At 51.4% G+C, this 70,063-nt stretch overlaps 3 protein-coding genes across 4 annotated transcripts; all 3 read left to right on the forward strand.

The window, feature by feature from the left end:
- The first annotated feature begins 27,530 nt into the window (after nucleotides 1–27,530).
- LOC135888232 (C-type lectin domain family 2 member D-like) lies at nucleotides 27,531–39,094 on the forward strand. Of its 2 annotated transcripts, none has more exons than XM_065416041.1 (6): nucleotides 27,531–28,041; nucleotides 29,599–29,673; nucleotides 34,395–34,487; nucleotides 34,759–34,934; nucleotides 37,195–37,298; nucleotides 37,876–39,094. In XM_065416041.1, exons 1-6 carry the CDS (start codon nucleotides 28,035–28,037, stop codon nucleotides 38,024–38,026), a joined length of 606 nt encoding a protein of 201 aa, XP_065272113.1. In that variant the 5' UTR covers nucleotides 27,531–28,034; the 3' UTR covers nucleotides 38,027–39,094. The 2 variants fall into 2 exon arrangements, with proteins under 2 accessions (XP_065272113.1, XP_065272114.1); XM_065416042.1 differs by lacking the exon at nucleotides 27,531–28,041 and adding an exon at nucleotides 30,631–30,695 and having other exon boundaries at nucleotides 29,598–29,673.
- Nucleotides 39,095–43,634: 4,540 nt separating this feature from the next.
- Nucleotides 43,635–50,898, forward strand: LOC135888419 (killer cell lectin-like receptor subfamily B member 1B allele C). Its single transcript, XM_065416226.1, has 6 exons — nucleotides 43,635–43,719; nucleotides 46,991–47,089; nucleotides 48,205–48,363; nucleotides 49,401–49,555; nucleotides 49,924–50,036; nucleotides 50,775–50,898. The coding sequence occupies exons 1-6, from the start codon at nucleotides 43,635–43,637 to the stop codon at nucleotides 50,896–50,898; spliced, it is 735 nt and encodes a 244-aa protein (XP_065272298.1).
- A 3,171-nt stretch (nucleotides 50,899–54,069) lies between these two features.
- On the forward strand, nucleotides 54,070–59,817 carry LOC135887293 (killer cell lectin-like receptor subfamily F member 1). The gene is made up of 6 exons (XM_065415043.1): nucleotides 54,070–54,154; nucleotides 56,092–56,190; nucleotides 57,166–57,324; nucleotides 58,362–58,516; nucleotides 58,885–58,997; nucleotides 59,694–59,817. Exons 1-6 carry the CDS (start codon nucleotides 54,070–54,072, stop codon nucleotides 59,815–59,817), a joined length of 735 nt encoding a protein of 244 aa, XP_065271115.1.
- Nucleotides 59,818–70,063: the final 10,246 nt, after the last annotated feature.

Below are 70,063 nucleotides of genomic sequence, written 5' to 3' on the forward strand. Positions count from 1 at the left end.
AGCATTCCCCGAGGCTCCAGAGGGGTTAATTCAGTGGTTCTCAAACTTTTGTACTGGTGAGCCCTTTCACATAGCAAACCTCTGAGTGCGACCCCCCCCCCCTTATAAATTAAAAACACCTTTTTATATATTTAACACTATTATAAATGCTGGAGGCAAAGCAGGGTTTGAGGTGGAGGCTGGCAGCTTGCGACCCCCAGTAATAACCTCGTTACCCCCTGAGGGGTCCCGACCCCCAGTTTGAGAACCTCTGGGTTAATTTAATTTTAGCACCCTGTGTCCATTCACATGCATGTGCTATTTTGAGCATTTCAGTTTTCACAACATAGACTCATCCCAGATTCTGGAACAAGCTCAAATGCTCAGTCTGTGGAGTATGTACATAAGCTATACTAAAGACAAACCCACAGTAACCGTCTCCAGTTTGTGAGAGACCCCATGGAGCCAGTCTTTAGGAAACAGATAAATTCATGGTGGTTAAGTCCATTAATGGCTATTAGCCAGGATGGGTAAGGAATGGTGTCCCTAGCCTCTGTTTGTCAGAGGGTGGAGATGGACGGCAGGAGAGAGATCACTTGATCATTGCCTGTTAGGTTCACTCCCTCTGGGGCACTTGGCATTGGCCACTGTCAGTAGACAGGATACAGAGCTGGATGGACCTTTGGTCTGACCCAGTACGGCCGTTCTTATGTTCTAACCTAAATGAACCCAAAGTTATGGAGACAGATATGAGTCAAGGAAGCCAGGAGAGTATCAGAAACCTGGACAAATCTCTGACTGGACGGGCTCAGGCGTTTGGTCATAAGCTGAGGTGGTTCAAAAGTTTTGGATTTTTTTTTTTTTTTTAAGCAGAATTTTTTTATTGTTTCTTTAAACAATCAAACACAGCAAGCAGCAAATATTTGGCCACATACTTCTGAAACCCCAAACCATGTTCGGGTTTTGGCAGACTAATTTCAACTTTTCAATTAAAAAAAAACACAACAAATTTTGAAGGAAAGCAGACATGGTCCGTGATTTTTTTCTGCTTTTTAAAAACCCCTAGTTTTCGATCCAAAAAAAGTTGACGGAAAATATTTGTCCAAGCCTTTCAATGAGCTTTAGTGCCTTTTAGCACTAGCTGATGCTGAGAACCAGTGATATCTTGTAAAGGTGACTTGAAAAGAAGTTTTCTCAAAACTGGGTTTGTGCCGAGATGCGGAAGGTTTTTAAATGTTTATTTTTCCCAGGGCCGCCCAGGGAGGTGTGTGGGGAGGGGGCAAGTGGGGCAATTTGCCCCGGGCCCCACAGGGGCCCCCACAAGAATATAGTATTCTATAGTATTGCAACTTTTTTTTTATGGAAGGGGCCCCTGAAATTGCTTTGCCCCAGGCCCCCTGAATCCTCTGGGCGGCCCTGATGTCAACAACTCTCTTCTGGTATTCTTTTGTCATCAGCCTTTGGAATCTAAGCATGGAAGCAATAGAGACCATAGAGAAGAGAAAAGGGAGTTTGCAGCTTGATAAAGCTAAGCAGAGATTTCATAATGACACGGAAAATCCATAGATTGTATGAACAGATCTCCACCATCACTTACTCCAAAAAAGTTTACAACAGAGAAATTCACCATTTTAAAGAGCCAGTTTATCTCCCTGCCATGTGAGTTTACGAGCATTTCAAGAAATTTTTGACATAGACCAGGTTTTTCAGGTGGTCTAAAGTGGATGATAGATTAGATGGATGGATTGACGACAGAATAGATGGCAGGGGTGTCAGCAGGTCAAAGAACGAACTCAAAGAATTGTGTCCCTCCTCTTACCCCCCATCACTGTCGCCAGCCACTACTGCCCAAAGAGGCAAAGAAAAGTGTTTTGCAAAAGTAAACACTCACAGAGTCTGATTTAACTGGGAGCCGTTCAGCCAGATCCAGGGCTTCTCCCGGGACGAGAGAGAAAGTCCAGTCCAAACAAAAGTTGAACCTTGTGTACTATTCTTTATGAACTCCTGTATCAGAGATATGACAGGCATCCACATAAGTATAATATGCTATAATACTCGCTTTTCTTTGCATACTCAGTTCCAGAACTACTGTCTGTCGATCCAGCCTCATAAAAACAGTCTGTTCTGATGGATCTATCTCACACCCCGATCTTTTCTTTCGAGTGAGCAGCATTCAGCACACAATCAATACGAGGATGGCAATGACGGCTTAAAGCCACTTTTGTGTCCCACTGATCCTGGGGCCAGCTGGAGGGTCAAAACCGCCTAAGGGATTTTGACACTCAATACAAAATGAGGAATATGGACATCAAATTCCCATTCAGGTGGCTTTGAAAATTATAAGCCCCTTGAATGATTTATTATAACCAATGTGACAAAGTTCCTCCTCTATCTTGGTGGGTCCTGCGCTTATTGGCGGATGTTCCTGCCTCAGAGATTCACCATGTGGGTTGGGGAACAGCCCAGAGACCTTCCCCTCTGGAAGAACCCACAGTCCAGGTCAATTGGGAGGTTTGGGGGGAACCCAGGCCCGCCCTCTACTCCGGGTTCCAGCCCAGGGCCCTGTGGACTGCAGCTGTCTATAGTGCCTCCTGTAACAGCTGCATGACAGCTACAACTCCCTGGGCTACTTCCCCATGGCCTCCTCCAAACACCTTCCTTATTCTCACCACAGGACCTTCCTCCTGGTGTCTGATAACGCTTGTGCTCCTCAGTCCTCCAGCAGCACACCCTCACCCTCTGACTCTCAGCTCCTCGCACCTCTTGCTCCCAGCTCCTCACACTCACACCACAAACTGAAGTGAGCTCCTTTTTAAAACCCAGGTGCCCTGATTAGCCTGCCTTAATTGATTCTAGCAGCTTCTTCTTAATTGGCCCCAGGTGTCCTAATTAGCCTGCCTGCCTTAACTGGTTCTAGCAGGTTCCTGATTACTCTAGTGCAGCCCCTTCTCTGGTCACTCAGGGAACAGAAAACTACTCATCCAGTGACCAGTATATTTGCCCTCTACCAGACTCCTGTACCCCACTGGTCTGGGTCTGTCACACCAAGGACCCATCTCTGCAAAGGCAGTTAAAGCAAAATAGTGTCATTCTGTTTACCATCTCCTCACAGGCCCGGATCACCAGCAGCTGAGAGTGCTTCATGGAACAGTCATCACGGCTTTCGTTCCACGGTTTCATTTTTCCGGAGACCCAATAGCACTTGTCCCGAATGCAGCAGCCAGGTCGCAGGGCAGAGTTTGCACCCAGAGCTGTCTAGAGAGAGAAGTGGAAAGGGAGAGGGGTCACTAATATGTCTGAGTACACTGGGGCTGCGTCTTGCTTCCTCCCTTCTTTTTGTGCTTGGGGTAGGGATGGGTGGCTGCAGGAGGCAAAGGTGCCTTTCAGCTAGATAATATTTTATACTTGTTAAAGTCCTGCTTCAAACCCCGTCCAAGGTTGGGGCTCCAGTAGAGACAAGGTGTGGGAGATACAATCTTTCATTGGACCCACTTCTGTTGGTGAGAGAGACACGCCTGAAGAAGAGCTCTGTGTAAGCTGGAAGGCTTGTCTCTCTCACCAACAGAAGTGGGTCCAATGAAAGCATCACGTCCCTCACCTGATCTCTCTAATATCAGCTGAAGCAGGTATATTTATTCACTGGCCCTGAGTGTGGCTGATGACTAAGTTGGTGTAGACAGCAAGGGGCCGCGTGTGATGTCTCTGCGTTGCATGATGCCCACAGGCTGGGACAGCAACTGGGTTTCCACCAGCAGTGACCGCGCCAGGCAAAGGGCAGCTCAGAGACACAATAAGCTGAGGTTACTTGCTGAGCCATGCTGGTTTGGATGACACAAGCTTCCTTTCAGCTGAGATCGGAAATCCTCTAGCCAGGTGCTGCATTCGGCTTCACAGGTGTTTCTGTTCCCAGAACAATCTTCATCAAGGGCTGCCCGGGGCTGGCCTTTCTCAGACACCAGCTGGAAAACTTCAAAGAAGCATCAGAGTAAGCAAGAGTGATTTAGGCCTTTTCCACCCTAAAAAGTTGCCACAGATTAATTTAAATTGGCTTTCAAATGGATACAGTTAAACCATTGTTGTGTGCAGTGATGTAGCCGTGTTGGTCCCAGGATATAAGAGAGCCAAGGTGGGGGAGGTGATATCTTTTATTGGGCCAACTTCTGTTGGTGAGAGAGAGAGATGCTTTTGAGTTTACATAGAGCTCAGGACATCCACATTTGATTTCCTGCTCTGCTACTGACTTCCTGTGTGACCTGGGGCAAGTCACTTAAGACAGGGTTACCATATTTGAACTTTCAAAAAAGAGGACACTCTGGGGGGGGGGGAATAGCCCCGCCCCCTAGCCACTCCCTCCCACTTCCCGCCCCCTACAGAACCCCCAACCCATCCAACGCCCCCTGCTCCTTGTCCCCTGATCGCCCCCTCCCGGGACCCCTGCCCCAACCACCCCGGGACCCCACCCCCTATCTAAGCCCCCCTTGTCCTTGTCCCCGACTGCCCCCTCCTGAGACCCCCCCCACCCTAACTGCCCCCCTAGGGCCCCACTCCCTACCTGTCCCCTGACTGTTCTGACTCCTATCCACACCCCCACCCCTGCCAGATCCCGGGACTCCCACGCCTATCCAACCGCTGCCTGTCCCCTGACTGCCCCCCCGAACCCCCAACCCATCTAACCCCCCCGTCCCCTGACTGCCCCAATCCCTCTCCACACCCCTGCCCCGACAGCCCCCCCACAGAACCCCCGACCCATCCAATCCCCCCTGCTCCCTGTCCCCTGACTGCTTTGATCCCTCTCCACACCCCCGCCCCCTGACAGCCCCCCCACAGAACTCCCGACCCATCCAACCCACCACTCCCTGTCCCCTGACTGCTCTGATCCCTCTCCACACCCCCGCCCCCTGACAGCCCCCCCATAACTCCCGACTCATCGAAACCTCTCCCTGCTCCCTGACTGCCCCCCGGGACTCCCCTTACCACCATGCCGCTGGACCCACTGGCTCCACGTGGATCAGGCTGCCGGGCTGCTGCGTGCATAGCCCTCCTCCACAGAGTGCTGAGGCAGGGGGAGGGGGGAGCGGAGGAGGGGCTCTGGCTGCCAATGTGAGCGGCTCAATCAGGCCCAGCCACCCTATCAGCCGCGCCGCACTCTGCATGGAGGGGAGGTGGGGGGGAATCCCGGACCTTTCTAGCTTATTACCAAATCCTCCTGGACGGCTATTTACAGACAAAAAAGCCGGACATGTCCGGGGAAATACGGACGGATGGTAACCCTACTTAAGACATGTCTACATTGCAATAAAAAAAAAAAAGTGTGTTCTTAACTCAGGTTAAAATCGCAGAGAAGACACAGCTGTTTCTTCACTGTTATTTTGACCCAGGTTACCTAACCCGAGCAGGAGAGAGGCCCCCCTCTCTGCCACTGCCTGCAGCTTCTGCCCTGGCCCCGCTCCTGGATTCTCTTCCCTGAACCCCTCCTCCCCCCTTTTTGCCAGGGTGGGAGTCGGACTGAGTGTGGCTGAAGGGACAGGCCTGGGAAAGGCCCCAGCAGCTAGCACTCCCGCTGAACCCCACTAGATGGCGCTCAGAGCAGGGAAGCTGGGCTGGCAGCAGAGTGAGGGGGGCAGGAAGCCTGCTGAGCCCCGTCCCTTCCTCTCCTGCATCCTCCAGTAAGTGTTTGGAGCCGGGGACAATGGAGGGAAGGCAGCAGGAGGGTGGGGGGGAGCCCAAGGAGGCAGCAGGGTCCTGGTGGGCAGGGCAGGGGCCAGGGGGCACCAGGTGGAGAGCCGGTGTTTAAAGTGCCCCTCCAAAAGTAGTTACATTTAAATCCCTGTGCACACTCCTGAACCTGAGATAGGAACACGCCTATTTCTGCCGTGTAACATGTGCAGAGTCTCTGTCTAGTGAAGTTCCCAGATCAGGCTCAGTCCTACAAATCCATGAGTCTCTGTGGGCTGCCCTGGGGACAGCACCAGGCAGCTCAGGGTGCACCCCCCCCTTCACATGTGGATGGAGAGCCTGAGGGCACAGTGCGCTGGGATGCTTTTGTCCAGGCTAGCGACAGGGCTGAAGTGCACTCAGGGCCGGTTTCGAATATGATGAACTATTGGAGGAAGGCGAGACTGCAGCGTTTTGCACAAAGTCAAACCACTTTATATTCAGGATTTGGCTCTGACAGTGCACATTGAATGCCTCTAACCACTGCATGGCTGCCTGGAGGAGGGTCCAGGTTTCTGACCCGTGTAGCAATACAGGCAGCGTTGTTGGACTACATCTCCCATGTTGCACCAGCCGTTCCTCCTTGGAAAGCGGAAGGAGTGCATCATGGGAACCCTGGCTGAGGTGGGGCATAGGAGATGTGGTAAGGCTGGGTAGCCCAGCCTGCTGAGGGGGATGGGGACCTTTAGGTGACTGAACTACAGCTCCAAGGAGGTTCTGTGACAACGTTACTAAATCAAAATATTTCATTTTTCAGCCTTTATATTGTTATCATTATTTACTAGTTCAAAGAAAAAGCCACAAAAAGCCAAGACCAAATTCTCCATCAAAAAACAGTTTTGATGGAAAAATTTTCAACAACCCTGCTATTTAGACTGCAATCTCTTTGGAGCAGGGACTGTCTCTCGCTGTGTGTCTGTGCAGCTCCCAGCAGAACGCGGCCCTGGTCTCAGTTGAGACCTCTAGCTGCTACCATAAGGCACACAATAACAAACCTTCCATTGACTTGGGGTTTTGAATCACCCCCTTACTGCCCACGCTTCATTTCCCTTTATATGAAACAAAACCTCCAGCCGTTTGTTTAACAGCAGCTTCACAGTAAACAAGGTTAAAAACAGATCAACCAAATGCATCATCTCCCCAAGCCCCAACCGGGTCCTGAGAGCCCGACACAAACACATTCACTGCATCATTGGCGGCCTGATTGTCAAGTGCACCCCGCACCCAGAAAGCACTTTTGCAAATCTGCCTGGGTTGCTGCACTAACTCACTGCGGATTGGTGATGGGGGAAGGCTTGTAATTCTTGTTTCTCCTTGTCACTGCCTTGGCTGCTACCACCCATCTGGCTCGATCTCATGGGATCAAAAACCATGAGTCAGGCCCCGAAAAATCATGAGACTGGAATAAAAATCAGGAGAGTTTTAAAAATTATAATTGGGATGGAGGGTTCTTTTTATCTGCCTTCCGGGGCTAGAGCCTTGTCACTGCAGGGGCTAGAGATCCTCTTATTTAGATTGTCACAATCACAGTGTCTTTAAACCATGATTTGAGGACGTCAGTAACTCAGCCAGAGGTGAAGGGGTCTGTTATAGGAGTGGGTGGGTGCGGTTCTGTGGCCTGCGATGTGCAGGAGGTCAGAATAGGTGATCATGATGGTCCCTTATGACCTTAAAGTCTATGCTCCCAGGAGCAGGGGCTGTAAGAACACCAAATATCGCAAGACTTGTGATACGAGTTGATATCACTGTTACTACCCAATAACACCCCCTTGACTACAGAGGTTTATACTGACGCCCATCACTGGAAGCCGTCCCTGCTGGACAGCTGTGCGTTTATGTTTGTCTCTGTGTATCTGAGTGTGCCTCACTCCGCTTCTCGGTTTGTGTCTCTCTCTACATGTGCGGGTGTGCGTCCGTATATTCCTCATGTGCGTCTCTCTACCTGGGCTTGGCAGAATTCAATCTTTTCTTATCATTTGATGGATTATATCAATGTTCATTTTGAAGCATTTTTATTTTATTTTATCCACTTACATTTTCACGCTTGCAGGAAATTACCGGGGGGACGTGTCAGACAATAAATATTTAATGACGGTCGATGCTGAGATTCAAGGAGTTAAAGCTTTGTAACCGTTAAAACAGAAATTGTCGGCATCGCATGTCTAAATAGACACATCAAAGGCTAATAAGTGCTCAAGCAGCATTTTTCTTATCTGTAAATGTCGACCATCTTCAAGGGAAATATTCTTTTGTTTGTTTGTGGTGAAATTGACGTTTATCGACATTTACCGATACAAATCGAATCCTTCCCAACCTCACTATCTGTATCTCTGTCTCAATCAGCCAGTGAACACTGAGTGGCAAGTTTATGGGTAAGTGGGAGCAGATCCACAACACAATTCTGGAGGGCCGGGGCCCAGGAGAATGGCTGCTATGCGCTTCGGCACCTGCACAAATAAATATGCTGTTTTCGGCTACTCACCCCAAATCCCCAGCGCAATCACAGCCGCCCCAAGGACGACATTCATGACCCATCTGACCCAGAGAGCGACCCGTTGCCACCGGGGCTGCAGGGGGAGACCTGTAGGAACCAGAATGTGGAGAAAGACAATCAGAATCTAGCGCATGGGGAAGTAACTAAAAGGAAAATATGGCCCCAGTCTCACAACGCACTAGTGTAGAGCCTTATTGACGTTAATGGGAGCTCAGCCTGGGTGCAGGGGTCTGCCCATGTGGGCTCATTGATAGGTCAGAGAGGAAGGCTGGTCACTTGCTTGGGGCTTTGAAGACCCAGATGCAATTTCCTGTTCTGGCACCAGCTCAGTGTGACCTTTGGCCAGTCACGTAGATGCCTAACTCCCATGGGCTTTAGTCTTTCCGTGCCTCAGTTTCCCTCTGTAAAAGGGGATAACAGCCCTGCCCTGCCTCACAGTGATGTTGTGAGGCCCTGATCCCACAAACAATTTGTGCAACTGTTTGAAGCTGATGGAGCAACTCACAATAGCAAAGTTAGACGCCTGCGCAGGATTGTAAGACACCCCGATATTTTATGTTTGTGGGGACCATACAAGCACCTAAAAATGACTGAAATATTTGCATACCAAAAATTTGATGCAACATGGACATTTTGTTTTCAAAACTTGAAGTTTACATGAAAACATTTTAATTGTCTCAACATTTTCCAATTTTCAAATAATTCTGAGAAACTTCTTTCATTGTTTGTTTGTTAACATATTTTGGTTTTTCCCTTCTGGGTTTGTTTTCCACCTCCACTGCCAATTTTGATTGGTCAGCTTAAGTCATCTGGGGTGGGGTTATTCCAATATTTTTCCTTTCTGGAAATTTTCCATTATATAATGCCTCTATATAAATCCATGGTAGGCCCACACCTTAAACACTGTGCTCAGGTCTGGTTGCCCCATCTCAAAAAAAGATACATTAGAATTGGAAAAAGTACAGAGAAGGGCAACAAACGTGATTAGGGGTGTACAACAGGTTCCATAGGAAGAGAGATTAAAACAACTGGGACTGTTCAGCTTAGAAAAGAAATGACTAAGGGGGGATATGATTGAGGTCTATAAAATCATGACTGGTGTGGAGAAAGTGAATAAGGAAGTGTTATTTGCCCCTTCACATAACACAGAAACCAGGGGTCACCTGGTGAAATTAATAGGCAGCCAGTTCAAAATAAACAAAAGGAAGTATTTCTTCACACAATGCCCAGTCAACCTGTGGAACTCCTTGCCAGAGGATGTTGTGAAGGCCAAGGCTATCACAGGGTTCAAAAAAGAATTAGATACGTTCATGGAGGATAGGTCCATCAATGGCTATTAGCCAGGATGGTCAGCAACCCCATGCTCTGGGTGACTCTAAATCTCCAAATGCCAGGAGCTGGGAATGGGTGACAGGGGATGGATCACTCGAAAATTGCCCTGTTCTGTTCATTCCCTCTGGGACACCTGGCATTGGCCACTGTCGGAAGACAGGATACTGGGCTAGATGGATTATTGGTCTGACCCTGTATGGCCACTTTTATGTTCCATCTTGAAAATTCCAGTTTGGGGGAAAAAATCCAGTGGGAAACTTAAAAACCCCAAATAAATCAGTCCGTTTGCAAACCAATGGACTGGATCTTCGGGTCTGTGTGCATTGTAATCACGGGGTGGGACGGCCGCTTGTGTAGACAACCTGAGCTAGCTTGACTCTAGTTAGTGCAAGTACTGGTAACGGTGGAGGTGTGACAGCATGGACTTCAGAGCGGGCTAGCCATGCCTGTAATTACCCCGGGGTCTGGGGGAGGGGGCTGTACAGCCCTCCCTGCTGTGGCTTTGCTGCTCTTGGTACGTGAGCTAGCTAGCTTAAAGCTCTGCAGCAGGAACAGACCTACCCGAGCTGCAGCTATACCTTGCGATTTTGCAGTGTAGATACGTTCACACCTTCCAGCCACAAGCCAGTGAGCACAATAGCACCATACGCCTCATGCAGTCACTTCCAACAGGGCAGGGAATGTTCTAGACATCCTTAGGCAGAACCAGACGGATTTGGGTGAATATTGGAAAAGCAGAAGGGAGAAAATGGGGGACACACGGAGCCCCTGGCATCTGGTTAGCAGGGCCGCAGTTTTAAGCAGGTCTACAATAGTCTGTAGATCAGAGGCAGCCATTAACACCTTCCAGCACAACAAAACCCCCATCTCGAATAGCATTTAAAATGGTCACACCCTGAATGACTTATCTCCCAGACAGAAAGAAAAGAAATACGTTACATTTTACAAGCTTCGCCAAGTACATATTTATTTGTGTCCCCGAAATAGAAGGGGGCAACTGGGGACCTTGTGGGGGGGTGGATGGATACCAGGAGACTCTGGGATGCGCAGTGGGGACGGCCGATGGAAGCAAAGAAGTGTGCGACCCACTAGGGATGATAATAATAGACATTTTGTGCGATTGTGACATTACAGGAGAACAAAGCCTGAGGGACTGATGGGGGATGGGCTCATTGGACAACATTTTCCAATCAAGATGACTAAAGTTGAGTTCCTAAATCTATATATAGGCTGGCACCTAAATGAAAGTTATCACTATTAGCGACTTAGTGGTCTCTGATCAATATCAGGATCCTGTAGTGCCGGGCGCTGCCCAGACACACAGCGAGAGACAGTCCCTGCCCCAGCTGAGATCAGGGCCCGGTTGTGCTGGGCGCTGCACAGACACACAGCGAGAGACAGTCCCTGCCCCAGCTGAGATCAGGGCCCCGTTGTGCTGGGCGCTGCACAGACACACAGGGAGAGACAGTCCCTGCCCCAGCTGAGATCAGGGCCCCGTTGTGCCAGGCGCTGCACAGACACACAGGGAAAGACAGTCCCTGCCCCAGCCGAGATCAGGGCCCCGTTGTGCCGGGCGCTGCACAGACACACAGCGAGAGACAGTCCCTGTCCCAGCTGAGAACAGGGCCCCGTTGTGCCGGGCGCTGCACAGACACACAGCGAGAGACAGTCCCTGCCCCAGCTGAGATCAGGGCCCCGTTGTGCCGGGTGCTGCACAGACACACCGGGAGAGACAGTCCCTGACCCAGCTGAGATCAGGGCCCCGTAGTGCCAGGCGCTGCACAGACACACAGCGAGAGACAGTCCCTGCCCCAGCTGAGATCAGGCCCCGTTGTGCTGGGCGCTGCACAGACACACAGCGAGAGACAGTCCCTGCCCCAGCTGAGATCAGGGCCCCGTTGTGCCGGGCACTGCACAGACACACAGCGAGAGACAGTCCCTGCCCCAGCTGAGATCAGGGCCTCCTTGTGCCAGGTGCTGCACAGACACAGGGTTGCCAACTCTGACTGAAGCTATTCCGGGAGACTTCCCCCCCGCCCCCCAGAATGATGTAATGTCATTTTCTAAAAATATCCTATTAATATCTCCAGGATTGCTTTCAATAGTTACCAGGAGATCCATACCGATTCCGGGAGACTCCAGGCCAATCCTGGAGGGTTGACAACCCTACAGACACAGAGAGAGACCGTGCCTGTGACTGGGTGGCTCGCCCCATGGGCTAAGCTCCAGATGAGAAGATTCAGACAGTTCCAGTAGAAAAGGAGCAGGAAGGTGCAGTGGGGAGCCCAAGAAACTGCCATTATGCCTGCAGACGCTGCAGTAAGAAGGCTTCGGCAGGGCCCGGAGTTAGAAGGGGAAGGCCCCAGCTGAGAAAGCCAGGCAGGAGGTTCTGGGAAGCAGAAAGTCCCTCAGGGAGGAAGGGTTGTGCCCGGCTGAGAAAGGGGTGAGGAAAACGTTTGTCATTGGGGATTACCAGCAGAGAGACACTGAACAAGGGTTGGGGCCTAGATGGCTAGTAGGTACCTGATGACTCAATACATTGTACCCCCAGGAGAGGAGTGTTTGTACTACCTTTGAACTGAGTTCTTAAGGGATCCTGAAAAGGGGAAACAGAGGCAGGCTACCCTAGGCCACACGGGGGTGCAGGGGAGGCAGCCAGGTCTATTACACTGCCCCAAAGAGTTTACAGTCAAAGGACACGTGATCCTCCTTTTACAAATGGTAAATTACGGCGAGATGAAATGACTTGCCCACGATTACAAAGCATGTTCATGGCACAGCCGGTGACTGACTTTAGATCTCCTGAAATCCCATCCAGTGACTTAATCACTAGCCCGTCCCCTGTTTCCCTCTTTAACATCGTCTTAAGGATGGCGTTTCAGTCTGGCAGTATTTGCCCAAGGCCAGTGTTGTGAATTACATTCGACTGCCCAGAAGGTAACTGCAAGGTGTTATTACAATGGATGTATATTACTGGCAGGTATACAAGAGGTCAGAACCGGGTACAACAGAAGAACCAACTAGTCACACATAGACTCATAGACTCATAGACTTTAAGGTCAGAAGGGACCAATATGGTCATCTAGTCTGACCTCCCGCATGATGCAGGCCACAAAAGCTGACTCACCCACAACAGAATCTACCAGCCTGCGACCCCTGCCCTATGCTGCGGAGGAAGGCGAAAAACCTCCAGGGCCTCTGCCAATCTACCCTGGAGGAAAATTCCTTCCCGACCCCAAATATGGCGATCAGCAGAACCCCGAGCATACAGGCAAGATTCTACAGCCGGACTCTCATTTTACCCGCGATGGCCCGTTAATGCCTATTTGACTAAAATCACATTATCCCATCAAACCAGTCCCTCCATAAACTTATCAAGCCTAATCTTGAAGCCAGAGAGGTCCTTTGCCCCCACCGTTTCCCTCGGAAGGCTGTTCCAAAATTTTACCCCTCTGACGGTCAGAAACCTTCGTCTAATTTCAAGCCTAAACTTCCCCACGGCCAGTTTATAGCCATTCGTTCTCGTATCCACATTACTACTAAGCTGAAATAATTCCTCTCCCTCCTTGGTATTAATCCCTTTGATATATTTAAAGAGAGCAATCATATCCCCCCTCAGCCTTCTCAGCCAATAGCTCAACCTCACACGAGCTATTGGCTGAAGTCTTTGACTATTGATTTTGCATCATGACCCGAGCTCTTATCAGGACAAAATTAGTCTCTTACCACAACTGGCCAGCAGAAAATGGGGATGTAGTTAACAAGTATTAACAGAACTTTAGGGCCAGGCTCCTGCCTGCTACAAATTAGCCATAGGGCCAGATCCCTAGCTGGAGTAAATTGGCCATAGCTCTACTAGAATATAGAGTTCTATAAAATCATGACTGGTGTGGAGAAAGTAAATAAGGAAGTGTTATTTACTCCTTCTCATAACACTGGAACTAGGGGTCACTCAATGAAATTAATAGGCAGCAGGTTTAAAACAAACAAAAGGAAGTATTTCTTCGCACACCACAGTCAACCTGTGGAACTCCTGGCCAGAGGATGTTGTGAAGGCCAAGATTATAAGAGGGTTCAAAAAAGAACTAGATAAGTTCATGGAGGATAGGTCCATCAATGGCTATTTGCCAGGATGGGCATGGATGCAAAACCGTGCTCTGAAGTGTCCCTAGCCTCTATTTGCCACAAACTGGGAATGGGTGACAGGAGATAGATCACTTGATGATTCCCTGTTCTGTTCTTTCCCTCTGGGGCACCTGGCACTGGGCACCATTGGAAGACAGGACACTGGGCTAGATGGACCTTTGGTTTGACCCAGTGTGGCCGTTCTTATGTTCTTATGAATCAATAGGGCCAGATCCTCAGGCGCTGTGAATTGGCCCAGGGTCCATGGGAGTCAACAGCTGAGGTGTACGTTAGCCGTAGAGCCACTGAATCCAACAGAGCTCTGATAATTTACTGTAGTTGAGGCTCTGACCTACAACATTTCACAGGAGCCTTTTTCGCTACCTGCTACTAACCACATCCTTAGTCCACTGCACAGCGGGTCTCACGTTTCAGTTAGCGACACTCTTTGCAATAGCTGCACACTGTCCGTCCCTGTCAGTTTTCTGTCTAAAGTGTGGGTGGGGGGAGGGGGACTTTTTGGCCCAAGGGCCACAGCTGGGAATAGCAATTGTATGGCGGGCCATGAATGCTCAGAAAATTGGGGTTAGGGTGCGGGAAGGGGTGCGAGCTCCGGGGTGGGGCCAGAAATGAGGAGTTCAAGGTGCGGGAGGGGGATCAGGGCTGGGGCAGGGGGTTGGGGTGCAGGAAGGGGTGCAGGCTCCGGCTGGGGGTGCGGGCTTTGGGATGGGGCTTGGGATGAGGGGTTTGGGGTGCAGGAGGGTGCTCCGGGCTGGGATCGAGGGGTTCGGAGGGCAGGAGGGGGATCAGGGCTGGGGCAGGGGGTTGGGGTGCAGGGAGAGGCTCAGGGGTGCAGGCTCTGGGCAGCGCTTACCTCAAGCGGCTCCCGGAAGCAGTGGCATGTCCCGACTCCGGCTCCTACACGGAGCACCGGAGCGGGCCATGCCGCGGGAGCCACATGGAGCAGCCCCCGACCCTGCTCCCGGCTGGGATGGCCGTGGCCTGAATGAAAGGACAGAATTGAAGGGAGAGGCTGCTGTGTGATGTACAGGCAAAAATAAAGCGCCTAGGAAGAGTGTGTTTGACCAACGTCAATGCGCTACTGACTCTAAGTAGCTACCTGTTGTGCAGGGCCGTCCCTAGGGGGGTGCGGGGCCCAGGGCGGAAGTGATGAATGTGTCACTTCTGGGACAGACCACACCGGCCAATCGCACTGGCCCACGGGGCCCCCCAAAGCACGGTCGCCCCGATTCGCCGTACCCAAGGGACAGCTCTGCTGTTGTGTATAGGAATAGGGTGGTATCCCCTTAAACAGCTTGTGAGCCCTCTATTGGCACTCACCGTGCTGTACATTTTAGAAGGCGCCGGAAGAAACCAACAGGAAGAGCAGTGTGCGTTGGTGTGTATAGTTAATAAACAGGGTTATTTGTGCCCAGTGTGGTTTTTATTATTGTTGTGTGAGGAGCCAAAGACCCAACGGCTCCCACATCCAGCCTCCTGCATTCGGCTAAATGGGAGCCGCGCCTTTTAAAATAATCCACAAAGCCACTCAGCTGTCCCTGTTCAAGTCTCACCTAAGCCAGGATGTCCATTGACAACAGCAAGGCAGGCTGGCGTGTGCTGTCTGCACCAGTCAGAACGGCCTCACAGCGCCAAAGGCCAGACGGTCCCACGAGCGTGTCCAGTCTGACCTCTTGTACAGCCAGAGGCGTAGCGAGCGCCCTCCGTACCCTCCGACCGGAGGAGGCCCCGCAAGGAAGGGGGCCCCTAAAAGTGGCAAAAAATTCCAGTTTCTGCATTGTAAGGGGCCCCGCCCGGACATATGTTCGGAGGGGGCCACCATTCAGAGGGGGCCACGTTCTTTGTTGCTACGTCCCTGTGTATATCACAGGCAACCGCCAGCCCCTGCACCATAAACCCAACAACCGCAATGAGGTTGAAGTGTTACAGCCCTCGTGAGACTAGACTGTGATGAGCCACAGTCAAAGAATAGGAGGGACCCAGGGGCACCAGTGCCCCAGGCCCCTGCAGTGATGGGGAAATGATTAAGTGAGACATGCCCAGATAATCCTGGCAAGTGACCCACACCCCATGTTGCAGAGGAAGGTGAAAACCCCCCAAAGTCCCTGCCAATCTGACCCAGGGGAAAATTCCTTCCCGACCCCACCTAGGGCAATCAGTTAGACCCGGAGCATGGGAGCAAGAACTGGCCAGGCAAGCACCGGAGAGAGAGAATTCTCAGGACCACCTCAGAGCCCTGGCCCTCCCCATCCAATGTCCCATCTCCAGCCGCGGCCACCCCTGATGCTTCAGAGAAAGGAGATTAAACAAAAAAACCCTCCCAGAATACACTGGGGGGTGAGAATCCCTTCCTGACCCTCCCGGGGGCCGACAGAGACCCTGAAGCATGAACTTTTAGGAACATAAGACATAAATCTGACCTCCTCACCCCCATCATGCTATCACCCTCATAAACTTGTCCAGCTCTCTCTTAAAGCCAATTACATTGTTTACCCCAGAACTCCCACTGGGAGCTGATTGTTGCAGCCAGTTGGCACCAGGCTGTCTTTTTCTCCTCTAGTCTGTATCAACCCACTGGCTCTGGTAGACTTTGAGGTGGGGGCGGGGAGCATCTTCTTGCTATGTCTGTTGGGGATGTCCATGTATACAGTCACCCCTCGCTCTTATCCTGTGCTCTTATCAGGCCTCAAAGCACTTCACAAAGAGTTCAGTATCATTATCCCTGTTCTACAGATGGGGAAACCGAGGCACGGGGGGAGGGAAGTAACTTGCCCAAGGTCACCCTGCAGGCCAATGGCATAGAAGGTAGATCTCCTGAGTCCAGGGCAATGCTGTATCCACTAGATTACACTGCCTAGGTGGGAATATGTCCTGGCCCAACGGGGCTCCAATTCTGCAGTACTGTAATAGAAATAATAATTCAGCCACCAAGTGTGTAGACTCTGTTCTCCTCTCTCATAGGAGGTGGCCAGATACCACAGTGATGTTGGCAATATGAAGCCTGTTCTACGCTGGACAGTTTTGTGACTGAGGTTTTCAAATGGCGTTAAGGCAGTAGGCACCCAGCTAGCTAGCAGGGAACTTCCCCTGGGGGCAGGTTATTCCATAACTGCAGGGTGAGGAGACCCGGTGTTCTGCCGGCATTCTGCTACCGACAAAGCAATTTTGTCAAAACGCATTCACACAGCATCAGGTTGCATTGGCAAAACGTGGGCTGCATTGTGGGTAGGTATCCCAATGTCCTCTGAACCACCTTCTGGAGCACTGATTTGTGGGAAATTGTCGCTGTGCGTTGTGGGGCAGCCGCTATGCATTGTGGGATACCCTCGTTCCTCTCTGAGAATTTGGGATCAAATTCCCTTGTGTCCCTCTGTTTCATCCCATGGTCTACTCTTTTTGCACCCTTATACCAGAACTATATCAGCAGGGGGCTTATGTTGGTCAGAGAGGGGAAATATTTCTATGCTGGCAAAAGTGGAGAGTTTTCTCAGCAGGACACAAAATTAAATGTGGGCTGTGCTGACAGAAAGAAAGTTTTGTCAATAAAACATTCTAGGCCAGGCCTAAGAAGGAAAAGAAAGAACTCTGCCGCGATGGAAGGGTAGGCGGATAGGAACGCAGAAATCTGCCGCAATGGACGGATAGGCACACATAGAAGAGAGTTTCTCCCACTGGGATAACTACCACTTCTTGCGGAGGTGGATTAATTAGCCGATGGGAGAAGCTCTCTCCCGTCAGCGTAAAGCGTCTTCATTAAAGTGGTACAGCGGCGCAGCGGTGCTGATGCAGTGTTTTAAATGTAGACCTGCCCAGAGGTTGTCTGAGCAAAAGTGCTGCGGTAAGTTAGTTACTGCATCATAAGGGACACGTGTGCACGGCCTGGATGTGCAAGGGACCAGGGCGTAGGCTGTCTGGCCTAGCGGTCACAGCTGGACTGGCGTTCGCAAATCAAGGACCACCACGAGGCCGTAGGTGGCAAGCTGAGTGATTGCTAAAGCCACTGAGTCAGGCTGGGGCCAGAGACTGGAGCTCAGGAGGTGAGGTCTGGAGTCACGGCACACCAGAAGTGGTTGTGCAGTTGTCCAGACGACTTCCTATGTCACCCTGCAGGGTTAAATAGCGAGCATGGTTGTGGTGGGGCGGTGCCCCACCCCCTGAGAAAAAGGACTGAACCAGGCCAGAGAGGCTGCGCAGACCCGCAGCCAATCAGAGAAGACCTGGGGAGAGCCAATCAGGGTAGGGGGAGAGGCAGCCAATCAGGGCTGGGATAGGCCATATATAAAGGCTGCCTAGCAAAGAGCAGGTGGTCTCTCCCTGACTGGCAAGGGAGGAGGACTGGTGCCTGAGCTGAAAGGTAACACCTTGGACAGAGCAGTGCTGGGGAAGGGCAGAAGGAGCTGGGGAGCTCTGGCCAAGGAAAACCCCAGGCTGCAGGCCTTGCTACAAAGGGCCGAGCAGGTGCACAGGGCCAATAGTTGGACAAGGGGAGAGAAGGAGGGCAGAGAGGCTGCTGCTAGAGGGCCCCTGGGTTGGGACCCAGAGTAGTGCATGGGCCTGGGTCTCCCCCTTGTACTACACCTGGCTGCATGGCCTGATACAGGCTGTGGCTGGTCCCTGCAACAAAGGGGCTAGACTTTGAGGCTGCAGTTGGCCACTAGAGCAGGTGCAGACCACAGACTTCTGATAACACCAAACCCCCAGAAGCAGGGCTGGCTCTAGGTTTTTTGCTGCCCCAAGCAAAAAATATTTTGGCTGCCCCCCCCTCCCAGCCCTGGGCTCTCCCCCCCCCCCCTTCTTCCCCCCCCAGCCCTGGGCTCTCCCCCCACCTGCACCCCTGTGCTGTCCCAGCCCTGGGCTCTTCCTTCCCCCCCACCTGCACCCCCTGCCACCTCAGCCCTGGGTTCTCCCCCCTGCACTCTGTGCTGCCCCTCCTCTGGGCTTCCCCCTCCCCCCCACCAGTGCGCCCCCCCACACACACACACCCTGCTGCCCCAGCCCTGGGCTCTGCACCCTCCTTCCACCCCAGCCCTGGGTCACTGGTAACTCGCTCCCAGGGTGGGTCATTCAGCAGGAATTTTAGATGTGCACAGAACACAGACAGGATTGGTTCCCATATGGTTACAGAACTGCAGTAAAGTGGACCAATTTTCAGCTTGTGTGATTGGAGGATATCTGGATGCATATTATAAGACTGTCCTCCATAAATGAGGAAAAGTTGAGTTGCCTTTATTATTCTTTTGTTCCACTGTTTCTATGGGGAATTTGCCAATCCAATATCACGGTCTTCCTTTTAAACAAATAAAACTTAAAAAAAAAAAAGGCAATGGCTGTTGAAAATAGCAATTCCAGTCCTAATAACCACTGGGAAGCATTTCTTGCTTTTATCCTACTTTTTCTACAGCAAGTTACAGTGGATCAGTATATTTGATTTGGGAGAAATGAAGTAATGGCCGCCCAAACTGAGCTTGAGCACTCCTGAATTTTGAGGGTGTTCAAGTCTGGAAGGCAGGTGCTAGATTCCCTTTCTGAATATTAGCTAAATCTGGAAAGGAAAAGTCAATTTCTGCTTCCATGGCGCAGAAGTGGAAATCCTCCTACGTGCCTGGTACTGTATCTAAAGCTGCCCAGTCTAGTAGAGCCTCCCCTCCCTTACTTTTCATTTTAAATTCTAGTGGGATCCACATACTCCCTTGCTAGGCTTCAGATAGAGAGGGGCACTGTCCATTTAGTCCACCCAATTCTTTCTTTGAGGGCTGCAAGGTGAGGTCACACCAGCATCCCTAATCCAGTCTGGGGATGTCTTCTGAAGGGGATATCTGGGCCAAAGCTGCCTTCTCCTTGGGTGCACTTGTTCCCCATTCACAGTGCCACCCCGCTCTAGCAGTGAGCTCTCCCTTCACAACAAGCTGCAGCATGAGGTTTCAGTTCCATACTCCCTCCCCATCCCTTTCCTGTTAATAGCGGCCAAGGGAACGCTGGGAAATGTAGTTCTTTCCCTGCTCCAGGGCTGGCTCTATAGGCAGGGAGCAAACCAAGGAACTACAGCTCCCAGGGTCCCCTGTTGGTTCTCAGCTCCCAGGCTGGATCCCTGCCGCCCCTGCAAATGGGCTGCCCCAAGCTTGCTTTGCTGGTGCCTAGAGCCAGGGCCGGTGCAAGGATATTTTGCGCCCTAGGCGAAACTTCCACCTTGGCCCCCGTAACATCGGTTCAGTGAGGGGCAAATCCCAACGAGTCTTTATAGACCCCAGGGGCCAGCCGTGCCCAGGGGCTGCTCCCCGGAGACTGTTTCTCTTTTAACTACTAGATCCCCTTCCCAGGAAGACTCGGAGCCTGCAGGAAGGGCCAGAACAGGGAGAGGAAAACCAGTAGGGTGGACACGAAGACCCAGTGGTGCCCCACATTTTCAGGTGCCCTACACAGCTGCCTATGCCTAAGGACGGCCCCGGGCGCCCCCAAACACTTGCCACCCTAGTTCGCCTATTGGTTGCACCGGCCCTGCCTAGAGCCACCCCTGCCCGGAAGGGGGAGAGACCGGAGCATTGGGCACTGCCGGAGGGCAGTGTCCTGAAGAGGATGCTGCCGAGCAGGGAGCAACGCGGGTCCCCAAAGCAGCAGAGCTGACGAAGGGCAAGGCACCACACGCAAAAGGGGCTCCATGACTGGACAGAGCTAATTCCCGGAGCACCCAGTGGGAGGCGCCAGTGGTGGTGAGTCTTGACCCCGTCACAATGGGCCAATCAGAAAGGTGACATTGCTCTGCATTCTTTGGGCAGCACGTCCTGTGGCGCCTAATCTCCATATTGCTCCTTGGCCGCAACGCTGCACGCACGGCCTCCCTGTGGCAATGTGGCAGCGCCAGCTGTCCCCGGCTCTGCAGAGCTGGTTCTAGTCTGGTCACCAACCCCGCAACCTTACAGACCGGGGTTGGTGGCCAGTTCGCATGCGCTCGGCTCTCTGCAGTTAGCAGGATTTAAATTCAGGCCTTCAATTCTCATTGTGTATTTCCTGGTGGGGCCCCCAACATTCACACAAATGGACAGAGCTCACAGGCTTCAGCTGCAGGTCAGGGGACCTGGGGCTTCAGCCCTGTGTGGTTCTGGGGCTCGGGGCTTCTGCCCCACAGGAAGTGTCGAGGCTCAGTGCTCCAGGTTTCAACCACGGGGCTGGCTCCCGGCCTCCCAGAGGTTTGAAAATATTTACTGGAGTTCCGCTCCAGCCAACTCCGGTTGAATTGAAGCCCTGTTTAAATTCCTTCCTTGGGGGTGGAATTGGAGGGAGGACCATGCGCATTTTCATGCCAGTGACAGAGGGCCCATATGTGTGTGTCAGTGCTCCTGGGGGCAGTAATGATGCATTGTCCATAGCAGAGCTTTGGAGCTGTGCTCCGGCTCTGGAGCAAGCTCCAGGCAAAAACCTGCAGTTCCACTGCTCCGGAGCTGCTCCGGGCTCCGCTCCAAAGCCCTGGTCCATAGTTAAGCTGACCGGCTTCAGGCTGGTGCCAGTGTATCTCCCACAAAGTAATTTAAAAGCTGTTTCTCTTGCTCTAAACATCGCCTCCCCCTGAATCCCAGGGGCCTCAGCTGCTGAGCACAAGGACACAGGAAATAAATTCCGGCCTTCGGGTTTCACATTTCTTGTCGGCCAAAGGGCCTCTGATCTTGGAGGAACCAACAATGGAGCCTCGCTTTGTGCAGCAACAAGGCACCAAACGCTGTAGAATGATGAATAAAAAACCCCAGCCCCTCTCCCCAAGGAGCTTAAAATTGAAATTGACGATGAGCAGATGGTTTGTTTCCAAGCGACTGGCGCCGTTCCGTGCGTATGTGGTTATGTAGTCCCAGAAGAATGTACACTGTATATACAGATCTCAGTCGTTCACTTACTCCCCAGCCCTGCCTCTCTGGGGTTATTTACAGTTAATCTGAAGAAGTCTGTCTTTTATACAGCTGATTTTGGGAAGGGAGCTATTTTGGCAGTTGGGAAGGAATCTGCTATTAATGACCGCAGCGTCTGAGCCTCCCACTGAAACGTTTTTTCCCAGCACAGGGATTTTCACAGCACCATGTTACAGACGCGGACCTGAGACACAGAGAGACGCAGCAGGGTTGTCTGTGGCAGAGCTGGGAATTGAAGCCAGTGCCCTTGGGCAGGGCTGCCGAGAGCGGGTTCGGGCCACGGTGAAAACATTTTCTCGGGCCCCCCCAGCAAGGGCCGAGAAGGGGGGGAAGCCGGGCCCTGGTAATTTGTACCGGCTTCCCCCCGCTCTCTTCGGCGCTGCCCTTGGGTCCTACTCCAACGCTTTAACCATCCTTCCTGGAGCGGTAAATTATATGAGGCAGGTCGAAAGAGACTGGGGGCCTAATCCAAAGCCCAGTACGGTCTTTCGCTGACCTCTGTGGACATCAGATCCAGGCAGGCACCCGTAGGAGGGAGAAACAGCCTGGATTTGTGCTAGTGGAGATCTCCTTATATGGGAATTGGGCGTGGCTTGTATTTAGTGGGTGAAGAGCCCTAGCAGGAGTGGAAGAAACCGAATCTACTCGCTGGTCAGCACATCCCCTGCCACACCCGGAGTCCAACAGGCCAGGGGTCTGGTAGAATCACGCCGGAGCTTCAGCCCACCTTCAGGCTCGAATCTTCATGCTCCCATCCAGGCCCACCTTCTCCTCTTGACACCAGCCCAGGGACCCTGTAAGAAGCATATAAGGTGCGTCTGCAGGGCCGACGAGAAGGGGGGGAAGCTGGTACAAATTACGGGGGCCCGGCGGTCCAGAAGGGGGCCCGGGGCCCGACTATGAGAACCCGCTCTCAGTGGCCCTGTGCGTATGTTCAGACCCTCTGCTGTATCCCTCGGCTGCTTCCCACCGCGGCCTATAGCTGGGCCTTTCTCAGTCTCTTCCCGGGTTCTCTTCTGCTCATCCTAAAAAGGGGAACCGAACTAGTTCTGGGAAGCAAAAGGACCCACCCAAGGAGGCTCTGACGTTTCGGCGTCCATCCTTCATCCACGGGGCTAGCTCAAGAGATCCACCTCTGAGCCGGGCTTTTCCTTGTTTAACTCCTCTCTCCAGGCACTGGTGTAACGGGTGGGTCTGACTGGGCCCCCCCGGCTCTCACAAAGCCCTTCCTGGGGACCGTGGGGTCTGTACAGCCCATCGCAGTTTCTGTTACAGACCCGTCTTTGCAGGGCCGTCCCTAGACATTTTGGTGCCCTACGCAGCCTCCCATGGTGTGAGGGGAGGACGGGACATCCCCAGGCCTCTGTGGGGAAGGGGAGGCGGGCCCCAGGCCTCCGTGGAGGGGGGGAAGGAGCAGGTTTGGGGAAACTGCCCCCCAGCACGAGCCAGCTGAGCGGAGGGGGCTGGGGCCAGGTCGCTCCACTTCCCGCCGCCCGGTGAGTGCAGGGTGCCTGACCCCTGTTGCAGTCCCCCGGGATGTTGCTCAGGGGAAGGGGTGGAGTGTGGGGGGGGATGGGGTGGAGCAGGGGTGGGAAGAGGTGGGACTGGGGCGGAGCAGAGGTGGGAAGAGGCAGGGCAGGGGCAGAGCAGGGGTGGGGGCTTTGGGGAAGAGGTGGAGCAGGGGCAGGGGCAGCTTTCCTGGGCGGCTTAGCCAGCCAGGGGATTGGGCTGGCCGCTGGAGCAGCACGCAGCTGTGTAGGAAATTTGGGGCAATTTGGGGCTGGCTTTGCGCAAATGGGCTTCCCTAACTGCAGAGGGGGGTGGTAGATGGCATGCACATTCCAATTCTGGCACTAGACCACCTAACCACCGAGTATGTTAATCGCAAGGGGTATTTCTCAATGGTTCTCCAGGCGCTTGTGGATCACCATGGGCGTTTCACAGACATTATCACAGGCTGGTCCGGAAAGGTGCATGACGCCCGCATTTTTCGGAACACTGGCCTGTTCAGGAAGCTGCAAGTAGGGACTTTCTTCCCGGACCAAAAGATCACCCTAGAGGAAGTCGAAAGGCCCATTGTGATCCTAGGAGACCCTGCCTACCCCTTAATGCTGTGGCTTATGAAGCCATACATGGGGCAACTTGACAGCAGCAAGGAGCGATTCAACAACAGGCTGAGCAAGTGCAGAATGACTGAGTGTGCTTTAGGCTGTTTAAAGGCCCACTGGCGCTGCCTATATGGGAGTCTGGACCTGGCTGATGACAATATTCCTATGCTTATAGCCGCGTGCTGTATGCTCTATATTTGTGAAGGGAAGGGTGAAAGCTTCACTCAGGGCTGGATCACAGAGGCCCAATACCTGAAGGCTGAGTTTGAACAGCCAGAGACCAGGGCTATTAGAGGGGCGCAGTGCGGGGCCATAAGGATCAGGGCTGCCTTGAGGCAGCAATTTGAAGCTGAAAGCCACTAACATTTGTTGCTATGCTCGGGAGTGCAGTGCTTGTAATGCTAGGAGGTGATTGTGATTGGTGCACATGATGCACTATGAAGGTTTAAGAAAATTGCCTGTTGCTTGGCAGGGCTCTGTTTGCTTTCAATTACTAGAATAAAGATTGCTTTCAAACCACCACAATTATTTTATTGAAAAACAACAACCGTAGGAGAGAGACAAACACAAAACCACATCAGCAGTGAAGGTGATGGGGGAAGGGAAGGTCCCAGGAGGAGGTGGGGTCCCAGGATGGCTAAAGATTTGTGTATGTCCAGGGATCATATCCAACCCTCTCCTTTCGAGTACAGTGCAGCGGGTACTGTACTTCAGCAGGGCTAAGCTGCAGAGGGACGGGTGTTGTGTGCAGTGGGTAGTGGGAGTCTGCAGGGCTGGACTGTGACGGGGGAGGAGTGGAATGCTGCGGGTATGGACTGGAGCCAGGAGGTTAATAAGAGTGTGTTGGTGGTGTCTGGGGGGGCGCATGGGAAAGAGTTTTGCAACAGCGGCTGCAGGGGAGGGCGGGCACGGAGCTGCTTGGTTTGAAGAGCTAGAATGGCCTGGAGCGCGGAGCGCATCATGACCTCACGCAGAAAGTCCTCTTTAGTTTTTCCTGGCCGCTTTCTAATTCTGCGCAGCCGTTCAGCCGGTGATAACAAAGAGGGAGGCTGGGCTCCCAGGGTCATCTCTGTGAAGCCAAAACGCAACATTTTACAGAAGCAGTATTGTTTGCAACACAGAGACCGCTGATTCAGTGATTTTAAAACACAGCCAATATTCACATACTGTCACTATCTGGCTGACCCCAGGCAAGCACACATGAGCCCCAAGACCCCCAAAATGGGAGTAGCCGCAGGGGCAGAGGCAATCAGTGTTCCCAGACCCTGCTGTACACTGGGCACGTGGCTTTTGGGGAGAGCCAGCACTATGGGGGGGGGCCTTATAATCATTCCTGTCCCCACACTTTCCACAGGAGGTGATCATTATGGAAGATATCTCACTGCTGAGGGTGAGCAGGGAATCAAGGGAGGGTCTTCTCCAAGACTGCGGCTTCTGCCCTGGCCCTTTTGCAGCTCCCCCGTGTGCAGCAATGGTGTCCCCCCACAGTGACGGCAAAGTGGTGCAGGAAATTTACCGTTAATGGGGCAAGAAACAAAGCAACTCTGCCGAGGAACCTGTGGCAGCCGATTGCCCAGTATCTCTAGGAGATAACCCTAACCCTAAGCAGATTCCCGTGAAGTGGAAGAGTCCATCAACACCCTGTTCCGCTGCTCAGACTGTATGTAGGGTAACATACAGACACAAGCCTGCTTTCTGCAACCCTCCTGCCCTCAACCATTTGCTTCAGTGATTCCCAAAATCAAAGCCACTTACCAGGAGCCTCCTCTCCTGTTTGCGCTTTGCCAAGCTCCGACCGCTGTGACTGGCTAGCCTCCTCCCTGCATGCATATCTGGCCTCTGAGTCGTCCTCTGCCTCTGGGTCCCCCTCCCCCTCCACATCCTCGTCCAAGATTTCCTCCTCCTGGCTCGGTCCACTCTCAACTGGCACATGAGCCACCGAAATATCCTCAGTGGTCTTCGCAGTGGAGGTGGGGTCACCACCGAGTATCACATCCAGCTCTTTGTAGAACCGGCAGCTCATGGGTGCAGCACCGGAGCAGCGTTTTGCCTCCCGCACCTTGTGGTAGGTGTTCCACAGCTACTTCACTCTGACCCTGCACTGCAACGTGTCCCGGTCATGGCCCCTTTCTGTCATGCATCGTGAAATCTGTCTGTAGGTATCATAATTCCTATGGCTGGAGCGCAGCTGGGACCGCACAGCCTCCTCTCCCCAAATACCGATGAGGTCCAGCAGCTCAGCATTGCGCCAAGCGGGGGATTGCCTGAGCATGGAGCAGCCATGGCCACCTAGAAAGATGTGTTGAAACCACTGCACACATCACCGAGCAAACAGGAAGGGGACTTTCAAAATTCCCAAGGAATTTATGAGCTGGGGATGATGGAAGAAAGCAATGGAAACAGAACAAGCATTATTTTTGCATCTGCTTTCATTTCACCCGCAACCCCAGCTCCCATTTTGTCCAAACCTCAGCGCCTTAGGGCAGGGAGATGGCTGGATCTGTGTTGATTGGGAATAGGTTTAAGATCAACTGAAACAAGCTGCTGTTAAACCGGAAGAGGAGGGTCTACGCAGGCGACCGTTTGCACTGGTTTAACTAGATTGGTTCTGAAGCCAAACTGGTGCAGCTGCAGGTTTCATGCCCTAAAATATCTGCTGCTGGTCTCTGTGGGAGCCAGGACCCCTCGTCCGACACAGCCTGGGCACGCCGCTGGTCCTCGTGCTGACAGAGCTCTTTGTTCAGTGCTAGAAGAAAGCGCTTCTTTCTGGGATTCTTTTCCCACTGCCCCCGTGACGCCAGCCCCACTCAGGCTTAAGCAGCAGTGTAAACAAGGTGCCCAGAGCACAGACAGTGGGGGCCGAGCACAAACCAGCCACAGCTGTTTGGCGGCGCCTCCAATCAGCTAATCAGGGGGGCTCGGGAAGGGGTTTGGGGGAGGGCGGAGAACTGCGAGTGGCGGACGGGCAGGGACCTCAGGGAGGAGGTGAAGCAGGGACGGGAAGAGACGGAACAAGGGCGGGGTCTGGGGGGAGGGTGTGGAGTGGGGGCAGGAAGAGGCAGAGTGAGAGCAGGGCCTTGGGGGAGGGGGCAGAGCGAGGGTGGGAAGAGGCGGAATGAGGGTGGGGCCTCAGGGGAAGGGGGCGGAGCGAGGGTGGGAAGAGGCGGAATGAGGGTGGGGCCTCAGGGGAAGGGGGCGGAGCGAGGGTGGGAAGAGGCGGAATGAGGGTGGGGCCTCAGGGGAAGGGGGCGGAGCAATGGTGGGAAAAGGCAGGGAGAGGGCGGGGCCTCAGGGGAAGAGGGCGGAGTGAGGATGGGAAGAGGTGGGGTGAGGACAGGGTCTTGTGGGAGGGTGTGGAGTGGGGGCAGGAAGAGGCAGAGTGAGAGCAGGGCCTCAGGGGAAGGGGGCGGAGCGAGGGTGGGAAGAGGCAGAATGAGGGTGGGGCCTCAGGGGAAGGGGGCGGGGTGAGGATGGGAAGAGGCGGAATGAGGGTGGGGCCTCAAGGGAAGGGGGCGGAGCGAGGGTGGGAAAAGGCAGGGAGAGGGCGGGGCCTCTGGGGAGGAGCAGAGCGAGGGTGGGAAGAGGTGGAATGAGGGCAGGGCCTCAGGGGAAGAGGGCGGAGTGAGGATGGGAAGAGGTGGGGTGAGGACAGGGTCTTGTGGGAGGGTGTGGAGTGGTGGCTGGAAGAGGCAGAGTGAGAGCAGGGCCTCAGGGGAAGGGGGCGGAGCGAGGGTGGGAAGAGGCAGAATGAGGGTGGGGCCTCAGGGGAAGGGGGCGGAGCGAGGGTGGGAAGAGGCGGAATGAGGGTGGGGCCTTGCGGTGGAGAACTCCTGGGGAAGGTCACCACAGCTCAGTCTCTCGGGCGCTCGTTTACACCCAGTGCAAAACACGGCACAAAGCTCTGGTGCCGCAGCGGTTGCGGCTCCAGGGCCGAGCTAACAATGAATCAGGCCCATCGGTGCTACAGGAGGTTGAGGCAGAGCCAGCAGTGATCAGAAGGGATCCGGGGAAGATTTTTCTCCAGTGTGTTAGCTGCTGCTTTTTAGGAGCTATAATATTTTCCTGCTTGCGCTGAGTCATCCCTGTCCTACCCCCTTATCTCCCCTCTCCAGCCTATGCCCGCGGAGGTGAACAGGCTTGTGAGATAGCCGTACTAAGCACCACAGCCTGCGAAAACCACAGTGAGGAGGGAGAGACGCAGGTGTCTCTGCTCAGGGGAGCGGATAGCTGGGGAGCCAGAAGCCGTGATGGACTCTGGAGGGGAAACACGGGTGCAGTTGCCCTGAACCGTGACAGTGGGGAAAAATACATCTGCTGATCTCAGACATATAAATCTATCTCCCTTCTCCATGTACATGCAGCCCAATGGGCGGTGAGTGAAACCTCTTGCTCTCCCCAGGACTACATTCATTTAGAGGCTCTTTTTACTGGTGCTAGGGGTCCTGGCTTCTAGGGGGCCCCGATCTCAGCTGGGGCAGGGACTGTCTCTCGCTGTGTGTCTGTGCAGCACCTGGCCCAACAGGGCCCTGATCTCAGCTGCAGTCTCTAGGTTATATTGTAACACAACTATCTATTGTTATTAACAGATACATTTGCAATGGGGGCAAAGGAGGTGCTGAAATATTACAGCCACAGGAGCCTAGATCAATAGAATTTGTAGCAGCAAGAGGTGCTAAGGGCTTGAGTAAGGGACACAGACCTGAACGATCTTCATTCCCAGGTGCCTGTTTAAGGGGGAAAGTCGCACTGACACAGCTGAACAGCCCCCCACCCCCATAGCCGCCGTGGGAAGGGAAATACGTGGTAACCGCTACATGAAGGGTACGTCTCCAGAGGAGATCACATGGCTCAGATACTTAAAAGGAGCCTGTGGAGTTTGAGAATGTGGTGGGAGAAGCGCAGCCCACTTTAGCTTTACCCTTATCTGGCAGCAGTAGTAAACTGTTATCCTCTGGGTGGCCCAATTGCTGGAGGGGGAGGTGACACACGCTTTGCCAGTACGCTGCATGCTCCTGGCCCAGGCTTAGGAAAAGGCTAGGCTGTTATCTCAGCCTGGAGGCGGGGGCAGGGGGTCATGGTGGACAAAGCAACGCAGCGCAAGCTCGCCGTGTGACGCTACGTCGGCTGTGATGCTCGGAATCCGGGCAGGGGAACAGCGAGTGGTGCGGTGATTTGACCTCTGCGAGGTTCGTTGGTGAGAGCGCTACTGGAATCCCACATCCAGATTGGCTGTCCGTGTTGTAAAACCGATGTTGAGAAATGGGAGGGAGTTGCGCAGCAGAGGACCACAAATGTGATTCAAGGGCTGGAGAAAACAGAGAGACGTCGAGAACGCCGTCGGTTTAGCTTATTAAAAAGATCAAGAGGTGATTTGATCCCAGTGTACGAGTACCTTCGTGGGGAGAAAAGACCAGGTATCGAAGGGCAGAAAGGCATTAGCAACACCAACGGCTGGAAGCTGAGGCCAGACAAATCCCAGTTGGAAGAAATAAGGTGCAAATGTGGAGCAGTGAGGAGGATGAGCTATTGGAACAAAGGACCCAGGGAAGCAGTGGCTTCTCCTGATGTCTTCAGATCCAGACTGGACACCATTCTGGAAGATGCTTGAGTCAAAGACAAGCTATTGGGCTCAGTACAGCGGCAACTGGGTGGAATAATCTGGCCTATACAGGAGGCCAGATCGGATAGTCTAATAGTCCCTGCTGGCCTTAAAAATCTATGCCAGCGGTGTGGGGACTGTCAGGCATTGGAGGCTATTAAGGCCAGGGGAAGCATGGGGATCGCATGGCAATACATGCATTTAAAACAACCCAGGGAGAGGGTTCGGATGGGGCAATGCAAGTTGCATTAGGTCTATCACACGGCCCATTCCTGATGGATTTAAAGGGAAAGTGCACAATTAAAATAACTGCCCTTGTCTTCCTGGTAGGTGGAGAGACAACAGTCCCGCTGCTGATTGGCAACAAGATGAAGGAAGAGAGGCCACAAGCAACTAGAGATCCTGGTAAATATTTTTGTCTTGGTTAAGAGAGGTTTCAGAGGGACCTGGTGATGTGATTTGTAGAGGGACCAAAAAGGGGGGGGGGGGTTGATGCCCTTTTTATGAGCTAAAGGACTGAAAAGGGTTTAGTATGTTTGTTTCATGCTTGTTTTTTTACATTAGTGAGTCAGATCATTTCTACCCTGGAAGGCTTTATGGCCAACTGAAGAACTGGGGTAGTGAAAGGCTGTCAATCCAGAAAACTATGTGCAGTACCCATCAGCCCCTCTCAAAAATTAATATGGGAGAACCAGACTGGTTCAGTGAGGGCGAAGGGCCTGGGAAAAGCCTCCTACGAAGAGTAAGGGCTGGTCTACACTGGGGGGGATCGATCCAAGATACGCAACTTCAGCTACGCGAATAGCGTAGCTGAAGTCGAAGTATCTTGGATCGAATTACCTGGGGTCCAGACGGTGCGGGATCGACGGCTGCGGCTCCCCCGTCGACTGCGCTACCGCCGCTCACTCTGGTGGAGTTCCGGAGTCGACGGTGAGCGCGTTCGGGGATCGATATATCGCGTCCCGATACGGCGGGTAGTGAAGACGTACCCTAACTGAAAAGATTAGGGTTGTTAGAGAGGAGACTGATAAGAGGGGACAGGATAAAAGGCTATCAAACAAGAGATGGGATAGAGAAGGCAAATCGGGAGTGTCTGTTCTCCCTGTCTGCTAGTACAACAAGGGGATGTTCAGTGAAATTAAAAGGTGGCAAATTCAAGACTGATCAGAGGAAATACTTTTTCAGACAATGTGTGATTAAACTGGGGAACTCACTGCCGCAGGAAGTTATTGAGGTCAAAGACTAGAAAGGATTCAAGGAGGGAATGGATGTTTATATGGATAACAAGAATATCAACAGTTATCTCAATTAATGATAAAGATTTTGGAAGGGATATAAACCCTCTAATTTCACCTCTCCTAGCCCTTGGAGTCTCCTAACCTGGCAAAGTGCGGATTGGCACAGTCTGTGTGGGGTGGAGATGCCAGGTATGTGGAAAGCCAGTCACTTGGAGACTTGGAAGGGAGAGAAGCAATGATGGTTGTATTAAAAACAGCTCTGTAGACATGGAGGGCAGGGCTGGCTCCAGGCACCAGCTTACCAAGCAGGTGTTTGGGGCGGCCACTCCGGAGAGGGGCGGCACGTCCAGCTATTCGGCGGCAATTCGGCGGACGGTCCCTCACTCCTGCTCGGAGCTAAGGACCTCCCGCCGAATTGCCGCCGCAGATCGCGATCACGGCTTTTTTTGTTTGTTTGTTTTTTGTTTGGCTGCTTGAGGCGGCCAAAACCCTGGAGCCAGCCCTGATGAAGGGAGCAGGATGGGTGCTTGGACATCTCACAGGGTGTTAGGCCCTGCATGGAGCAGAAGGAAAGGTACTTGGTTGTATGAATGGACAATCTCTTTTGCATCATGGTAAGTGGAGAGGTGATTGTCCACATGCTCCCTGTCCTGAGAGCGGTGGAAGACAGGATAACAGACACAAGTAAATAATTCTGTGGATTACAGTAGCAACCTCAGTTGAGCTCCATTGTGCCAGGCACTGCACAGACACACAGGGAGAGACAGTCCCTGCCCCGGCTGAGATCAGGGCCCCATCGTGCCAGGGGCTGCACAGACACACAGCGAGAGACAGTCCCTGCCCCAGCTGAGATCAGGGCCCCGTAGTGCCGGGCGCTGCACAGACACACAGTCCTACCCCACAGAACTTCTAATCTGAATAAACAGACACAGGGTGGGGAGGAAAGCAAAGACCGAGAAAGGAAGTGATTTTGCTACAGTGACCACACAGGTCATTAGCAGAGTCAGGAACAAAACCCACATCTCTTGAATCTGAGGACAATGCACCATCCTTATTGGCCCTCACTGGCTTAAATATGAGATTTCACAAACATTTATAACATGCCTCGGAAAGGAGATAATAAATTGAGGTTTTGCACTTTTATTTGCTTCGTTAATATATACTAAGAAGGAACTAATTTCTTTATGATGACTAAGAATTCAGGGGATTTTTCTACCCTGAAAATCTCTATGGAGAACTGGCAGGATTAAGACCCCACAAATACTAAGGAATTTGGGCCAAGATTTCCAAAATGACTAACGATCTTAAGTGTCTACTGGATGCTCCACTTAAGACTACAGCTGGCTGGAAAATGCTGTTCTTCCCCCTCTCCCCCGGCAGAAAAATTCAATGTGAACAAAAAAAAAAAAAATGTCATTAAGATTCCAGCTGAAAATTTTGACTTTACATCAAAAACTGAAAATTGTTGACCAAACCCCAAACATTTTGGGCCCAAAACTCAAAACTTTGTTTTCCAGTTTTCTAACAATCCTCGCTCCCCATTCCCCACCCCAAGTAAAGCAGACAAAGTGTGTGTGAAAATTTTCATTTTGGTCAAACCCCCAAGCCTTCGATTTTCCTTCGAGAAAAAGTTTGGATGGAATTTTTTCCTGGGTTTTGCATAGTTGAAACCCTGTAGAAGGTCTTGATTATCAGAAAGTGCTAAAAAATACACACACAACAGGCCACTTCAAGAGGTCTCCAAGTTGGATGTCCAAAAATTGAGGTTCCCCAAATAACTAGTCATTTTTAAAAGTCTTGGACTTGAGCAATTAGACAGGGAGGGTGGCTGCTTCTGCTTTTAAATCTAAAAGTCCCAGATTCAATCCTCACACATGATCCAACTGTGGATGCCTTTGAAAAATTGGCTAATTCATTATGTGTCTAAACGGGAGCTGAGCGATTGAAAATCTTGTCCCTATGGTGGCTTTATACCCTCTATAATAGAGCTGGTCAGAATTTTTCAATGGAACAGTCTATGTCGGAAAATGCAGTTTCATTGAAATCAACACATTTCACAAAACTCTCTCCATTTTGACAACATGTGATGTGAAAGTTTGAAAATGCTTTGTTTTGCCTTTATCATTCTATTTTTTGTTTTGGCTTTTATATTATAATAATTTCAATATTAATTATATAATATATTAATTTGATATTATACCTAATATTAAAACATTATATGATATTTCAATATTATCAAAAGAAAACATGGGAAATGTTGATATTGACTTTTCATCCCTAATCAGGATGATTTTTTTTTTAAATACCAGACTTTCCCCTGGAATGGAAATTCCAGCTTTTGAGCACTTTGCTCTTCTAAGACAAATCCTGGGCTGTCCCGGTAGCTCTCAACTAAATAAGTGATGGCCATGAAAACCATTCTCCCCATCAACCACCGTATGGCCCCAAAGTCTCCAGTCTTCAAAAGGTGGTTAGTAGAGCTGGCGGAAAGTTTTTTCATTGAAAAGTGGCCTTTTAAAAATAAATACATATTTTCACAAAAAGTTATCCAAATTCATCATTCGTTGTGCTTTCGTTTTCAAATTTTTGCATTTTTTTAATTAAAACCATTATCTAAAAAACTGGAAGGGGGCGGGGGGCTGTGAGTGTACCAAAACCCCAGTTCTCCTTTTTTTCAATATTTTTTTAAAAAGGGGAAAAAATTATTTCTTTAATTGAAAAAAAAGAAGTGGGTTTTCAAACTCTTCCAAAATGAAAGTAACTTCAAAATTGTTTGCAAAATTAGTTGTTGACGATTCACCCACCCTTAGCATGTGGCCCTAAAAGATAAGCAGGGTGTTTAAAGCAGTAGCATTGGAACATGAGACCAGTCAGTCTGTGCAAGAGAGGTGGTGAAATATACAGAGCTAGATTTAGCCTCTCCTGCCAAGAGCAGGGCCGGCTCTAGGTTTTTTGCCACCCCAAGCAAAAAAATTTTTGGCTGCCCCCACCCCAACCCTGGGCTCTCACCCCCCCACACCCCCTGCTGCCCCAGCCCTGGGCTCTCTCTTCCCCCCCCCCACCCGCACCCCCTGCCGCCCCAGCCCTGGGCTCTCTCTTCCCCCCCACCTGCACCTCCTGCCACCCCAGCCCTTGGCTCCCTCCACCAGTGCTGACTCCATCCGCTCTCCCCTCGCCTCCAGCCAGTCTGGCACTGGCAGGGTCGGGGTAAGCAGCGGGGCTCCCGGGCCGTGCCTCAGCCCAGGGTCCCTCCAGCCAGGGCTCCCACCTCCAGGACCGGCCGGGACCCGGGAGGGCAGAGCCAGGGGACCACCCTGGTAGGGGGCTGAAGAGCCGGGGCAGGGTGGCCCCAGAGGGAGCGGAGCCCCAGAGAGCGGGACACAGGCCCCGCACTGCAGCGCCCCACCCTCTATGGCCCCGCTGCTGCTGCTTCTCCAGGCCACCCTGCTGCAGCCCTTGGGCGGCTCGGGCCGTTTCGACCAGCCCCGGCTGCGGCGTTGGGGGGCAGCCACCCTGAAGCACCTGCAGGCGGCTCCATGTGCCCCGCGGGGCGGCCCCCAGCCTGAGTGTCCCCCACTCGGAGCCTGCCCGGCCCAGCCACAAGGTGCGGGCGCTGCTCCCCCGCGGTGCGAACCGCAGCAGCCCCAGGGCGCCCCCACACACGACGCGCTGCTGCTGCCAGGGCCGGCTCTAGGCTTTTGCCAAAAAGAAAAAAAAAGATGGCTGGAATGCTGCCCCTAAAAATGTGCCGCACCAATCACGTGCTTGGTTTGCTGATGCCAAGAGCCGGCCCTGGCCAAGAGGCAATTACCAGTCATTACAGTTCTCACCCTACGGCTGCTACGTTGGCTGCCTGTGACAATCTCCTTCATTATTGTTCTTTTTCAGCTCTCAGCCTACAGTGCATTCGAGATCAGAAGATTCCAATTGCTCTGGGTGTCATCATCGCAGTGCTGGTCTCTGTTATAATTGCACTGGCTGGTGAGTGCAGAGCCCTGACTCCCCTGATCTCAGGGGCTAATTCTCAGTCACTCCTTTCGTGGCCACAGTACAGGCTGGGCACTGGGGCCCCCCAGGAGAGGAGTGGGGACAGGGGTTGGGGAACCTGGGGGTCAGGCAGAGGTTGAGGGGGATGTAGGGTGTGTGTCTCAGTCGGGTGGTTTGAGTCCCTTCTCTGGCAGGGACCCCCATTCAGACACCAGCTCCAGGAGCAGGACGATCTCTCACCACAGCGCTACTTGCTTATTTTCAGTGAGAGCCTCCCAGGCTTTCCCGCCCCCCATCAACGCCGCGTGCCCGGATGACTGGATCGGAAACCGAGGCAAATGCTACTTCTTCTCCGAGATGGAAGGGAACTGGACATCCAGTCAAAGCAAATGCTCTTCACTCAGCGCCTCCCTGGCTGTGATTGACTCCCCGCAGGACCTGGTGAGGGAGAGACGCTTGCGCGTTGCAAACACAGCTGTGGGTTCCAGACAATTCTTCAGTGCGAGCCACTGACCCGCGCGGCTCAGGAGGTGCAAAGCGAGGGGATGCCGGCCCTGAACGGCCAGCGTTCGGGGAATCTCTGCTGATGAAGGTGGCATAGTCCCCATGAAGCAAGAGCTCTGCTAACCCCAATGCATCGTGGGCATGAGGTCACCCAGGGATACTAAGCCAGCGGCATAATTTAAAGCAACTGCCCTGACTTAGTTCTAGGCTCGGCCGAACTCCATTTTTATTTTGACAGATAATATCAACGTTTATTTTTAAGCATTTTTTTTAAACCATCAATTTACATTTTCGCAGTAATGGGGAAGTGACGGGAGGCTCAGACAGTACGGGGCGTTAGCAATCATTCTTTAGTGACAGTAGAGATGGGGTAGTCAATTATCTTTTGTCAGGGTCCACATTGCTTGGTCAAGGTCAAGGGCCAGACTCCAGAGAAAATAATCATCATCATTTAAAAGATTTCTGGAGTACGTTCAAAAGCGTCGGGTAGTCTGGATGGGCCCGCAGTCCGCGTATTGACTACTCCTGCGGTAGAGGTTGAGATTCAAAAAACTGAAGCTTGTTGACCTTTAAGAGTCTGGCCACAGGGAACTTGCAGACTGCAAATGGCTCGGCTGGATGTGTTCACGGGCTAAAACTGCCCAAAATACTTCTGGTCAAATCCTGTGGGACAGATGAACAAGTTCTCCCACAGCCCACTATGGAGAAATATAATATATGGAGATATACCTATATCATAGAGCTGGAAGGGACCCTGAAAGTCATTGAGTCCAGCCCCCTGCCTTCACTAGCAGTACCAAGTACCTATTTTTCCCCAGACCCCTAAGTGGCCCTCTCAAGGATTGAACTCACAACCCTGGGTTTAGCAGGCCAATGCTCAAACCACTGAGCTATCCCTCCCCCCAGGGGTGCTAGGAACCCTAGAAAAGGATAGTACACGCCCACAGAAGCTGTAGTTCTGACTTCAGTTCAGGCCTGTGTATCGCGATAGGGACGCACCAGCACCGTTCAGATGTCTGGGTTTCCACTCCAGCACGGGCTTGGAAACACAAGTCCCAAAGACCTTCGCTTAGCGTGCGGTGTAGACGTTCTCAAATTGTCCACATCATATGTCAAAGGACAAGGTAAATAGCCTTAAACCAACCACTAATAAGTTCCCAAGCAGCATTTTTGTTGTTTTGCCCAGTTGTAAATTTCAATTATCAATGGAAATATTTTTTTCATCAGTCTGTGAGTGGGTGTTGATGAAACAGACATTTATCGGCATTTACCTTTAAAAATCTAATCCTTCCAAGCCAACTTATTTAGCTGGCCCACATTCCCGGAGTACCTGAGCACCTCACAATCTTTAATGTATTTAACCTCACTACAGGTGTGTGAATAATTGATTTTTTGATTTGGTGGCCAAAACAAAAAATCCAAGGGGGAAAAACTTGGTTCATTTTGAACCAAAACTGAATTTTGGTGATTTAACTCAACCAAATGAAAGACCACAAGACATTTAGTTTGGGGTCAAACTAAACATTTCCCATGTCAGTTCAAAACAGAAGGTCAAACGAGTTCATTTCAAGATTTTCACAATGAATCATTTTTGACATCTTGGTTTTCAGTGTTTTTTGGCCAAAAACTATTCACCAAATCCAACTTGATTATGGTATATAAATACCTTCATGGGGAGAAAATGCCAGGTAGTAAAGGGCCATTTAGCTTAGCGCAGAAAGTCATAACAAGAATGGCTGGGAACTGAAGACAAAGTCAAGTCAGAGATTGGGCACAAATATTTAACGGTAGGGTGCTTAATCACTGGTACAAGCTACTGAAGGAAGCAACAGGTTCTCCGTCTCTTGAGGGCTTTGAATCCAGACCGGGTGCCTGGCTGGAAGATCTGCGTTAGCCAAACACCAGTTATTGGGCTCAATAGCGGGAGGAACTGGTGAAAGGTGAAGGCCTGTGTTAGACAGAAAGTCAGACTGGAAGTAGAAGGGTCCCTTCTGGCCCAAACTCTATGAACCTATGAAATTTCTCCTGCTAAATTTGGGGCAAGAGGGTAACTTTGAGGACACGCATCAGAGTTAAGAAGTGGATAACAAAGCATATGCTTCTAAGGGGGAGAGCAGCTCCTGGGGAATCAAAGGTGGAGGGTAATTGAGGCCGGAGAATGAGGGACATGGCAGATATTTTGCTTTGCTTTCTGTAGGATTTCATGCTGCGCTATAAAGGACGCTCTCACCACTGGATTGGCCTATGGAAGGAGCTGGACCAGCCCTGGAAATGGCCCAATGGAACTGAATTCAACAACATGTGCGTCCTTTTCTCTCTCTGGGGTACAGAGAACTGTAATAATCCCTTGGGCTTGGGTCATTAGCAGGAACAGAACCCACATCCACAAAAACAACTCAGCAGCTGGTGCCCCCATGTGGCTGGGTGCAGGGTGGCTGGGCCTTCCCCTTGGTCACCTCCTCCTGTTGGGTTGCCCACATGGGTTTCCCATGGCCTAGCCCTCCAGGCTGGTTGCCCAAAAGTTCAGTCCCCTTCCAGGGCATTGAAGTCCAGCTGTAAGTTGGACAGGGCCCAAGCTGGCATCCCCCAGCTGGCCTCTTCAAGTCCCTTCGGCCAGCTCGCCCTGTAGGCCGGCAGCAAAGTCCTTCCAAATCAAACGGAACCGCAGTCTCCTTTCACAGAGCAGCAGGTCCCGTGGGTTCTATCGAACTCAGTCTATACAGACAAGACAAAGAATAAAAGGGGAAACAACCTTGTCCGAGCAACAGAGCCAGGATTAGAAAGCAGGTCTCCTGAGCCGCAGACCCGGCGGCTTCTCTGTATGGACTAGGGAATGCCTGTTGGTTTCATTTACAGTCCTCCTTCCTGCCTGTTGCAGGTTTCCAGTGAGAGGGGAAGGGCAGTGCGCTTTCCTGAATGACATTGGTGTCAGCAGCTCCAGATGCTACTCGGAGAGAGGTTTCATCTGCAGCCGGCCAGACGACTGCACTAGAAGGAAGCCAAGCGCCGCCAGAGGGGACGCTGTCTAAGCTTAAGGGACCGCTGCAAACTCTTCAGTGATCGCAGAACTTGCACAATGGTCATTTTTAGGGGGCATCCTACCTCTGCAGCCATGGCTCTGCGCAGATGCCTGCAGAAAACCCAGTGACAAACACTAACCTCCTGCAAGATTACTCCGTTACCACGCTGGGTTTTAAACCCTTTTTGTTTTTAGAAAAGGTGAACGTTGGGATCCTCTTGCTATAATTCTGTGACCTTCATAACGAGCTCAGATTCTGCAGAATCCCAGCTTTCTTTCTTTATTTTTTTTAATATGTAAGTTTCTAGCCCTTGTGGTTTCGAAGAGAACTGTTCTAATACTAATAGAGCTTGAGTCTGCAAAGAGCCTGCCATGCCTCAGAAAAGTGCCTTATCAGGGCCGGTGTAATCACTAGGTGAATTAGGTGGCTGCCTAGGGCGCCAAGCTTTGGGGGTGCCAAAAAGCAGCGCCCCCAAAAAATTTTTTACACTATTGCTGCAAAACGAATGAATAAAGAAAAGAGAAACGTCGTTGAACTTGCATTTTAACTTGCCGCTCTTCTCTCGTACATTACAGCTATAGCCTACGCCAGCTCTGCGTTGCAGGCACAAGCGTATTGCTTCACTACAGTGCAAAGTGGCAACGACGTAATTTTTCTCGTCCCGCACAGCCGTTACCTGTTCTGACAGGCTGTTTATAATGCTAAGTTTACTAGTTTTTGGAGGTTGTCGACTGAGGCTAACAATTTTTGTTGAGTTGTTTCAGATCTAAGACTCTAGCAAATTGCTGCTGCATCATTTCGCTAATACATAACATACTGACAAAGTATTTGAGTGTATATGTTTATCATGTGTGAATATGCGTGTGTAGGGTGTTGAAATTTGTCATATTGATATTGTCAGTTGTTGTTGTATGACAGTCGTTATTTTAAGATGCATGCTATGTTGTGCAAAGTGAAAACAATAACAATGTCAACACTGTCAGTTTATTCATTTATTTTCATTAAATATGTAGACTAAATAATGAAATTAATACATTTTCAAGCCAAACGTGTATTAATTCTAATGAACAATGCCACATTATGCAGTATTCATTTTTGAAAGTTTATAATAAGTGATGCTCCGGGGGGGATTGGAGGGGGGGCGCAAGGTGCAAGTTTCTCCTAGGGTGCAAAATATCCTTGCACCAGCCCTGCTTATCATGGAATTGGTGTGTTAACTCTGAAACCTATCAATGGCTGTGGGATCTAGACCAGCCAACATGACTCGACTCCAGGAAAGAGATTTTCAGATTTCAGGCCTCTGGACTCTACACTATCACCCTAAACTTTGGGGGAAGGCCTAAAAATCAGAGCGCATTGAAATTTTTCATTTAAAAACATTAAAATTTCAAATTTTTAAAAATAAGGAGAAAATGTTTGATAAATGTCTCTTTTTTCCCCTAGCCAACTCCACTAGAAATAAAGGGGTAGAGCCTGCTGGGACCCTCCTTTCAATTCCATCTCAAAAACTTGATGACATGGTCTGAGTGGATCAGGGGGAAACATATTTTGAATGGAAACCTTTTTCCTCCAAGAAAATGGCTTTTTACCAAAAACAAACATGTGTCTGTGTAACCCTTGAGAGGGGAAGTGATATCTTTTATTGGACCAACTTCTGCTGGGGAGAGAGAGGGATGAGCTTTCAAGCTACACCGAGCTCTTCAGGTCTGGGAAACGTACCCTAAACCCCCCTGTATTCACACCCTACACTCCACTGCAATTATATTTGCCCAAAATATACCGTGTAAGAGATCATTTGAATACTAATAGCATGCTGGCCAAATGCATGTGTTAACCAAATACGTGAAGTTCTGAATTCCCCGTGTATCATGGTCCTAGAACAGGCCTGTCCTATAGACAATGTGGCTTTGCCTCGGTTTATATATTAGCCCGAACAAAGGGTTCAAGCAAAGCAGCAGGGGTTGTCTTGAGCCCAAACTTGAGACAGAGAATTAACCTGGCTCCTGCACCTCAGAGAGACACAGGCATGGGCGGCGGGTGAAGCTTTCCCTGGGGGAGGTTAGCTCCCCGTCCCGCCTTTTCCACCCGTGGCCCCGCCCCCACTCCACCTCCACTCCGCCCCCACTCCACTCCTGCCCTGGCCCTCCCATGCTCAGACCCCTCCCTGCTCACCCCCCCCCCCCCGCCCACTGTGTCCCTCCTCTCCTCCACCCTCTGTGGGGACAGGGGGGTGAGGAGTGATGCAGTGAGCAGCAGGTGGGGGGGGGGGTCTCACGGGGCGGGGGATGAAGAGGGACATGGCAAGTGGCGGGCGGGAGGGACTCACGGAGGGCGGTGGAGGAAAGGAGGGATGTGGTGAGCGGTGGGGACATCTGGAGGGGGAGGAGAGGAGGGAGGGACTCAGCCAGGCAGCGGTGGGCAGTGTGGGTCTTGGGGAAATGGGGCAGCAGGGAGGGGAAGCGGCGGAGCGCAGGCGGGGCCACCACGGCACAGGCGTCTGGTGGCGGGGTGGTGGCCCCACCGCCCATGGACGCAAGGGACTGAATCCCCATGGGACCTTCCGAACTTTGAAAACAAAGACAATTCTTTGGGACAGAGAGATTCTCCATCCTGATCTGCCACTTAAGACGACGAGGAAAACCAGCACCTTGTACTTCTATGGACGGCCCTGAGGCCAAGTCTACACTACAAACTTATGGTGACGCAAGTTACATTGGCCGAAAGCTGCCGCAGGTCCGACATCGCTTGTGCTCATTTATACTTGGCTCCAGAGTTGCCCAGAGGGGGGCACAAGTGTGGCAATTTGCCCCAGGCCCCGGGCCCCGCAGGGGCCCCACGAGCCCTGGCCGAAAATCCCTTTCCTCACCCAGCGGCAGTCCGGGTCTTCGGCGGCTCTTCGGCGGCGGGTCCTTCAGTGCTGCCGAAGACGCGGAGCGACTGAAGAACCCGCCGCTGCCACAGACTCAGAGCACCGCCCAGTGAGTACAAGCGCTCCCCCACTTTGCCCCAGGCCCCCTGAATCCTCTGGCGGCCCTGCTTGGCTCCCTGCGATGGCGGTGCGCGTACTCACCGAGAGCGCTTGTATCCATGTACAGTGATGTGCCCCATGGGTAGGTGCCACTGGCCACTGGGAAGTTTTGGCCATGCAGGATGGGGCCAATATGAGTTGCACAGGGTGAGGTGGGAACATGGAGTCAAGTTCCCACTGTGCCACTGCCCAGACACACACAGCGAGAGACAGTCCCTGCCCCAGCTGAGATCAGGGCCCCGTTGTGCCAGGCGCTGCACAGACACACAGGGAGAGACAGTCCCTGCCCCAGCTGAGATCAGGGCCCCGTTGTGCCAGGCGCTGCACAGACACACAGGGAGAGACAGTCCCTGCCTCAAAAATCTGCCAATCTAAATAGACAACACCAGATTATTATCCCAATTTCACGTGTAGGGAACTGAGGCCCAAGAGGATGAAGTGACTTATCCGTGGTTACACAGAAAGTCTGTGGCAGAGCCAAGAATTGAACCCTGGTCTTTTCACTCTCTCCCTTTCCCCCACAGCCACCCTGCCTTGAGTGGTGGCTGCTAGAAAATAATTTAAAAAATGAACAACAACCTCTTCTTCTCCCTGGAAATTCAGGTTCCAGCTCCCCTACGTTTCCCTGGAGACTATGTAAAATGCCGGAGAACTGGTAGGATTATGATGATACCAGAGAGTCCATACAAGGGAAACCTGATTCATCAAGACAAGAAGAGATTCTCTCTTGAAAATGCCTAGTTGTTTATTTGTTAACTCCAACACTTGGGAGAAAAGCAGTCTGCGTTAAAGACTCACTAGCTCCGCCCTTTCCATTAGCCCTGTGTTGTGACATGCCTGGATTGTCCTAATCCACCCCGGTTCATCTCATAACTGCAAGATTGCTGGATGCCCCACCCCAGCTCCCTTTAGGCTGAGAGCCGGTGTGAACGTGAACAACAGCAGAGGACAGAAACAGTGTGAGAACTTTCCGTTCAGTAGAGGTGTGATAACATCTTGGGTGCAAGGTGTCTAGAGCTCTGTTAACCACACACTTGTTTGCTGTCTGGTTTTGCTAAAACCCTGGCCATGTTTCCCTTGCCTCACCCCTCCCAACACCGTCTGGCTCACAAAACCCATGTTCACTGACCTCACAGATGTTATCCACATAACAGGGTTGGCGGCCCCCTGCATACCAGGTGTGGCGCCTCGGTGCCGCCCCCTGCGGCCAGGTGTGGTGCCCCTGCCTCAGTTTCCCCTCGTGGGCCCTCAATACATTCCAATACTCCACAAGTCCAATCAAAGCCCTTCTTGGGGTACCATAAATTCCAAAACAAACAAGAAAAGGTCTTCCGGCCCAGCCTTAAGCTGGGCCTAGACCCTAGATCTCCTCCCTGAGTGTTCTCTGGGCGGCTGGCAGAGACGTAAGGCCTGGTCTGCCTTCTCCCCAACAGAAACCAAAACTTTCAGCTGGGTTTTTCTACCCAACCACAACACCCTTCCTCCGGGACCACTGCAGCAGGCTTCACTTCTTGTTCCTCTCTGGCTCTTTATACAAACGAGCTACCCTCTCTGGGTACCTCTACCCTGCAATAAAAGCCCTGCAGCATAGCCGCGGCTGGCCCAGATCATCTGACTTGTGTGTTCCTTTAATGCCTTTATTACTGATTCCTAGCAGCACCCACTCCGTGCTTGGAAGTTTCCAAGAAGCGGGGAGAGGGAGTTCAGGATTAGAGATGATTTAAAAACAAACAAGCAGAATTTCCATCCCATGGGAAATTCCCATATTTTGGGATTTTTGTTTCATCCCAAATTGTGACAGAAATTCAAGAGACTGATATTTTTCTAGGAGCAAAATGTTCCAAAACATTTTTGGTTTGGGAAAATGTCAATGAAAATTACATTATTTTTTAGATTTTTGGTGACATTTTCAGTGGAAAACTTTGACTTCTTGAAAACAAAACGTTTTCAGAGAAAATCTGGGGGGGCGGGGGTGGGAATCAGTGTTTGGTTTTCCGATGGAAAAATCAAATATTTCTGAGGCCAGCAGAAACTTTCCGTGGAAATGGGCATTTAGCCAAAACACGCCAATTGTCCATCCAAAAAACATTGATGAAAAATTTCCCACCAGCCCTAATTTCAAGCCCGTTTCTGGGCTGTTGGACACGAAACAACAAGATGAACGTTGAGAGCTGATGGCTGTGAGTGGCCGTCTCGCTGGGTCTGGTTTTATTACCATTTATTCCTTGAACGCAGACTAAAGCCGTGGGAAACAAGCGGTGATCCCAGACACAAGACTGTCTGTGCACTGGCTCTGTATGGTGCTCGAAGCTGGGGTCTACTACCTAACTGAGGTAGGATCCCCACTGCTTTTCATTACAGTTGGGCACCTACCTCCATTAGAGACCTCTGCAAGGGCAGCCTAGAGCACAGTTGTGTGGGGGGAGAAAGTACAATATATTTAAGCCATTCCCCTAAGCCCACACAGTAAGGTGGGGGATGGGACTTCAATCGAGACATTTCCTGGTTTGAGGGGATGTTGGCCATTTTAGCTCACACATGAGCTACCATTATACAGTACAACCCCGCTCACCTCCTCCGGTGACAGCCATGGCTGGGGAAATAGTCTATGCTGATTTAAACATCCCTGGAGATCCTTCCTCCAGAGGCAAAGTGGTTCCATCTCAGCATCACAGTGAGTTTTGCTTTGTGGTGTTTAAACAGGGCTGGTGGATTTTTGGTTGGGCTGGGATCTTGTTGGCTGTAATAGGTTTTTAACCAGCAGCTTCAGCGATGCATGGGGGGCGGGGGGTCAGGCCCCCAGATGGTGGACATGGACATAGCTCCACTGAATTTCGTGGGGTCACTCTGGATGTACCCCGGTATAACTCGGATGAGAAGCTGGTTCTAACTCAAGCGATTTCACTGAGGTCACTCAATTTTCAATAGGGTAACAGGTCAGATCAGAATCTAGCCCTGACTCCGGGAGGCGGGAGAAAATACCTAACAGGTCCTTAAAATGAGTGTAATGTAGCCTGGGACCAGTGAAATCTAACTCTGCATGTCCTGGGTTTGTTATGCTTGGCATTGGGATAATTACAGCCTCCCTGGAAGGTTTTGAACCATAAAAACCTGATACATGCTCTCAGCCTTTCCATCTTCATGTATTTTTTTGCCTTGAACTAAACAGAGGACTAGATGCTGAGCTTCGGGTTACCATCCGTCCGGATTTTACCAGAGATGACCTCTTTTTTGGTCCTCCGATCGCCGTGCGGGTGGACTTCTAAAATATGAACACGTTTCTTCAGAAGTGGGCAGCCGGAGAGCAGCGGCTGCTGGCTGGCTGCCTAGCTCTGAAGACAGCGCTGCTGCTGGCAGCAGCGCAGCAGTAAGGGTGGCATGGTACCTGTGATGTTGCACCTCATAATGCTTTATAGAAATATGCTTATGTGTGTAAATATGATATAACTGGAATATGTTTTATGCTAGATATGCCATGTAACATATCCCTGCAAAGGTTATGATCTACTGAATATATTCATCCTATTTGTATGCATGTGTCACTTTTGTATTTGGAGTTATGAATATTGGCTGCGTACTTGTTTGATTTTAAGTAGCCTCAGTGAAGAATGTGGTCAGCTTCTTGAGAAAAGACTATTCTCAGTAAGTGCCCAATCAAGAAACACTTAATCTGACAATAGATTTTAATAGATGCCAATCCACATCTGAGCTTTCCTGGGAACATTCCTATAGAGAACTAAGTCATGCATGGACATGTGACTTGCCCAGGTGACACCAAAGCTCAGTCTTGTAGAGGGGATTCTACACAGGCAGAGGGGGGGGGTTCTACCCAAAAGAGAGACACTATATAAAGTCCTGGGAGACCCCTCCATTTTGTCTTCAGCTGGCTCAAGAGACAGCCTCTCCACCCCCAAAGGATACCTGAGAGAAACTGGAACAAAGGACAGTAACCACGGGGGTGTGAGTGATCGCTGGATCCAGACTAGAAGGAGGCTAGTCTGTGAAAGAAGCTTACTGGAACATCTCTGAGGGTGAGGTTTCATCTGTAATCACTTTCTTACTGTACTAGGCTTAGACTTGCGTGTTTTATTGTATTTTGCTTGGTAATTCACTTTGTTCTGTCTGTTACTACTTGGAACCACTTAAATCCAACTTTTTGTATTTAATGAAATCTCCTTTTACTTATTAATTAACCCAGAGTATGTATTAGTATCGGGGGGGGGGCAAACAGCTGTGCATATTTCTCTATCAGTGTTATAGAGGGCGAACAATTTATGAGTTTACCCTGTATAAGTTTTATACAGGGTAAAAAGGTTTATTTGGGGTTTGGATCCCATTGGGAACTGGGTGTCTGGGTGCTAGAGACAGGAGCACTTCTTAAGCTGTTTCCAGTTAAGCCTGAAGCTTTTGGGGGATGTAGTTCAGACTGGGTCTGTGTTTGTAGCAGGCTAGCGTGTCTGGCTCAAACCAGGCAGGGCACTGAAGTCCCAAGCTGCCAGGGAAAATGGGCTCAGAGGTAGTCTCACTCATCAGGTGGCAGTTCCCCAGGGGGTTTCTGTGATGCAACCTGTCACAGTTCCCCTCTTCCCCTTCCAACAAAGATGTGGACAAACTGAGAGCAACAAAAGTGATTAAAGGTCTAGAAAACATGAACTATCAGGAAAGATTGAAAAAAACAGGCTTATTTAGTCTGAAGAGGAGAAGACGGAGGGAGGACATGATAATAGTTTTCACGTACGTAAAAGGTTGTTACAAGGAGGAGGGTCAAAAATTGTTCTCATTAACCTCTGAGAATAGGAGAAGAAATGGGCTTAAATTGCAGCAAGAGATGTTTACGTTGGACCTTAGGAAAAAAACTTCCTAACTGTCAGGGTGGTTAAGTACTGGAATAAATTGCCCAGGGAGGTTGTGGAATCTCCATCATTCGAGGTTTCCACAGTCAATCTGTGGAACTCTTTGCCAGAGGATATTCCGAAGGCCAAGACTATAACAGGGTCAAAAAAAGAACAAGATAAATTCATGGAGGATAGGTCCATCGATGGCGATTAGACAGGATGGGCAGGAATGGTGGCCCTAGCGTCTGTTTGCCAGAAGCTGGGAATGGGCAAGAGGGGATGGATCACTTGATGATTCCCTGTTCTGTTCATTCCCTCTGAGGCACCTGACACTGGCCACTGTCGAAAGACAGGATACTGGGCTAGATGGACCTTTGGTCTGACCCCATATGGCCGTTCTCATGTTAATAGGTTAGACAAACACCTGTCAGGACTGGTCTAGTTATTACGTAGTCCTGCTGTGAGCACAGGGGACTGGACTAGATGACCTCTTGAGGTCCCTTCCAGTCCTACACATCTATGATTCCCTGTGTTTTCAGTCTGGGGCAGATGCAAACTTGATTTTGACAAAGATAAAGCTCTGGGACTGTGTAAGAGAAGGGAAGCACGTACAAATGTTACATGAAAGCAACAATTCTGCCAGCAGCTCCCTGGAAGAACGGACCACTGAGTGAGAAATACCTTATTAGCCAGGAAAGGACCATGTTAACAAGTACAGGCTGTAGATTTTCTTTTCTTTTCTGACTTTCTTTTACCTATAACCATATGTTTCCACATCCTTTTACTGGCTTTAGTTTTGAACCTGTAGATCATGAACTCTTAAAAGAAACTTCAATTTGGTTTTACTACAGACATGTCTAAGTGCCATGTGCTAAGGAGAGTGCCAAACTGACGTGAAACCTATAAACTGGGGTGCAGTGCTTTCCCAGAGCAGCGGATCGATGTGCATTGCGGGTTTCCAAAAGACAAGGGACTGGGCGCCTGAGTGTAACAAAGTGGGGCGTATAAACTACAGAAAGATGGGACTCGAGGAGCTCGGAGCGGAACGCTGGTGTTGGGGTCCAAACTGACTGATGGTATTAGCTCAACAGTGCACATTGACTCTTGCAGATCGCCCGAGGTGCCCACGCTGGCATCGGCTGGCTCTGGGCCTCACATTGGCTGGGAACGTCGTGCTGCTGGGAGTGGTGACGCGGCTGGCTGCTCAGGGTGAGTGTGCCAAGACCTTGTGTTTGGGCTGCACATCAACGCACCATGAATGCAGCACAAGTTGCTGGGCTCAGTGCAGGAATGGCCGGGTGGACTTCTCTGGCCTGTGCGATATATGAGGTCAGACTAGACCGGGGTGGGCAAACTATGGCCCGGGGGCCGCATCTGGTCCATCAGACATTTTAATCCAGCCCTCGAGCTTCCGCCGGGGAGCGGGGTCTAGGGCTTGTCCCGCTCCACGCAGCTCCCAGAAGCAGCAGGATGTCCCTACTCCAGCTCCTATGCGTAGGGGCAGCCAGAGGGCTCCTGCACACTGCCTCTGCCCCAAGCGCAGCCTGCAACTCCCATTGGCTGGGAACTGCGGCCAATGTGAGCTGCAGGGGCAGCGCCTGCGGACGGGGCAGCGCGCAGAGCCACCTGGCCACGCCTGCACGGAGGAGCCAGAGGGGGGACATGCCGCTGCTTCCGGGAGATGCTTGAGGTAACCACCGCCAGGAGCCTGCACCCCTGACCCCCTCCGTGCCCCAACCCTCTGCCCCAGCCCTGATCCCCCTCCCACCCTCCTGCACCCTAAACCCCTCATCCCCACCCCCACCCCAGAGCCCAAACCCCCAGCTGGAGCCCTCACCCTGCCCCAGCACCCCTGCCCCAGCCCAGAGCCCCCTCCCACACCCTGAACTCCTCATTTCTGGACCCACCACCAAGACCGCAACCCCAGGTAGAGCCCACACCCCCTCCTGCACCCCAACCCCAATTTTGTGACCATTCGTGACCTACCGTTCAATTTCCATACCCAGATGTGGCCCTCAGGCCAAAACGTTTGCCCACCCCTGGACTAGACCATCATAATGCTGCCTTCTGACCTTGGAATGGATGAATCTATTACACTTCTGCACTCTAGGCCAGGTTATAGCTGGTGCAATTAACTGGTGTTGCTCCATTCATTTGCGCCAACTCGGAGTCTGCCCCCATTGACCCCAATGGGACTTTGGCCAATTCACACCAGGTGGAGATCTGGCCTATTGACTCCAATGGAGCTCTGGCTGATTCACCCCAGCCCTGTCTTTTCCAATCTTTGGCTTGCAACAACCATCCACAGAGAAATTTTCTCCAAGGTTCCCAGAACCCATCACCGAGCGGAGCCGTCCCAAAAACGATGGAGAACGAAACCTCAGCTCAGGCCAGTCCTAAAGGAAGAGGATGCAGCGACTTGGAGGAGTTCCGCTCTCATCTGCGGCAACATTTGTGTTATACACAAAACAACCAGTCAGCAGGTAACCCCAGCTCATGCTGCCTCCCGCAGTCAACATTACAGGCACTGATTGTTCCCATAGCAGAGCCGCTTTCGCACCCCCTCTTCTCTCCCATCCCTTCAGATCTGTTTAATATCTCCAGGGCCACTCAGCCTCAGCAGTGACAGCGAGTGGCCAGTGCAGGTAACTGCAGGCTTGAATCATTCCGGCAATTTTAATAGAATCCTGTAGTTTAGCTGTCATGGGACCAAGAGACGCTGAGATGGCCCCGGCCCCAACAAGTTCACAGTGTAAATAGACAAGACACTCAGAAGGGGAAACTGAGGCACAGGGCAGGACATGACCTGCCCAAGCACACAGCAGGCTAGTGACAGGGCCCAGAACAGAACACGGCTCTTTTGAGTCCTAGGTCAGGGTCTCAACCACAAGACCAACCTTCATTCTAATGCCCACCAGAGCTCTGCACCTCTATATTAACCTTCACCTGAAAGATGGCACCGCCTGGGGAACAGCATCTGGTATGGAGTCAAGAGCCCCCCACTACTGAGTCACACACCCCTCCTCCCTGCTGCACAGCACCCCCTAGTTCAATGGGACCGGGGTGAGCCCTGACTGTGAGCAGAGAGCGCCCCCTACAGAGTCCCCCATCCCACTCCCTGCAGCACAGCGTCCCCCAGTGCTGGGGCATTGGGGTCAGCCCTGCGTGTGAGCAGCCACGAACCCCCATCTCATTCCCTACAGCGCCCTCTAGCCCCACACTGGGCATTAGGGCCAGCACGGACTGCAGAGAGAGAACGCCTCCTACCGAGCCCCCACACTGCTCCCTGCAGCACAGCGCCCCCTGCTGCTGGGACACTGGGGTCCAAACCGACTGATGTTTTAGTCTTGCTCACATACTGATCCTGTCTCGCCCACATACTCACCCCGTCTCTGCCGCTAGGCCCCAGTCCTGGGCTCAGTAAAGCCCTGAGCGTGAAGGCTCCATGCATCTCTGTAAAGGTGGTCAGCCCTGTTCAGAATGATCATTAACGACACCTCTCTTCCATTTCCCCCTCCAGAGGGTTCCAGCTGCAAACTCTGCCCCAAGGACTGGCTGCTGCATGGGGACAAGTGTTACTGGGTTTCTACAGCGATTAAAGGCTGGGAGTGGAGCCGTGACGACTGTTTAATGAAGAGAGCACAACTGCTAGTGATCGATGACCGGGAGGAGATGGTAAAGAACATGCTATATTCAACTGCAGGATGTGTGTTGCTATTAATTACAGCTGGTCCAAAATCACAGTTTTCCCTCCAGTGGCAAATTAAATAAACATTTTGGTACTTTTTGCAAGAAACTTTTATTGTGAAAATGAAACCAACTGTTCGTTTCAGTTGTATAAAACTGAAAAATGTTGAATTTTTTTTTCATTCCCCTCCCTTTTCTCCCCTATTGAATCCAACAGACTGAGTCATATCCCTAGTAGATTTGTCTGCCCCTTGACCTTGACCACGGTTGAGATGAGGTCCCATGTGCACAGCAAGCAACTGAGCCAGCGAATCAGAGCATGTTCTGGTCACTCTGACATGTCGTCCATTTCACAGGCGTCCATATGGAATATTACACGGGACCAACATCAGGTGTGGATTGGACTTAACATCCCATCCCCAGGGAGGACGTGGACCTGGCAGGACGGATCCCCGTTAAATCAAACACTGTGAGTGATTCCTCATTAGGATTTTGATCAGTCTACAATAAATAAACCAGTTAACAAGAGTTTTGTCCTGGATTTCAATGGGGCCAGGATTTCACACACACTGGTTTACGGTATAAGGCCCTAATCCTGAAAATGCTTCTAGACGTGCTTAATGTTAACTCTTCTTGAAGCCAATGGGGTGACTCACGTGATTCAAGTTAAGCGAGCAGATCATACGTCTTTGCGAGATTAGGGTCTCAATCTGCATGTCCCATCAATCCTTGGCAGAGCCGGCTGTGAAGCAGGAAAAAGAAAAAAAATAATACCCCCTTTCCCATTTTTCATCAACATTTGATCAATTTCAAAATTCAGAAAGTTCCAACCAACTCTACAGTTGAAAACAATTCACACAATTTAGCCAATTTTGTGTGTCCATTTCCCCCCGACACACAGCAATGGCCACATTTCAAATGGGAATTGCAACATTTGAAAAAATATTGAGCCACTTTGATCTTTGGCCTCTCTGCTGAACTTGCAACGAAATGCCCAATGGCTGTGCTGGTTTCTGTACCGTGGACACCCCCTACCCCCCAGGACTGGCTTTAAACTTATCAACTCGTTCCATATACTTGACCATCCGGAGAAAGGCTAGAAGTGCTGGATAAAACTACAGCACTCTCTGAGGAGACGCACAGCCACTATCAATCCTCTTCTACAACTCTGAACACACGGACAGTGACTGTCCCCTTTGCTCTTTAGGTTCCCAGTTTTGGATCCCAAGCAAGAGAACAACTGTGCCTCTGTGAAGAAGAACAAGATCCAGTCTGAAATCTGCCAAACTGAGTTGAAATGGATTTGCCAGAAAGCAGCTGTCCTGGTTTAAGGAGTTGGATTTGTGAGCTCTGTTTGCACAGGAGGAATGTAAAAAGCTCTGTGTGTTGCATCTTTATTTCAGCTATTAAAAACGATGGGTGAGATGCTCAGCCCGTGTAAATAGTATAAAAGTCAATGGAACTACAGCAATGAATGATTGATTGGTGGGGAAAAAACGGAGGAAAGGCTGAGGGGAATCAAAACTATCAAATCCATGTAAAAGTAGAAAACAAAATTTAGAAGTGAAAATGGCCTATAGAAGTGGTCATGAAAAATCTCAACTCAACAGAAATGTTTCCTTTAAAAAATGAAATGATTTTGAAATTCTCTTGCATATTTTGACCAGCTCCAGGTCTGCTACATTGTTGGATAACTCCACCAGGCCAGTTAATTGTGGGAAGAAGGGATCAAACTCCCATCATTCCCCCTGCTGTATCCCAGAAATCACCAGGCGTGTGGAGGATTCCCAAAGGGATTATATTACAGTAGTAACTAGGCCAGGGGTTCTCAACCTTTTTCTTTCTCAGGCCTTCCCAACATGCCATAAACACTCCAGGGCCCAGTGGGGGCAGGGCCGTCCCTACCCATATGCAAAGTACGCAGTTGCGTTGGGCACCACCAAATTTCCTGGTGCCCTAAGCAGCTGCGTGCTGCTCCAGCCCCTGCTCCGCATCTTCCCCATATCCCCCGCACCTGCTCCGCCCCAGCCTCATCTCTTCCCACCCCTGTTTCGCCCAGCCCTGCCCCCACTCCACCCCTTCCCCAAGGCCCCCGCCCCTGCTGTGTCCCGGCATCACCCCCACTCCAGCCCTTCCCCCGAGGACTGCAACAGGGGTTGGGCATCCTGCAATCACCGGGCGGTGGTAAGTGGAGGACCAACCCGGCCCCAGCCCCCTCCACGCCGCCAGCTCCCAGCTGCGCCTCCAGTGAGTGCTGGGGAGCGGTTCCCTCCTGCCCCTCAAGCCTGGGAGCCAGGGGAGCAGAGCGGAGCGGGCTGGGGCCGGGTCACTCCCCTTCCCACCGCCCCATGAGTGCGGGGTCTGGCCTGCCCTGTAATCACCAGGCAGCAGGAAGTGGAGCGACCCGGCCCCAACCCGCTCCAACCCGCCGGCTCGTGCTCGTGCGTAGGGCACCAAAATGGCTAGGGACGGCCCTGAGTGGGGGGATGAGTGGAGGGGCTCCAGGCTTCAGCCGCTGGGGTGGGGGAACAGGACAGGGCTCAGGCTTCTGCCCCGCAGGGCGCCCAGGGTCCAAAGGGGCCCCAGCCCCACCCGGCCTGCTCTGCTTGGGCTGCAGTCGAAGGCCCCCCAGCTCTTCTCCGCCCCCTCCCCGTCCCGCACCCACTGGCAGCCAAGCTCCCCCCTCCCCTGCCTGTTCTCCGCTACCTCCCCCAGCGTGCCGCGTTCCCGCTCCTCCCCCTCCCTCCCAGGGCTTCCCCCACTGCCAAACAGCTGTTTGCTGGCCCTCCGGGAGGGAGGGGGAAGAGCGGGGTCACAGCGCACTCGGGGGAGGAGGTGGAGAAGAGGTGGGGGGGGCTTGGGGAAGGGGGTGGAATCAGGGCAGGGCGGAGCAAAGGCGGGGCCCCCACACTCCCCCTACACATACCCCCCCCCCCCCCGCAGTGTGCTGCTCAGGGCAGGGTGTGGGGCGGGGGGCTGGGAGCACCCCTCATGAGCCCAGCCCCCAACCCCAGTCCCCTGCCCTGACTCCTGCACCCCCCTCACACCCCTATGACCCCAGCCCTCACTCCTGCACCCCCACACACACACCCAGACCTGACTTCTTCACCCCCCTCACACACCGACAGCCCCCCTGACTCCTGCAACCCCCCACCCCCCTGCCCTCCCTGATTCCTGCACCCCTACACATCCCACCTGCACCTGCACCCCTCGCACCAAATGGGAGCTGCCCCAGGTAAGTGTTCCACACCCCAACCTCCTGCCCCAACCCTGAGCCCCCTCCTGCATCCTAACTCCTGGCCAGACCCTGCACCCCAACCCCCAGCCTGCTCCTGCACCCTAACTCCGCCCCCAGACCCTGCACCCCAGCCCTGAGCCCCCTTCCACACCCTATGTCCTCGCCAGACCCCACACCCCAACGTTTTTTGACATTTTTTTTATAAAGTGCTCTTATCCAAAGCGCTTTACAATAGTTAGCTAATGGTACAAACAATATTTGGAGAGACCATTAAGTGGTCTGCCGAGACCCTCAGTGGTTTTCAAGTGGTCTGTGGAAAAGTAAGTTAGATTACAAAAACAATCAAGGTACCTCACTTTATTTTCATTTACTTGTTATTACTTATAGGAGGAGGATGAAGAAAAAAAGAATGAAAAACGGGGGCGGGGGAGGGGGAGATAAGACAGCATGTTCTGAATTGTGACAAAAAGTCAAAAGGCTGATATATTGCTAGGAGCAAAAAGTTCCAAAACATTTTTGGTTTGGGAAAATGTCAAGGAAAATGACATTATTTTTTAGATTTTTGGTGACATTTTCAGTGGAAAACTTTGACTTGTTGAAAACCAAACATTTTCAGACACAACCTGGGTTGGGTGGGGCGCAGAGAGGGGGAAATCAGCGTTTTGTTTTCCGATGGAAACACCAAATATTTGTGAGGCAAGCAGAAACTTTCCCTGGAAATGGGCATTTAGCCAAAACACGCCAATTGTCCATCCAAAAAACATTGATGAAAAATTTCCCACCAGCCCTACTTTCAAGCCCGTTTCTGGGCTGTTGGACACGAAACAACAAGATGAACGTTGAGAGCTGACAGCTGTGAGTGGCCGTCTCACTGGGTCTGGTTTTATTACTGTTTATTCTTTGAACGCAGACTAAAGCCGTGGGAAACAAGCGGTGATCCCAGACACACGACTGTCTGTGCACTGGCTCTGTATGGTGCTCGAAGCTGGGGTCTACTACCTAACTGAGGTAGGATCCCCACTGCTTTTCATTACAGTTGGGCACCTACCTCCATTAGAGACCTCTGCAAGAGCAACCTAGAGCACAGTTGTGTGGGGGGAGAAAGTACAATATATTTAAGCCATTCCCCTAAACCCACAGAGTAAGGAGGGGGATGGGACTTCAATCTTCACATTTCCTGGTTTGAGGGGATGTTGGCCATTTTAGCCCACACACGAACTGCCTTTACACAGTACAGCCCCGCTCACCTCCTCCAGTGACAGCCATGGCTGGGGAAATAGTCCGTGCGGATTTAAACATCCCTGGAGATCCTTCCTCTGGAGGCAAAGTGGTTCCATCTCAGCATCACAGTGAGTTTTGCTTTGTGGTGTTTTAACGGGGCTGGTGGATTCTCGGGGGCTGGGAGCTTGTCGGCTGTAATAGGTTTTTAACCAGCAGCTTGAGCGATGCATGGGGGTTGGGGGGTCAGGCCCCCAGATGGTGGACATGGACATAGCTCCACTGAATTTAGTGGGGTCACTCTGGATGTACCCCGGTATAACTCGGATGAGAAGCTGGTCCTAACTCGAGCGATTTCACTGAGGTCACTCAATTTTCAATAGGGTAACAGGTGAGATCAGAATCTAGCCCTGACTCCGAGAGGGGGGAGAAAATACCTAACAGGTCCTTAAAATGAGTGTAATCTAGCCTGGGACCAGTGAAATCTAACTCTGCATGTCCTGGGTTTGTTATGCTTGGCATTGGGATAATTACAGCCTCCCTGGAAGGTTTTCAACCATAAAAACCTGATACCTGCTCTCAGCCTTTCCATCTTCAGGTATTTTTTTGCCTTGAACTAAACAGCTGACTATGTGCTTAGCTTCGGGTTACCATCCATCCGGGTTTTACCAGTGATGACCTCTTTTTTGGTCATCCGATCGCCATCCGGTTGGGCTTCTGAAATATGAACAAGTGTCTTAGGAACGGAGAGCAGCGGCTGCTGGATGGCCGCCCAGCTCTGAAGACAGCGCTGCTGCCGCAGCAGCACAGCAGTAAGGGTGGCCGGTACCCCTCCTACACTTCCAACTCCCCCTCCTCTCCTTACAACTCCCCTCTTCCTAGCAGTGTCCTCTATCTGAGAACTTGAAAGACAGTAACCCTACCTCAGCTGGGATAAATTTGCATAACTCTGTGCACTTCAGTGGAGCTAGGGCCAGGTTACAGCAGCTGCGGAGGTGTCTCTAGGTTCCTCTAGTCCCTAGGGACAGGTCAGTGTAACGTGAAATGCTTTGACTTGTTTGTGAGACGGCATCACTGACCTCATTCCCTGTTACAGTCTGACTGCCAGATCCCCGCAGGGGTACAGCACTGTAGCTCCCTTGCAATGTACAGAGCTTTGCTGATTCACAGCCGCTGAGGATCTGGCCTTGATGGCTCCATTTCCCCAGGTGCTCAGCACTCACAAGTGGCGCCAGGGCTTTGGAGGGTCTCAGCTCTCATTTAGGCGCCAAAATAAGTGCCTAGATTTTCAGGAGGGCCCAGCAGGTTGGTTGCTGAGTGAAACTGGCTGGGAATCTGCCACCAAAATGTCTTTCCACTGGGAAAAATGAAACAAAATGTCAAAGTCAGTTTGACTTGAATCTGTGTCCACTTGAGCTGCTGCAGTGCCTCATGGGAGTTGTAGTTCACCTCCCTCCCGCCCCCATTCTCCTCTATGGGCTGGAACAGACTACGTCTCCCATGGTGCACAGCAGCCTCCCCTCTGGCTGAGTCACCACAGTGCACCATGGGAGTGCGACACAGACATGACCACATATGTCCAGGCATGCCCTGGCAGGTGTATTACATCTGTGTCTGAGCATCTTCTCGCTATTTCACCAAACGGGGTCGCGTGGGTCTCTACTAAGAAAGAAATCCTAGCTGGTTCTCATGGTTCCTGTGCGGTGTTTGCACAGGAAACATTTCTAGAGTTATGTAACATTCAGAATACTGGTTTCCAAAATTGGTGGAGAAGAAACTTGTCAGCTGAGGCTGCGGAACGCTGGCGTTGCCGACAGCTGGTAGCTTTGGAAGGGTTTTCCCTGGTGGGCACAGACAAGGCTCCCTCCTGCTGGGAGCAGGTAGCAGCGATTTACGCTGGACTCCTCAGGTTTCCCCCGAAAAGTGTCACAGGGAGTCCCTTGTTTGTAGTGGGAAGTGGAAACAGGCAAGGCCAAATCGTCCGAGGGTAGAGACCCCCTTGCAAGCTCCAAAGGCCTGTGAGTGAAGCACATGGTATTAGCTCAGCAGTGCACACTGCCTCTTGCAGATCGCCCGAGGTGCCCGTACTGGCATTGGCTGGCTCTGGGCCTCACACTGGCTGGGAACGTCGTGCTGCTGAGAGTTGTGACGGCGCTGGCTGTTTGGGGTGAGTGTGCCAAGACTGTGCGTTTGGGCTGCACAGCAACGCACCATGAATGCAGCGCAAGTTGCTGGGCTCAGTGCAGGAATGGCTGGGTGGACTTCTCTGGCCTGTGCGATACAGGAGGTCAGACTAGACCAGGGGTGGGCAAACTATGGACTGGGGGCCGCATCTGGCCCGTCAGACATTTTAATCCGGCCCTCAAGCTCCCGCCAGGGAGCCGGGTCTGGGGCTTGCCCCTCTCCATGTGTGCCACGGCTCTGCGCGGCTCCCAGAAGCAGCAGCATGTCCCTCCTCCAGCTCCTACGCCTAGGGGCAGCCAGGGGGCTCTGCACGCTGCCCCCACAGCTCCCATTCACTGAGAACTGCGGCCAATGGGAGCTGCGGGCGGGGGGGGGGGGGCTGCGGACAGGTCAGTGCACAGAGCATCCTGGCCTCGCCTCCACGTAGGAGCTGGAGGTGGGACATGCCGCTGCTTCCGGGAGCTGCTTGAGGTAAGCGCCACCAGGAGCCTGCACCCTGACCCACTCCCCTGATCCCCCTCCTGCACCCCAAACCCTTCATCCCCAGCCCAACCCCGGAGCTTGCACTCCCAGCCAGAGCTCTCACCCCAACCCCAATTTCATGAGCATTCATGACCCACTGTACAATTTCCATACCCAGATGTGGCCCTCAGGCCAAAACGTTTGCCCACCCCTGGACTAGACCATCATAATGCTGCCTTCTGACCTTGGAATGGATGAATCTATTACACTGCTGCACTCTAGGCCAGGTTATAGCTGGTGCAATTAACTGGTGTTGCTCCATTCATTTGCGCCAACTCGGAGTCTGCCCCCATTGACCCCAATGGGACTTTGGCCAATTCACACCAGGTGGAGAGCTGGCCTATTGACTCCAATGGAGCTCTGGCTGATTCACCCCAGCCCTGTCTTTTCCAATCTTTGGCTTCCAACAACCATCCACAGAGAAATTTTCTCCAAGGTTCCCAGAACCAATCACTGACCAGAGCCGTCCCAAAAACGATGGAGAACGAAACCTCAGCTCAGCCCAGTCCTAAAGGAAGAGGATGCAGCGACTTGGAGAAGTTCCGCTCTCATCTGCGGCAACATTTGTGTTACACACAAAACAACCAGGCAGCAGGTAACCCCAGCTCATGCTGCCTCCCGCAGTCAACATTACAGGCACTGATTGTTCCCATAGCAGAGCCGCTTTCGCACCCCCTCTTCTCTCCCATCCCTTCAGATCTGTTTAATATCTCCAGGGACACTCAGCCTCAGCAGTGACAGTGAGTGGCCAGCGCAGGTAACTGCAGGCTTGAATCATTCCGGCAATTTTAATAGAATCCTGTAGTTTAGCTGTCATGGGACCAAGAGATGCTGAGATGGCCTCTGCCCCAACAAGTTCACAGTGTAAATAGACAAGACACTCAGAAGGGGAAACTGAGGCACAGGGCAGGACATGACCTGCCCAAGGACACAGCAGGCTAGTGACAGGGCCCAGAATAGAACACGGCTCTTTTGAGTCCTAGGTCGGGGGCTCAACCACAAGACCAACCTTCATTCTAATGCCCACCAGAGCTCTGCGCCTCTATATTAGCCTTCACCTGAAAGATGGCACCGCCTTGGGAACAGCATCTGGTATGGAGTCAAGAGCCCCCCACTACTGAGTCAGACACCCCTCCTCCCTGCTGCACAGCACCCCCTAGTTCAATGGGACTGGGGTCAGCCCTGACTGTGAGTGGAGAGCTCCCCCTGCAGAGTCCCCATCCCACTCCCTGCAGCATAGCGTCCCCCAATGCTGGAGCCTTGGGGTCAGCCCTGCGTGTGAGCAGCCACAAACCCCCATCTTATTCCCTACAGCGCCCTCTAGCCCCACACTGGGGTATTAGGGCCAGCACGGACTGCAGAGAGAGAACGCCTCCTACCGAGCTCCCATCCTGCTCCCTGCAGCACAGCGCCCCCTGCTGCTCGGACACTGGGGTCCAAACCGACTGATGTTTTAGTCTTGCTCACATCCTGATCCTGTCTCGCCCACATACTCACCCCGTCTCTGCTGCTAGGCCCCAGTCCCGGGCTCAGTAAAGCCCTGAGCGTGAAGGCTCCATGCATCTCTGTAAAGGTGGTCAGCCCTGTTCAGAATGATCATTAACGACACCTCTCTTCCATTTCCCCCTCCAGAGGGTTCCAGCTGCAAACTCTGCAACAAGGACTGGCTGCTGCATGGGGACAAGTGTTACTGGGTTTCTACAGCGATTAAAGGCTGGGAGTGGAGCCGTGACGACTGTTTAATGAAGAGAGCACAACTGCTAGTGATCGATGACTGGGAGGAGATGGTAAAGAACGTGCTATATTCAACTGCAGGATGTGTGTTGCTATTAATTACAGCTGGTCCAAAATCACAGTTTTCCCTCCAGTGGCAAATTAAATAAACATTTTGGTACTTTCTGCAAGAAACTTTGGTTGTGAAAATGAAACCAACTTTTCGTTTCAGTTGTATAAAACTGAAAAATGTTGAATTTTTTTCTCATTCCCCTCCCTTTTCTCCCCTACTGAATCCAACAGACTGAGTCATGTCCCTAGTAGATTTGTCTGCCCCTTGACCTTGACCACGGTTGAGATGAGGTCCCATGTACACAGCAAGCAACTGAGCCAGCGAATCAGAGCATGTTCTGGTCACTCTGACATGTCGTCCATTTCACAGGCGTCCATATGGAATATTACACGGGACCAACATCAGGTGTGGATTGGACTTAACATCACATCCCCAGGGAGGATGTGGACCTGGCAGGACGGATCCCCGTTAAATCAAGCACTGTGAGTGATTCCTCATTAGGATTTTGATCAGTCTACAATAAATAAACCAGTTAACAAGAGTTTTGTCCTGGATTTCAATGGGGCCAGGATTTCACACACACTGGTTTACGGTATAAGGCCCTAATCCTGAAAATGCTTCTAGACGTGCGTAATGGGGTGACTCACGTGAGTCAAGTTAAGCGAGCAGATCATACGTCTTTGTGAGATTGGGGGCTCAATCTGCATGTCCCATCAATCCTTGGCAGAGCTGGCTGTGAAACAGGAAAATAAAAAAAAATTACAGCTGGTCCAAATATCACAGTTTTCCCCCCTCTACAGTTGGTCGGATATGATGAAAACAATTCACACAATTTAGCCAATTTTGTGTGTCCATTTTCCCCCGACACACACAAATGGCTACATTTTAAATGGAAATTGCAAAATTTGAAAAAAAAATTGAGCAACTTTGATCTTTGGCCTCTCTGCTGAACTTGCAATGAAGGGCGTAATGACTGTGCTGGTTTCTGTACCGTGAGCCTCCCCATCCCAAAGGACTGACTTTAAACTTACAAACTCGTTCCATATACTTGACCATCCGGGGAAAGGTTAGAAGTGCTGGATAAAACTACAGCACCCTCTGAGGAGACGCACAGCTACTATCGATCCTCTTCTACAACTCTCAACACATGGACAGTGACTGTCCCCTTTGCTCTTTAGGTTCCCAGTTTTGGATCCTGAGAAAGAGTACAACTGTGCCTCTGTGAAGAAGAACAAGATCCATTCTGAAATCTGCCAAACTGAGTTGAAATGGATTTGCCAGAAAGCAGCTGTCCTAGTTTAAGGAGATGGATTTGTGAGCTCTGTTTGCACAGGAGGAATGTAAAAAGCTCTGTGTGTTTCATCTTTATTTGAGCTATTAAAAACGATGGGTGAGATGCTCAGCCGGTGTAAATCAGTATAAAAGTGAATGGAACTACAGCAATGAATGACTGATTGACGGGTGGGGGGAGAGGGGAACCAGAGGGAGCGCTGAGGGGGAATCAAAACTATCAGATCCATGTAAAAGTAGAAAACAAAATTTAGAAGTGAAAATGGCCTATAGAAGGGGTCATGAAAAATCTCAACTCAAGAGAAATGGTTCCTTTAAAAAAAAATAAATGACTTTGAAATTCTCTTGCATATTTTGACCAGCTCCAGGCTTGCTACATCGTGGGATAACTCCACCAGACCAGGTTAATTGTGGGAAGAAGGGATCAAACTCCCATCATTGCCCCTGCTGTATCCCAGAAATCACCAGGCGAGTGGAGGATTCCCACAGGGATTATATTACAGTAGTAACTAGGCCAGGGGGTCTCAACCTTTTTCTTTCTGAGGCCTTCCCAACATGCTATAAAAACTTCAGAGCCCATTGGGGGGGGGGGGAAGGGGAGGGCGTGAGGAGGCTCCAGGCTTCAGCCGCTGGGCCGGGGATGAGGGGCACAGCTCAGGCTTCTGCCCCGCAGGGCGCCGAGGCATTGGCCTCTTGGGGCATCAGGGCTCAGGGCTTCGAACTTCAGCTGCGGAGCACCAGGCCTCAGGGCTCTGAGCTTTCTGCCCTGGGCCCCAGCCAGTCTAATGCTGGCCCTGCTGCACTGATCCCCAGTTCAGAGCCACGGAACTAGAGGACCCAGCTGAGACAGGCCCCGTTGTGCCGGGTGCTGCTGAACATACGAAGTGGAAGGAACAGCTCCTGTCCTGAAGAGCTTCCGATCTCAATAAGGTGGGAGGGAAACAGAGGCACAGAGATGGGAAGTGACTTAGCCAAGCAGGGCAGAGGCAGATCTCCTGAGTGCCAGACCAGAGCCCTTAGCCACTGGACTATGCGGCCCCTCCAGTCCCAGATGGCCGCTGCGATCCTGTCCATCGCTGAGACAGAAGAGTAGAACCAGAGTATTTGGGAGTGCACAGCCTGGCATCCCAAGCAGCAACAAGAGGGTGCTTTGGCAGCCGTCCAAGCAGAGATTCAGGGAAGCAATTCTTCAGACAAAGGAAAGGGGCTGTCAGTAGCATCAGCCAGGAGCAACTGAAGCACTTCGGAATCTAGGCTTATACACCTGCAAACACTAATCTAACCTTACAGCAGTGCAGACATGTTTAACCACACGCTGACCTACGGAAGGGCACAGGAAGCGGCCTTCGGTCAATAAGCTGTATAATGCCCTGCAGTGTGAACAGGTTTCAACACCCGCTGATGCCTCTGATCAGTCCACCCCATTGTCCTCACGGTCTCTGAGGGTATGTCGACACTACGAGAGTAGTTCAAATTTATAGAAGCCGGTTTTATAGAAATCGGTTGTATACAGCCGATTGTGTGTGTCCCCACATAAAATGCTCCCAAGTGCTCTAGTCGGCGGACCGCGTCCACAGTACCGAGGCTAGCGTCGACTTCCGGAGCGTTGCACTATGGGTAGCTATCCCACAGTTCCCGCAGTCTCTGCCGCCCATTGGAATTCTGGGTTGAGATCACAATGCCTGAATGATGCAAAACCGTGTCGCGGGGGGTTCTGGGTACATGTCGTCAGGCCCCTCCCCCTCCGTCAGAGCAATGGCAGACAATAGATTCGCGCCTTTTTACCTGGGTTACCTGTGCAGACAACATACCACGGCAAGCATGGAGCCCGCTCAGCTCAGCTCACCGTCACCATATGTCATCTGGGTGCCGGCAGACTGGTACTGCATTGCTACACAGCAGCAGCTATATGCCTTTTGGCGGCAGACGGTGCAGCATGACTGGTAGCCTTCATCGGCGATCTGGCTGCTGGCAGCCGTGGGGCTGCATTGCACCAGCCCCTTGCCTTCTGACTTTTGGCAGTATATGGCTTATTATGACTGGTATCCATTGTCGTCGTCATACAGCAGTGGCTGGCTGGAACTCCGTATGTCCCCCAATCCCCCTTCCCCTATTCTGCTGTCTTCACGATGATGATGGCTATCAGTTATAGTATGCCATTTTCTGCCAAGCACCCAGTATTGTCTGCTAAGCACCCAGAAGAGGCCGATGGCGATCTGGGTGCTGGCAGACGTGGGGCTGCCCAGTATTGTCTGCTAAGCACCCAGAAGAGGCCAATGGCGATCTGGGTGCTGGCAGACGTGGGGCTGCCCAGTATTGACTGCTAAGCACCCAGAAGAGGCTGATGGCGATCTGGGTGCTGGCAGACGTGGGGCTGGCAGACGTGGGGCTGCATTGCTACACAGCAGCAGCCCCTTGCCTTTTGGCAGTAGATGGTGTATTAAGATTGATATCCATCATAGTCATACTGCGGTTCGATCAGGGGCATCTGGGCAGACATGCTCAGTCCTATGGAACCGTCTTGATGATGATGGCTATCAATCTTAGTACAATATTTTCTGCCAAGCGCCCAGTATTTGCTGCCAAGCACCCAGAAGATGCCGAGGGCTATCAGTCATGCTGCACTGTCGTCCGCCGGCTAAAGATGTAAAAAATAGATTTGTATTCATTTGCTTCCCCCTCCCTCCGTAAAATCAACGTCCTGCTAAACCCAGGGTTTTCAGTTCAATCTTTGGGGGGCCATTCTGTGTGACAGTTGTTTGTGTGTCTCCCTGATGCACAGCCACCTTTGTTGATTTTAATTCCCTGTACCTGAACGCCATGTCGTCACTCGAACCTCCCTCCCTCAGATAAAATTTTCGCGCCTTTTTTCAGACCAGACGCCATAGCACTGGGATCATGGAGCCTGCTCAGATCACCGCGGCAATTCTGAGCACTATGAACACCACACGCATTGTCCTGCAGTATATGCAGAGCCAGGACATGCCAAAGCAAAACCAGGACCAGCCGAGGAGGCAATTTCAGCGCGGCGACGAGATTGATGAGGAAATTGACATGGACATAGACCTCTCACAAGGCACAGGCCCCAGCAATGTGGAAATCATGGTGTTACTGGGGCAGGTTCATGCCGTGGAACGCCGATACTGGGCCCGGGAAACAAGCACAGACTGGTGGGACCGCATCGTTTTGCAAGTGTGGGACGATTCCCAGTGGCTGCGAAACTTTCGCATGCGTAAGGGCACTTTCATGGAACTTTATGACTTGCTTTCCCCTGCCCTGAAGCGCCAGAATACCAGGATGAGAGCAGCTCTCACAGTAGAGAAGTGAGTGGCGATAGCCCTGTGGAAGCTTGCAACGCCAGACAGCTACCGGTCAGTCGGGAATCAATTTGGAGTGGGCAAATCTACTGTGGGGGCTGCTGTGATGCAAGTTGCCAGGGCAATGAAAGACCTGGTGATATCAAGGGTAGTGACTCTGGGAAACGTGCAAGCCATAGTGGATGGCTTTGCTGCAATGGGATTCCCAAACTGTGGTGGGGCGATAGACGGAACCCATATCCCTATCTTGTCACCGGAGCACCAAGCCACCGAGTACGTAAACCACAAGGGGTACTTTTCAATGGTGCTGCAAGCCTTGGTGGATCACAAGGGGCGTTTCACCAACATCAACGTGGGATGGCCAGGAAAGGTACATGATGCTCGCATCTTCAGGCACTCTGATCTGTTTCGAAAACTGGAGGAAGGGACTTTCTTCCCGGACCAGAAAATAACCGTTGGGGATGTTGAAATGCCTATCGTGATCCTTGGGGACCCAGCCTACCCCGTAATGCCATGGCTCATGAAGCCATACACAGGCAGCCTGGACAGGAGTCAGGAGCTGTTCAACTACAGGCTGAGCAAGTGCCGAATGGTGGTGGAATGTGCATTTGGCCGTTTAAAAGCGCGCTGGCGCAGCTTACTGACTCGCTCAGACCTCAGCGAAAAGAATATCCCCATTGTTATTGCTACTTGCTGTGCGCTCCACAATATCTGTGAGAGTAAGGGGGAGACATTTATGGCGGGGTGGGAGGTTGAGGCAAATCGCCTGTCTGCTGATTACGCGCAGCCAGACACCAGGGCGGTTAGAAGAGCACAGCAGGGCGCGGTGCACATCAGAGAAGCTTTGAAAACGAGTTTTGTGACTGGCCAGGCTCCGGTGTGAAACTTCTGTTTGTTTCTCCTTGATGAAACCTTCCCCCCCCGCCACCCGGTTCACTCTACTTCCCTGTAAAACAACCACCCTCCCCTCCCCCCTTCGAGCACCGCTTGCAGAGGCAATAAAGTCATTGTTACTTCTCATTCAAGTAATCTTTATTAATTTATCACACAACTAGGGGGATAATTGCCACAGTAGCCCGGGATGGGTGTGGGAGGAGGGAAGGAAAAGGACACACTACATTTTAAAACTTTAGCACTTATTGAAGGCCAGCCTTCGCAGGCTCGGGCTATCATCGGGGGTGGAGTGACTGGGTGGCCGGAGGCCCCCCCACCGTGTTCTTGGGCGTCTGGGTGAGGAGGCAATGGGACTTGGGGAGGAGGGCTGTTGGTTACACAGGGGCTGTAGCGGCAATCTCTGCTCCTGCTGACTTTCCTGCAGCTCAACCATACGCTGGAGCATATCAGTTTGATGCTCCAGCAGCCGGAGCATCGACTCTTGAGTTCTGTATGCAAGCTGACGCCACCTATCATCTTCAGCCCGCAACTTGCTCTGTTCTTCCCGCGATTCAGCACGCCACCTCTCCTCTCGTTCATATTGTGCTTTTCTGTAGTCAGTCATTGACTGCCTCCACGCATTCTGCTGTGCTCTGTCAGCGTGGGAGGACATCTGGAGCTCCAAGAACATATCATCCCTAGTCCTCCGTTTTCTCCTTCTAATCTTCGCTAGCCTCTGTGAAGGAGAAACATTTGCAGCTGGTGGAGGAGAAGGGAGAGGTGGTTAAAAAAGACACATTTTAGAGAACAATGGGTACACTCATTCATGTTACATTTTGATGTTCACATTACACAGCACATGTGCTTTCGTTACAAGGTCGCATTTTTCCTCTTATATTGAGGGCCTGCAGGTTTGGTGTGAGATCACTCATGCAGTGCCAGGCAAAAGATTTCTGCTTGCAGGCAGCCATGGTAAGCCTCAGTCTTTTGGCTTTTTTAACCATCTTAACATGTGGGAATGGTTTCAAACAGTAGCGCCCTCATTTCCCATAACAAGCACCCGTTGGGTTGGCCATTTAAAATGGGTTTGCAATGTAAAAGGAGGGGCTGCGGTTTACGGGTTAACATTCAGCACAAACCCAAGTACCCCTCCACACACACACACACACCCAAGTCTCTGGGATGATCACTTCACCCCTCCCCCCTCCCCCCCCCCACCGCATGGCTAACAGCGGGGAACATTTTTGTTCAGCAGAGCAGGAATGGGCACCTCTGAATGTCCCCTTAATAAAATCACCCCATTTCAACCAGGTGACCGCGAATGATATCACTCTCCTGAGGATAACAAAGAGCAATAAGGAATGGATGTTGTCTGCATGCCAGCAAACACCGGGACCATATGCTGCCATGCTTTGTTATGCAATGATTCCAGACTACGTGCTACTGCCTTGGCGTGGTAAAGTGTCCTACCATGGCGGACGGGATAAGGCAGCCCTCCCCAGAAACCTTTTGCAAATGCTTTGGGAGTACATGAAGGAGAGCTTTCTGGAGATGTCCCTGGAGGATTTCCGCTCCATCCCCATACACGTTAACAGACTTTTCCAGTAGCTGTACTGGCCACGACTGCCAGGGCAAATTAATCATTAAACACGCTTGATTTTAAACAATGTGTAATATTTACAAAGGTACACTCACCAGAGGTCCCCTCTGTGCCCTCAGGGTCTGGGAGCACGCCTTGGGTGAGTTCGGGGGTTGCTGGTTCCAGGTCCAGGGTGACAAACAGATCCTGGCTGTTGGGGAAACAGGTTTCTCCGCTTCCTTGCTGCTGGGAGCTCTCTCCATTATCTCCATCCTCATCTCCCTCGTTCTCCGAACCATCTTCCCTGTGTTTTTCTCCACTCAAGGCGTCATAGCACACAGTTGGGGTAGTGGTGGCTGCACCCCCTAGGATCGCATGCAGCTCCGCGTAGTAGCGGCATGTTTGCGGCTCTGCCCCGGACCTTCCGTTTGCCTCTCTGGCTTTGTGGTAGGCTTGCCTTAGCTCCTTAATTTTCATGCGGCACTGCTGTGCGTCCCTGTTATGGCCTCTGTCCTTCATGGCCTTTGAGACCTTTTCCAATATTTTGCCATTTCGCTTACTGCTACGGAGTTCAGCTAGCACTGATTCATCTCCCCATATGGCGAGCAGATCCCGTACCTCCCGTTCTGTCCATGCTGGAACTCTTTTGCGATCCTGGGACTCCATCACGGTTACCTGTGCTGATGAGCTCTGCGTGGTCACCTGTGCTCTCCACGCTGGGCAAACAGGAAATGAAATTCAAAATTTCGCGGGGCTTTTCCTGTCTACCTGGCCAGTGCATCTGAGTTGAGAGTGCTGTCCAGAGCGGTCACAATGAAGCACTGTGGGATAGCTCCCGGAGGCCAATAACGTCAAATTCCGTCCTCACTACCCCAATTCCGACCCGCTAAGGCCGATTTTAGCGCTAATCCCCTCATCAGAGGTGGTGTAAAGAAACCGGTTTAAAGGGCCCTTTAAGTCGAAAAAACAGGACTTAGCTGTGTGAACGTGTCCAGGCTTAATTCGATTTAATGCTGCTAAAGTCGACCTAAACTCGTAGTGTAGACCAGGCCTGAGAGAACAGCTTCTCGTGCTGCTGCATTTCACTCCATGCACATTTGGTAGCATGTCTGAAAAAGTGGATGTGTAAATCATGTAATTCTCGTAGCATATAGAGACAGCAACTGAGATCAGGGCCCTGTTGTGCCGGGCGCTGCACAGACACACAGTGACAGACACTCCCTGCCCCAAAAAGCTCAGTCTTAATAGACAAGACAGACAAACCTTCCCAGTTTTCTCCCCTTTGCAGGCCCATGCCAATATGAGTCACATAAGCACCTACATTCAAATGGGTTTATCCGATGATTCCACATCCGAGCTGAGATTCGAATGTAAATGTCCCTGGCTCTTAGTCCACTAAATCACACGGCCTCTTATCCAGTTTGTCACTATACACCCATCTACACTTCTTACTGGCTGGTGAAGAGACGTGACGGGGAGATGAGCTCTAACCACAGGCTATGAAACGAGGATCACAAAAGAGACATGAGAATGAGACATGAGAATGAGTAAAGGATGATTACGTGCTTTATAGCAAAAGCCTAAAACTGCTTAGTCTGTTTAGCTTAACCAAGAGAAGGTTAAACGGTGACTTGGTCACACTCTATAAGTGTCTACATGGATGAAATGTGATAATAGAGGGTTCTTCCATCCAGCAGACAAAGGTATAACAAGATCCAATGGCTGGAAGTTGAAGCTTGAAACATTTGGACTAGGAATACAGTGCCCACTGTTGAGTGTAATTAACCATTGGAACAACTTACCAAGGGTCGCCTCAGATTCTCCATCCATGGAACATTTTCAATAAGAACTGGATGTTTTTCTAAAAGACGTGTCCTGGTTCAAACAGGGAAGTCCTATGACCTGGGTTATACAAGAGGCAGGAGTGCAAGTAGGGTAGTAGCCTCCAGTTTGCAGTACCGGCAAGAAATTTTTAGCAGGTATGGAGTACCGGAAAGACTTGGGGCTATCCCCCACCCCTCCAGGGAGGGTGTGGGGCTGTGCTCTGCTCCTTAAAGGAGCAGAACATGGCTAGGGAGGGCATTCATTCTTTATATGGCTTTAACAGCACAATACATATGCTAACAAACTTAAACAAAGGCTTTCTCCCCATTGGTCTGAATTACCCATGACATTCATACTGCATCACATCAAGTCCAAATCATTAGAAGAATGCCTTTGCTTGCACTGACCAGAGGATGTTTGAATTCTGATGTCAGCCCAGTTCTGCAGCCTGGTGGGAATCAGGTGTTGTTCCCAGTGTACACAGAATTCTTCTTTGCAGCCAAACTAGTCTAACATGCATTTTGTTAACTGGAACTGGAGCAGCAAAACAAAGAAAACAAATGCCTCATTTCCCAGCTTTGTGAGTGAGAGAACTGTAAGTGAAGATTATAATGCCGGACACTGACGGCCTTAAACCAGCTCCCTCAGGAATCTGCCAAGAACTTAGCTGAAAATATGTTCCTCATCTTAGCAACGGAGCTAAGACTTATCACATACCTGCCCACCTTTATTGGAATGACGCTCCTTCTGAGCCAACAGCTCAGGCATTGTCAGTTTCATCCAGAACAATTTACACATTTGGAACCTAATCCTGTAGACGCTTAATCATTTGATCAATCCCACTGAAGACAATGGGACTATTTGCATGACTATGGACCACTTTTGTGGACTGGTAAGGGTTTAAGGAGTCTGTTCCTATCAAGGAAGTTGAATCCCCCATTGAAATGCAATGTTTGGGTACAATACCATAATGCAGTTTAAGATACAGTTCTACTTTAAATTTGTCCTTTAATAAGTCATACATATGCTGAAATGGCTCCTCACCTAACTCCCATATTCCATCTAAACAGACTGAATACTACATATTTGGGGGGAAAGTGAGTAGTTAAGCATGTTGATGTTTGCATATACAAAGGGCAGTGTTGGAAGGGACGGGGAGGATGGGGGCCCCAGGCTGGGGGCGGGGCAGGGAGGAGTCACATAGAGGGTCACATGGGGAGGTCATGTGCCCCCCCTGTCCCTCCCATGAGGGCAGTACTGGCAATAAATGATTTCTACTTGCACCACTGACAAGAGGTCAAACTAGGTGAGCACAGAGGTCCCTTCTTCTGGCTTTGTAAGCTATGAATTTTGCACAGGGGGAATTTGGTGCCGCTATAATCTACTGGGACTGCCCCTGGGATACTGAAGATCTTGTCCCCCACCGTGAGGAGCAGTGAATGCAGAAGGGGAAAGATGCTAAGTCTCAATTGTGGATTGATCCTTTCACTCTGTCCCTGACCCGTCTGTACCAGAGGAGTGAATCTCCCCTGCGCTCTGCTGCCATCTCAGAGCTGCTCCCCATTCAGAGCCGGAAAGGCAGAAGTTGCCTGATTCACTCTCCAACTGGAGCCGATTCTGTCACTGACACAATCAAACCCTCCTCCGAGGTCTCAGCTCGCCCCCTAGCGATCGATTCTCTTTCTGCAGTGAGTGCGACTCTAGATCAGTGGTTCCCAAACTTTAACAACCTGTGAACCCCTTTCACTAAAATGTCAAGTCTCGCGAACCCCCTCCTAAAAATGAATATTCCCAGGGATTTTCTCCTTGACCTGAGTATAAATTATAAAAGCAGTGATCTTGGAAATATAACATTTGTTTTTATGACATGCTTATTACACACTATTTATTATTAATTATTATTTATCATTACAGTATTTTATTACATTATGAAAACGGCAACACTCTTCCAAGATCTCACTTTCGTAGCTTGTATCACTTTGAATAAGCCTGTTATAAGATAAGGCTCCTATGTTTCATCAAGGAGTATCAGATGTGAAACAGCACGGTTTTAAGAAGCCAACTCAAAGAGTTCCTCCTACACAAGCATTCAGGTCTTGAGCAGTCCCGGCAAACAACGCACGTTACAACAAAGCTTAAACTTGTTCTTCATAATAATTTTAAAAACAAGACTAGCTGCCTATTTAATTTTAAAAACAGCAAAAAATATCCACCTCCCTTTCCATTTCTGATAAGGAGTCTCGAAGTTTAAATCTCCTCAGTGTGATAGAGATGCTTGCTTTGATCTGCTTAGCTCTTGGAAGTCCAAGGGCTCCGGGCTGCTGGCAACGTGCTGCCCAGGGTCCCTATGACAGCTCTGTCTGCCATTAGGGATTTTTTTCCCCAACAACTCCCTGTAACATTTCACAAACCCCCAGGGGTTCAAGAACACCCAGTTTGGGAATCACTGCTCTAGATCCAGACACAGCTCACCCCCAGCTCATCCGGTCTCTGCCTGACAATCCCCAGAGAATTGAGTCTGCTGCCTGTGTGCTGGGCTGTGACTGATACACCTCACGGAGGCATTACTGGGAGCTGGTGATCCAGGGGGAGGGAGTCTGTGAGCAGGAAGGGATGCATCAGCTTTAACCCAGAGGAGGGGATGAGGGCTGTGGAATGGAGCAGG

This window comes from Emys orbicularis, chromosome 13 (genome assembly GCF_028017835.1).
Source record: "Emys orbicularis isolate rEmyOrb1 chromosome 13, rEmyOrb1.hap1, whole genome shotgun sequence".
Classification (NCBI taxonomy): domain Eukaryota; kingdom Metazoa; phylum Chordata; order Testudines; family Emydidae; genus Emys; species Emys orbicularis.

Excerpts from the sequence above, each read along its gene's own strand:
- LOC135888232 (XM_065416041.1), top strand. Across the intron at positions 29,674-34,394 it reads ACAAGCAACTAGAGATCCTG|CTCTCAGCCTACAGTGCATT; the intron begins GTAAATATTTTT and ends GTTCTTTTTCAG. Across the intron at positions 34,488-34,758 it reads TGTTATAATTGCACTGGCTG|TGAGAGCCTCCCAGGCTTTC; the intron begins GTGAGTGCAGAG and ends GCTTATTTTCAG.
- LOC135887293 (XM_065415043.1), top strand. The coding sequence starts at position 54,070 with ATGGCTGGGGAAATAGTCCGTGCGGATTTAAACATCCCTGGAGATCCT. Across the intron at positions 58,517-58,884 it reads TCGATGACTGGGAGGAGATG|GCGTCCATATGGAATATTAC; the intron begins GTAAAGAACGTG and ends TCCATTTCACAG. Across the intron at positions 58,998-59,693 it reads TCCCCGTTAAATCAAGCACT|GTTCCCAGTTTTGGATCCTG; the intron begins GTGAGTGATTCC and ends TTTGCTCTTTAG.
- LOC135888419 (XM_065416226.1), top strand. The coding sequence starts at position 43,635 with ATGGCTGGGGAAATAGTCTATGCTGATTTAAACATCCCTGGAGATCCT. Across the intron at positions 43,720-46,990 it reads GGTTCCATCTCAGCATCACA|ATCGCCCGAGGTGCCCACGC; the intron begins GTGAGTTTTGCT and ends TGACTCTTGCAG. Across the intron at positions 49,556-49,923 it reads TCGATGACCGGGAGGAGATG|GCGTCCATATGGAATATTAC; the intron begins GTAAAGAACATG and ends TCCATTTCACAG.